Consider the following 72,089-nt stretch of genomic DNA (forward strand, 5'->3'; position numbering starts at 1 on the left):
GTTTCACATACTTAAGAGAGAATCTTGATTGATTTTTAAAAATTATTTTATTTCAATTTCTTGCTCTGTATAACACTGAGGAAAATTCCAGTGATTTTGCAACTCTTGATTTTTAAAAAAGAAATGGCATGAACCAAGTTGAATATAAATGAACATGCATTTTATAAATAGCTTTCCCTACCCACAGCTAACATAAAATTAATGATTTCAAATCATTTTATTAAACTTCTAAAGGGCAGCATTTTTAATCTCCCAGAGCCAACCTTGTCTCTTCTTTCCATAGAAGACACAGCATTGTCCTTCACTATTTTCTCCAGAGAAGGCAAAGTGTAAGTGTTACACATCTACACCAGAGCTGTTTACTTTCAATCAAATTGTAACCACTCAATGAAAAACATGAATCTGTTCTGTTTCTATTCAGGTATTTCTACAAGAAAAGTTTCGTTGCATTTCATAACCATCTCTGCATTCTTGTGAGAACGGTCCCTAACTAATTCCAAGATGAGGCCAAAGTCATATCTAACCACTACTCAGAAGGGAACTCAGAGAAGATAATGCTAGACAGAGATTGGTTCAGAAAGTATCTTCTTCCGAAAGTGTTCAAAAAACTTTTTCTACTTATTTTGAGGAATTTTAGTTAGAAAGTAGAAGCTCTCCCTTCTTGTTTAAGAAATGTAGAAATGGTTAAAATCAGTTATATCACATAACCAAGGTTACAAAGTCTATAATACCAAAACTGACAAGCAGCCAAGTATCCCAGCATAATAAGTCAAAATTCTGCCAATTGGGTTATGCTGTGTAATAACCACCCTTACAAGTGCACCTTACTGTCATTCTTTCATGTTTCAAAGAGATTTTAGCTTAAAAACCACCCATAGACCCTGTTACCATGAATCATGGACACAGATGATGGATAGGCAGATAATCAGACAGATAGCAAGCAACACTTGACAAAAATAATATTGAGACATCAAACAACATGTATATAGTGCATGAAAATTAATTAAATTTATTACACGGATTCTAAAATAAACATGCTATCTCCAGCTACTAGATTTTAGAGAAACTCAAAGACAAGACAAAGACAAGTATGTTTTATTCTAAAATAGGTATGGACTTAAATTTTCTTCGTATTTTTGAGCATCCCCATTTTGAAGATGGAACTATTTGGACACAGAAAAGTTAAATTCTGTTTGTCAAGCTGACACAGCAATAGACTAATAAAGAATGGAATGCGCCCTTGAAATTTTTATATCAGATTTTGGAGATGAGGTGGCATAAATAAGAAAAGAAAAGATCCCCTTATGACATTTATATCACTCCTCCATCAACTTATTTTATTTTATGTTATTTGTGTCACATCAGAAATCAAATAATCATATTTTATGCAGTAATCTATCTAGAAGGAAACAATGTATGGAAAATATTGTTCTCATTGGTAGTAGAAAGTGAATATACTATGATAACATTTTCACTTAATGATATACACAGAAAGAATTTAGAAGATTCCACTTAATATTCCTTTGCAGTATATTCAATATGCTTAAAATATCAATAGAAACGTCCACAGAAGAACTTTATCATCGAATATGTAATGCTTTTTTTTCCCTGTGTGTATATGTGAGGGCCAGGTATGCTGCTGATTAAAATCAATAGTATAGAATTGTCTTCTAAGACATTTAGACTTGCAACTCACATGAGGTTAATGTGAACTGCTCTATTCAAATACAAAATATATTAAAGAAAAACAGAAGAGAGGGAGGGAGCGAGCAGGGGAGGCAGAGAAGAAGTAAGTTCTTTCTCAGTTATTTTTTTATACATTTCCAGCAAGGGAAATGTACACACACTGAACTACACATGCAACATTTCCATAATTAGAGTATTTTTCCCAATAAAATATAACTTTCATCACATTTAGTTTAATAGCATTTTTGATGCAAGTCTGGTCTTGGAGACATTCTTGTTTTTACAAAGCAGAATTACATCTTTTTTATATTCCTATACCATTTATAAATGATTTTGAGGGAGAAAAACTATGCTTCGTGGCACATGAGTAAAGTTGATTTTTACAAAAGAGAAAAGCTGTGTCTGAAAATAAACTTAGGACAATTTATGAAATTTCTTTAGTGAAAATTAAAGGAGATAGTCACAATATTGGACTTTGCATATGATTGTATCCCGCTCTCCCCTTTACTGAGTATCACCTAGTAAATAGGGAGGGAGGGTAGTCTTTGCTAATTGTTAATGCATTAAATAAATGTTTACTGAGAACCAATTCCAGACTTAGCCTTCAACCAACCATCATTCTAGCATTTGCTATTGTCTTTGGCTGTGGGGGTAGGGAAGGAAAGTGTTTGAAGGTTCTAAATACAAGTGTTATTCTTTTACGATGTTTTCCAAAGCAATAGAGAAAGTCCTATCTCTATATATTGCTATCTACTAATAAAACTTTAAAAAAAACCAAGAAGTCTAAAGGCAAGGAGGTGGATGATATTTAAGATAGAGACTAGCACATGACATTTAAAAATCAGGAAATAAAAGCTTGGGACATGATAGAAAAAGGAAACGTATTGGCCCTGGTGCTGTGCCATGAAGTGGCAATGGAGATTTACTTGGCAGCCACATATGGGGGAAGCAGCTAAATGGCATCTCTTGAACTTATTTCTTTTCTGACCTTTTGAAGTTGCCAGGTTCAACTAATTTTCTCCTCGTGGTTACATCTGAAGCGGGTTCCAGAAGCAAGAACCAGCAGTTCAGCAGAAATATACTGCTCATCACAAATTTCTATGGGAATAAAAAGAGAGAGGACTAATTGCTGTTTGGTTAATTAAGCCCCACTAAATCAGATGACAGCCTTGGCCCATAGAAATATTATTCTATTTCACAAATACACATTTATGAGGTTCCGGAAAAATTTTTCCAGCGCCACAAACAGATCATCTTTTTTTTTTTTTTAAGACTGGTCAATATACAAATCCAAGAAGCCAGGAGGGCAAATCAAATAAGGTAAGACAGATAAAATGGTAAAGGAAACATGATAAAAATCTCAGACTTGAACAATAAATAAATAGTTATCTGGGCATGTTTTCAAGAAGTAAATTTCCTCTGTGTGTTTGCGTATGTCTGTTTGTATGTGTGTACAACACATAATACAGAGCAACAAGAATCAGCATTGGTTTAACTCCATACTCTGTAGAAGATACATAATACACCAAAGTTAGGAGCCTTTTCCTAAACTAAAAGCAAAGCTAGTTCATTTCAGCTGTGAATGCCAACAGTGCTGAAAAAAGAGAAAACGGCATTTTTTTCTGCTTCTCTGAATAACATTTTAAGAAATATAAAATGACTGAAACCAGTATCAGCAGCACCACTGAGCACAATATTTCCAAAAAAGAAAGTCTTGAGACCTTAGATTGCATCTATAATTGGAAGGCTACCCTGATTTACGCTTGCCCTTTGATTTGTCAAACATAAAACTTTGCTGATGGACCAGAAAAGCGTGGCTGGAACTACAAATTGAATGTCATTTTCCCCCTGAAAAGCTTTTGGTTTGGCATAGAAAATTGGCTCAGATTGGAATGTTGATAAAGCCATAAGATGTGCCACCTTGAGTGGAAGAATAAAGAGATGATTATTTTTTTCTTTAAAGCATTAATTTACTTATGATAATAAGGTCTTCTGAACAGTTGGTGAAGTGTGGATTCTAACTTTTCTAAATGTGTTCTTTCCTTTTTCCTCAGTAATAAACAATGATGGGAACCTGGAAAGCAAAGCCCTGAGGTAGAATTTCTTGAATAGAATCATTATACCCTCATTTTTTGAAGTTTCATTGCATTGGTGCAACAATCTGATGCTCCCTGTTAACCTGGACTATTAGAGCTTAAATCTGTTCAATCTGTTTACAAGGAAATGTTGCATGATGAGTATATTCATGTAACAGACTTTGCAATTGCCTTTTCAAGTGGTCTATTCCATTCTGCTGGGTTGTTGGCTCATTTGTTCTTTTTTTACACGGAGCACGGCACCACCGGCTACTCAAAGTGTGTTCGGTGCTAAATTAAAGGGTTGCCTTAGAGGAATTCTGTCTTGCCCAGAGTTCTATGTGATACCCCAATAAAGTTATTTCCAGGTTAAAGACTTCCTTCCCTTTAGAGTTGACATGTGTACAGCAGGCAAAGGAAGCTGCGATTCTAGTGAAGGCTGCTATAAAATTGTTCTTCAGCTAAATTCGTATACCTTCAAGAGCTCAAGAAATGCATCCCGGACACCAAAAACGCAGCCAAAAAACGTTAAGAGTCTTTGGTGGAGAGATTTAGCCATCAAGAGTCTTGAGAGTTTTAGGAGAATGTAGACCATAAAGCAGAAGAACTGATTTGTAATAGTAATAATAATTGGAAATACAAGATCCAGGTTGCAGGGGAGAAAGATTACAAAGTTTGAATGACAGCATTACAGCACAAATTTCAGAGAACGTTAGCTAGCGTCTCTCAAATATCTGGCCTATTCGTGACGGTCCTGGGATACCTGGACACTCATTGGGGTGGTGTAGGGAACATAATGAGGAAGATGAACTGCCACTGAACAGCCCGGAAAGAAGCAATTCCCAGGAGTTGGTGGAAAGGTGCATCTATCTGTTTTCAGAACAGATTTTTCTCAACTCCAAGCACTCTTCAGAGTCCAGGAAAACATACATCAAACGTGATTTAAAATCTTGTGACTGCTCCAGCATGAAATGACTATGTGATGGGGAGATTCAAATCTGCTAAAGCAGAATCACAGACTATGATTATTGGTATTATTATTTAATAAGAGGGATAGCCCTAGAATTTCTTTCAGCCACACAGCTCAGGGAAGTGGAAAAACATGTCTGGACATGATGATTATGGAGAACTCCCTCGGAGGGGGGAAAAATGTAACCCTCAGAGAACATCCTTCAAAGGTATCAGGCCTCGCGGTAAAAGAATCTCTCTCTCTCTCACACATACACACACACACACACTCACACACACACTCTCTCTCTCTCTCTCTCTCCAGATAAAATCCCTGCAAAAGTGGACACAGCTGATGAAAGGCAATAGCCAGAAATTTCAGGCAGAAATTTCAGCGGTGTTAGCATGAACGACAGGGCTCATTTTGCACGCAGTGAGGTACAGCGTCTAGGGTGAATGGATGGAAAATCCCACTCTCAAATCTTACATAAATATCTCTTTCCCACATATAGTTTTCCAGTTGAAAAGCTCCTATAATGAAGCTAGAGGTGACAGCCCAGGGAGGGTTGTTAACCATTGAGATGGCTGTCGGGAGTGTTGTAAAGAGGACAGGCACTTCCAAATGGCCCCAACCAACCCCTGTCCCTCCTCTCTGCTTGGCGGTGGTACCCGATGCGAGGGGGTAGCCCTCTCGCATCCCTTCTCAGGCGTCCCCTCCTTCCCATTGTCAGCCCACAAATACTGCGAAGCCCGGTGAAAGAAAGCAGCCGAATGATATGATTAGCAGCTCTGGCGCGGTAAGGGATGGTGCCTCATAAAGAGGAAACTCTTGCGGAATCTTCAGGAAAGGGTGGTAAAGTTGAAAGGACCTTTTCTCCCTCCCGCCTGCTCGGTTATAAGCTCTATCCTTTAATTGGAGCTGAAGTGAGCAGCTGCCAGCCTGATTTTCCATTACAGACTAATGTTGTGCGTTTGCAACAATAAACAATTAATGTTGTTTGATTTCTTACATTTAGCAACCCAAGCAAACAGCTGCCATCTCCGCTCGCGGAGGCAAACGGCTAGTCCGTGACGTGCCGCCGGCTCTGTGCCTGCGGGGAAGGGTCAACGATAAGGAAACTTTGAGGTTTCTACCAGATAGGGTGGGGGAAGGCTTTGGACTTGGGGAGGGAAAAAGCGGAGGAAATTGGGGATACCTGTTGGTATCAGCGTTGGCGGCGGCAGGGTTTCAGTCTCCCAGCCTCGGCTAGAATCTGGGAGAACCGGAGTAGGTCCCTTATGAACCTGTTACGCGCTGGCAGAACCCAGGAGAGAGCACTCTTTTCCTCCGGTACTGCAAGGGGCGCGGCCCGCCCCCCAAAGATTCATGGATGGAGAACGATGAGGTGACAGAAAGCGCGGCTCCCGGCTCTGCCGGCGCTGGGAGAGGGGCTACCGAGGAGTCCCCGGCTCAGGTGGCCTCTATGAGCGCAGTCTCAGAGGGGACACTGCCTGGGGGTCCTGCCTGGGTACAGAGCAGCTCCTCGGCGACTGCAGAGCCCCGGGGCGGCTGCGGAGCCGGCAAGTTTGCAGCGGGCACCGCGCCTCCCGGGCTGGAGCAGCCACTTGTGGGAACGCCTCGCGCTGGGGTTCTCGCTGCAGAGTCGCGGCCCGCAGCCCCACCGCGGAGGTCGCCCTCCCTCTCCTCGGGGGTGGGGCGGTGCACCAACCAGCAAAAGGGCATCCCTGGCCCCTTCGCCTCTGCTCTCGGGCTCTCAACCAGACGCGGGTGCTTCTCATTCACCGCACGGACCCCGCAGTGAAGGCGCGCGGCTGCACCGGCGCCTGCCTGTGTCGGGAGGCGGCGAATTCGCCAGGCGACCGCAAGGAGGGAGCCCGGCAGGGAAACCGGAGGGGCACAGCCTACTTGCTACTTCCCAGGATCTACTGTCGGAGCAGTTTGCAAAAATAGGCAAAACCCTGAAGGTGTCCCCATCAGCTATGGATATCAGGAAAGAAGCAGCTCAGTCCCGCGCCTGGGCTGGGAACCCGCATCCACCATCTGGGGGCAAGGAGGCGCACAAGGTGTCCGAAGGGGCATGGGAATTCCTATAAGAAACGGTCCCTTCTGGGTACTTAGGGTATGGAGAAAAACGGGGGGTAAGGAGGACCACTTACTCTTGTGGGGCTCCGCGCTGGCGAATTTCAAGCCTCCTGGTTCACAAATGGCTGGCGGGACTCGGGGTTGGCTCCTGAGGGCGGCAAGCACTGACCGGTCCCCGCGCGCTGGGCAGGCGTCTCCGGAATCCGTTCATGCCTCTCGGAGCTGCGGGGCTTGGTGTGGAGACGCGGGGCGCGCGCGCTGGGCTCCGGGGGTCCGCAGCCCAAAGTGCGGCGGCTGGGTTGACGCTACCGTCTGTGCGGAAACCGGCGACAGCGGACGAGCTTCGAGGAGGCAGGGAGATTCCAAATAAATCCACAAATTCCGGGCTGAGCGCTCCGGCGTGCGAGCCCGCCTGCCTGCCAAATGTAACTGTGAAGTGATGTGGAAAAGTGAGCCGGGTGCCTCCCCTGACGGATCTCATTGGGCAGAGCGCAGAGGCAGGTCTACCACTTGGAAATTCATGTAAGCGGTCCCCCTTCCCGCCCCCGCCCTGCCTTCCCCCATCGCTCTCGCGCGCTCGCTCGTTCGCTCTTTCCAGCTACCAAGTGGGCGCACAACTTTTCGCTCCTCGCTCCCGAGCACGCCCCGCGCGTCTCCGCCGCCAGAGCCACCGGGTGAAGATGCGCCCTTACGTGCGGGGCGCGCAGCCCGCGGAGGGCCAGGCTCCCGGCTGAGAGGGCTGGCAGATGATAAAAGGATGCGGAGGAGGTACCCGCGAGCTTTCTCCCTCGAATCTTACCTGCGCTCTGGGGCTCGCCTTATCTTGCAAAGCCTCTTAGTGACCCACAGCTGCTTTCCGTGGGAGCAAGAGGACGCGACAGGGCAAAGGGGTGTGCATGAGCAGCTTATTTCCTTGTTATTCCAAGAGACTTCTGCGGACAGGGTGGGATGTTTGTAAGACCGCTGCGTACTACTTAGACGCTAATGTCTAGAGGTGGCGTGTGGTGGTCCTGTAGGTGAAGCGCATCCTGATGCTTCCACTCCTTTGGGGCGATGAGATGAGGGAGAGCAGAGGGGCAGCCACGGGGGGCACGCAGTAAGTAGGTGTAAAAGAAGAGCAGAACTTGCTTGGGAAATAAAGGGAGGGATTGCTAAGTCTTCTCAATGTGTCTAGCCTGCAGATCTCCTCTTAGGCACCATTCTTGCAGCTCCTCTGCCTCCACCGAGAGGCGCCCTGTCTGTAGCCCCTTCAAGTCCTCGGATGGACTCCACTCAGATCTTGAGAAATGGCCACCCGGGGGGAGAGCCAGTGCAAGAACAAGGAATCATGAATTAATCCATCCAGAGTTTTTTTTCTCATCACTGAGGCTAACAGGTAGAAATATTCAGCCACTGTGATCAACTTTTCATAAAATTAGTGAAAAATAAGATGAATTGATCTCCTTTTTTTTTAAACTGCCCTCCACAGGACACCCCAATTTAGTCCATTCCTTGTGCGCTAGAGGTGAGCCCTGAGGAAGGGTTTTACCATCTGGGGACAGAGCTGAAACAGAAGGAGAAAAGGATACAGAAGACCAGACACAAGGTCTGTAGAGCTTGTACTGTCTGATTCTAAGGAGACAGACCCAGCAGAATGAGAAAATAGGCACGATATGCTTGTAATATTTATGCAGATTTGACTTTTCTTTTGGTAAGGCCTGTAACATCCCTCTGTGAAATGTTGAAAACAATATTGACTATAGGTCTCATATCTGTTTGTTTCACATTCTAGCTGTCATAGACCAGAAACTTATTTCGGAGAGGGAGAGGTGAAGAGAGCCAAGAGGTGTTTTCCCCTCAGGCAGTCACTAAGTAACTGTTCTCTTCTCAGACTGTCTGCTTACTGGGAATTCAGGAATTGGCTAATTCTGTCTTGGAAAAAGGAACAGCATTCGCATCTCAAACAAATTATAACTGCTGCCAGACCAGGCAGTCCCAAGCGCACAGAGAGATCACATCTTGGGTTATGCTTAGTTTTCAGACATTCATTTTGCCTTAAACAAATAGTCTGAATCTTTCCTTGGGGTACCTTCTTACATCTATGAGAAGTAAAGAAACGGTTATGTCTTACTGAAGGCTGGGAATGGTCACAAGTAACATCTCAAAAGAAAGCCAGAAAGGTCGAGATAGAAAATATCCTCAAATCTTATTTTCTTAAAGGAAAAAAACTATTTTGGCAAGGTGAAGAGAGTCAGAGTCCAATGGCTTTAAGTACCTTGGGTTAGGATGGGTTTGTTTTGACTCACTTTATCCACATTTACTCTGAGATCAGTTACATAGATTGTCTTCGTTGAATTTTGGCCAACTAGAAGTCAAGGTAACCCTCTCTATCGGCTAACTTCTGCTCAAAGCACAGCAGTAGGAATTTCCTCCTAATTCTTAGGAGGGGTCAGAATGATTAAGCAGTGTGAAAGAGGATTAGGATAACGTTTTAAAAGCCCTATAAGGATATTTCTAAAATAATCAGGGATGCTGGAAGATGGGGCATTTGCCTCTTTAACAATCCCACCCACTGTTAATAGGATGCAGTGTAATGTCATGATGGTGAGAGCCTAACTCCTTAAGAAAGTGTTTTCTTTTCAACATCCTCTCCAGGGTTACAGCCTTCCAGCAGGAGGAGGACTGTGCTACCTAGCCTTTTAGAATCGTGGCTGAAATTGCATGTGTGGTGGAGCATTGCTGGGGAGAAAGGGTAGGGAATTATCTGATAGGGCAAGAGTATGAGCAGGGAAGAAGTTTGGGGGGGGGAGGGTGAGAGGAAGGATTGCACTCAGAATAACCTTGGCTGACTGATGCACAGAGTGGGATGAGGCAGGATGTCTCCAGCCTGGGTTTCAGTGACAGGCAGATAATTTTGCAGAGGAATCTATTGCAGTTGAATGAGTTGGAGAGAGACTCCAGGTAGTAAAAAGCACTTTCCTTTTTCACTAAGGGTGGGGCTTTTATAATTTTGACTGAAGAAGCCAGTTAACCAGTGACTGGTTAGTTGGAGAGTGAAGAATCAGATGGCTTATAGGAAGCAGAACTCTGGAAGTGGGTGGGAGAGGAGGAAGACTCCAACGTCTATAGTTGGAATAGGAAATGGCAGAATGGAACATGTCTATTATTTGCTGCATTAAGATTCAACCTTTTCTTCTTTTCATTCTGCAGTAAACAACTGAAAATTAAAATAAACTAGCTTAAAAAAAGTGTTACCATGATATAATTACTGAGAACATTCAGATTTATTGGATTGCTTTAACATTTAGATTAACTAATTCATTCATTCATTCATGGACTATCTACTAAAGATGGGGTTGAGGACTGTGGAGTATGTGAATGAAAGGATTTCACATTGTGATACCTGCCAAGGGTATTTCAAAATAAGATTTAAAATAAAAACTTTAAGAATGTGAAATATGATGATGGCCAAAACATAAATGTAACACCAGTTAACATGTAACATTTTCTGGGAATTAAGAGACCTTTTCCCACATTTCCTGTTACGGAATCCTGATGAAGAAAGCTGAAAACCCCCACATCCTCAGGGTTATTTTTTGATGAGGGGCAGGGAGGTGTAAGTAATATATAACAACTGTGGCAGTAGGCAAAAGAAACTTTGAAATTTTATTTCCATTTCCAATGTTGGAGCATAAATGATAAGAATGAAAAAGATTAAGAAAGCAGTTTTAAGAAGTTCGTAAATGTTTAAATAAATTTAGGAAAGGGCTTTTTGCTTTTTTTTTTTTTTTTTTCAGTTTAAGAGTTCATTTTAAACCAGCTCCATCGTAAAGTTAAGTGAATGGGAGCAATTACAGTGGTTCTCAAACTGGACCAGATCCTGCCTCCCAGTCCTCAGGGACTCGTTAGAAATGCAAATTCTCCCACCCCAGGTGTGAGTGGGCCTCAGAAATCTGCATTTTAACAAATACTCCAGGGGATTCTGTTGCTTGCTAGCATTTGAGAACCACTGCCTCAGGCTATTCTTTTCTCAAGTGATATATATATATAAAAATGAGAAGAATAAAAATAAAGTGTGGTGTATTATATTAATACTTATTGCTTTTGTCCTGGAATATTCTAAAACAGAATACCATCTTAAAAAATAAAGAGAAAGAAAAGTGTATTCACGCTAAATTTATAATGTGATCCCTTCACCAATGTTTATGATAGGATTTGAAAAACTAAACTGATTTCTTTGGAAGTGATTATAGATTCTTGGTGTAAAATCATCATTGAACTTAGTATCCAGAGTTATCATGCTCTGCATTTCTTGGCTGCTGGTTTTAGCTGTCCCTGAAATTAGGCCTGGATCTCTTAATATTGACTGAAGTTATTAATATCGAGCTAGCCTTTATATTTTCACTAAATGGACGTGCCAACACTTTTGAAAACCACATCTGTGCCGAGAGCATTTTGGAGAAGGTTTTCAAAATGGCCTTATCTCCTATCTTCCCAGGAGCTAGCAAAGAGATAAGCTCCATTCAGCTTCTAAACAGGTTGAAGGGGGGCAGCTGGTGGAGTTAAGAGGACTGGGACAAAGCTAGCAAGTACGCCAGCCTAGCTTTGGTGGACTACACACTTAGCATTTTTGTTTGTTTTTGTTTTTGTTTTTCTGAAAGAGAACAGCAATTAAATTAAGATCAGACTCCTCCTGTTTAACATGGGAGCCATGAAGAGGAAAACTATAAAAATAGTTCACATTGTGTTTTAAAAAAAGGAAGAAGAAAAAGAATACTCCTTTGCAGTACTCCTAGTTTGGTATAGCGGATTGTAGTATATTAAAACATGATAATGAAATGTAATTGATCTTAAGTCTGGTTTAGAAGATTACCATCCCTTGAAATTTACACACTTCTGCTAATGTATCGTTACGCATGTATAAAGAAATACAGATGTAAAAGGGGAGGAAAAGGCACGTCAGCATCTCATTATGCCTAAAAGAGTTTATAGTTCTGATTAGTTGTTATCGAGTTGGCTATTAGAAAGAAGACTGCTATATATGTATTTGACGAATGTTTCAAGAAGTTCAAAGGAAATTACTGAGGATGCGAACGGAATTTCTTTATTAGTCAAAGCTGCATAATGCTAAGGATTTTTCTGTTTGTTCGTTTATTAAAGATGCGCTGCTGTGTAGAAATCGGGGGACTGCTGTTAGGTTGCGTCTCCTGCCTGCACAGCAACTGGTCCTGTTGGAGTGGATGTCGAGGCTTTTTTTCTTCTACATCAAGCGCCCTCTAGCGTGCCATATCTGCGCAGATTGCTGGAAGGAGGTGGAAAGAAGAAAGAAAAAGAAATATCCTACCAATAGCTCTCCTAATTCCTGAATTGCTCTGCTTTTCCTTCTCTCCATCCTCAAAGGGGTCATTTCTACGGAAGTGTTTTGCAAAGCAAAAAAGGTGCTGTTGTTTTTGCGTGAAAAACAAATCACTCATTCCCTAAACCGGGGAAACAAATGCTAATCCTTTCTCAGGGGTTTCTTTTGAACATTCATCATAATTTTCCCGAAGTTTCATACACTCTAGTAATCAGGCAAATAAAAGAAGGTAAGTTGCTCCCTAGGAAGAAATTCCGTTTTGTTCCTAACTCGCTGCAGACTAGCTATAAGACATTTGATGCAAATTGATTAACCTCTCCATGGGTTTTCAGTTTGTGTCTCCATAAAAGTGCATAATACTTCTCTCTTGCCTCAGGGGGGTGGTATGAGGCCTAATTGAGGTTTATAAAACAATTTCCGTTCCTCAGATACAATTTGAGATACAGTTGAACCCGCCTTTCATCTTGCATCTACTAACAGTGTTTCCAATTCTCTTTAGGGTCCAGAGGGAAACTGTGATTCGGATTTGTACTTTCATAAACGTGTCATTAAAACAACTCTATTGTAAATAGTGGATTTGCTCAAGAGACTTGGAATGGTAGGAAATGTGGAAGAATGTTTGGAGAAGAAAAATATACTTGCTTTTGCAAACATGTCTACGTGTCAATAAATATAGCTAAATAGTAAGGGAAAATTCTTACAAGACGTACATTTGGGCATATCTCCCTAATTTTTAAAACAAACTGACAATAACAGAAGGTAATTTTACTCACCCAAACGCCACCCACTAAACATTTAGTCTCTGAGAGAAAAGCAGATACCTGTAAACAAACTATGTATTGGCATCCCTTCAGATGGTAGGATATCTAAACATCTGTTATGCAACTCAGAGATTTATTTACTAATATTATGATGATTATGCCCCATTCTGTTTTACCAGTACCCTTATAGCTCTATTATTCTAAAGGGTTAGGAAAGAGGGAGGCAAGCGAGCATTATAATACGCTCCATTGGTTTCTTTACATACAGTATCTCTTTAATTATTAAGGCACTATGAATGGAAAGGATGTTATTGATATCCTTTAAAGGATGAGAAAACTGAGGCTCAGCGAGGTTAAGTGATTTGCTCAAGGTTACACAGTGAATAGGTTAAAGAGTGCAATTTAAACCCAGGGTTTCCAAGCTTAAATATAATGCAGTACTGCCTCTCGGTGTTCCAGTACTAGTCAGTAACTATGATAGGCTACTTTTAAGGCAATGTGTTACCTCACTGTAGAAGGGACTCATACAGTGCGATACAAGATGAAGTAAATGTTACCTGTTCCCCAAGAGAATCAGAATCCTTAATTGCATAAGGTTTTGTAAATATAGACCCCAGATTCCGTGGTTAACCAACTAAATCAGACTCTCCAAGGAGAATGTGTATTTCTAAAAAGTGAACAAGGTGATTCTGATTTAGCATAACCGACACCATTCTGGAGACCATTTGAGAATCATGAAACCAAGCGGCCTCCGAGGTCTTGTTGACCTCCTCAGTGCTGGAGGCCAAGGAGAAGGCATGCTTCTGCTATTCTATTTAGCTTTGGAGAGCCCTGTATGCATTTCCAAGCACATCCTCTCTCTTGTTTGATCCTTGTGATAATCTTGTGAGGTGAGAGGAAAATATATTATTTCTTCGGTTTTTATAGAGTTACAGGCTTTTAGAGCCAAAAGGGCTCTAAAAGATCGTCTAGTTCAACGTGTTCCTTTTATAAGAATCAGGTAAGGCTTTTGACTTCCGAGCATAAAGTTAGATAACTAGCTCTTAAAAAGAACAAGACCAGATCCTAGGTCACTGGTCTTTAAAGGATATGTCAGGTTGTCACTTGTCCTGCAAATATGACCCAGGGAACAATCATCAAGCTAACATTCTGAATAGTCTTTAAGATCTGCAGTTTAAGACGGGAAAAAAGCATATTTCAGATCCAAATTAATGCAGTTTAGCAAAGGTCTACTTTCATTTTCTGATGAGGTTACGTTTACTGCCTTCACCTAGTATCTGCTGCATCTAAGAATATGTCTTGTCTTGGTTGAATTATTTCGGTATCCTAGAGTTTAGCTCACTAATGCAGCCCCAGAGGCTCCCTCAAAGCACATGTTATGTGCTGCAGATTTTTGGAGTGAAGATTATTGGGGAATCAGAGGAAGACAATAATGTAAGAAAAAAATGATTGTGCTTTCATATGTTCTGAGGTACCCTAAAACTTTCTCTGGGACCTTCTGGTGGGAAACCCAAACTGAAACAACTCATTTCAAATGGAGATGTGTAAGACTGCCTCCTGCATTCTCTAAAAGCAGAGAAAAACAAATGCACGTGACTTGCCAAAAAGACAGATCCTGTTGAATTTTTTCTCATCTTTTTTTGGGTAATGAAATTCTGACTTTCTTCCTGCAAATTATCTCATTGTGCTTGAGCAGGGAACACCTTATATTTCACCAGGTTGCCTCCTCCCCAAATTACATAAGGCATACAATCTCTGGAAGAGAAAATGATAATAAATAGCACTAACAATTGTGGTTGTCATTCTTATTATTGAATGTTTAATATCTTGCTAGGCACTATAGGGATTGACTGGCTTATGTTATCTCACTTATCCTCTACAATAATCTCCTAATTTTTCAGATGAAGAAACTGTGAAGGGAAATGTATTTTACTTCTCTAACTCCCAGTTAGGCTTCTGCTCATCTCTCCAATATCACGTCATATCACAATCTATTGGTCCTGTATGCACCAACCAAGCTAAACTTTCTAAAAGTCATTTGAAAATGTTAACTCCCTTATTTAAGAGTTAGGAGTTGTGAAGCCTGCAAGGAAGAGCAAAACATTTGGAGTCATACAGATCTGGTTTCAAATCCTGGGTGAACACATTACTGTTTTTGTACATTAGACCAGCTAGCTGGTTAACTTCTGAGTCCCACCTGCCTTTGTGTATAAGGTATTGTATGGAATGTTTAACTCAGGAAGTTCTTATATGAAAAGATACAATGAAAGAAACAATGTTAGCTTTTGGTGTACATGTTAGTTTCCTCTCCTGTCAGCCTGTTGATATCCAACGAAAAAGAGCAGATGGCCGGTAAACAGATTCTTCTGAGACCCCTACAAGGAGGGTACTCCTCTTAACTGTGTAATTCTGTCTCATAGCTACACAGGGCATTCAGTCAGAACTCGATCTGCCCTTTAAATAGCATCATCCACTGTTTTCCACACATTCTGAGCTCAGGCAAACCTATCCTTCATTTTTCTCCAAACCATCATTTTCTCAGCAGTTCATACCTTACACATGCAACTGCATTCCTTCCTGAAGATTAGAATTGTGTTTTTTCATATTTTGTTTCTCCTCCCAACTCTTCATTAATGAGAGACTAAAGGCTGCTAATGTTAGGAGGCCTGATTCAATCTCATGATCTGGTAAGAAATATGTTTATTTGTCTGCCCCCCTCACTAGATTGATTCTGAGCGCCTTGAAAGCAGAAACTGTATTAGCCATATGCGTGTATCCCAAAGCCTGATACCTAGTCGATGTTCAGGAATTGTATTACATAAAATAATAAAGAAATGAATATGATTGCAAAGATAACTATGGTCCTATTGTCAACAGTTAGCTAGAAATAGACCCAGATTTGGAGTTAGAAAAATCAGATGGCCCAGCAGATGGGTGCGGGGAGCTCAAAGAGAACACGTTTCACTGGAAAAGAGAGAGGGAGAAAAAAAGATGGCAAAACAGTGAGAAGAAACAAAACCAGGAAACTCAATCTTCTAGAGCAGAAATTGAACAGTGAAGACAGCAGACTAAAGGATGAACAATTGAAAAAAGTTAAAAATTCTCCAACGGACACAACTGAGTGAACATCAGGAAATGATTCAGATCCCAAATGGTGATTTGCGTAATAGTAGAAATAGTTTTAGTAATAATAATTATAATAATACCAATTATTAATAAGAATCCATCTGCTCCTTCGTGCTTCATCATTTAGGACCTGAGTGTTTACAAAGCAATTTCCCATCCAGGAAGTAAGTGACCCTCAGGCAGCCTGCACTGTCTGTCACCTTCAGATGCTCACACATGTCGCCTCATCCCAAAGACAGAGCTCTAAATTAGACTCCCAGAGGGCTTTCTTCCTTCGGAGCTATGGGTTTCCTTGAAGATGAGAGAGAAGAATTTTGTTCACTTATCTTTGAATCCCCAGTAGCACAGAAGAGATGCTTGATAAATTTTTGCTGATTTATCATCTTGTATCTGTCCTACAGCAAGCCACAAGATAAATACATCCTGTCCAGTAGCCCCATTTTTCAGATGAGAAAACCGGAAACATCTAGTTAGAGATGAAGCCGGGAAACCAATCTGAGATCTTTGAACACATTGGCTGTCTCTCCTGTGCCATGCTACAGTCAAGAAAGATTACCAAGATGACATTGCTTATTAATGACTTCTTTTCTGTTAAAAATTCTAAGAAAGCATGTTTCTTTAGCATTCATGTAGAGGACCAAAGTAATCTCATGCCAAAGTCACCACTTTAAATGCTTTGCGAGACTCAAGGGCAAAGCTTAGCACTTTTGAGTCAGTCTTGAGCACCTAAAGCGCCCTTTGCAACTTTAAATTTTTATGGAAAACAGGAAAGGCATTTTGCATCTGGATGTAAAAATCCATGTGTATTCTACGGGAAATGGAACCATCCATTTCTGATTAATTTACACTTAAGTCAATGAAGTATTCTGGAAAAGATATTTGATGTTCAAGAGCATTTTTAAAAGAGCCTAATGGGACTTTAAAGCTGCTTTTGCCTCAAGAAGAGGGACTTATTTTTTTCCCGGTGATTTTAAACCCAAATGATGTGATTTCAAAGTCTTATGTATCAACAGAATCTTATTACTCCCAAAATCTTTCCACTTTGCCCTACCCAGAGGCGATTAACCTGTATTTTATTCTATTACTAGTATTTTTTCATTTATCTGTTTATTTGTTTTGCTTTGCTTGTAGCTTTCATTAAATAGGCTGATGTCCTTGTGGAATCTATTGGAAGATTGCATGTGACTTCCTCAGGACCACAAAAGCCTCAGAGCGTTCTAGCAAAAATGAGGGGTGAAGCATACAAGTTAAAGATTTCTAGATGAAGGAAGGATGTGTGAAGAGTGAGGACAGAGGCTGGGAATAGATGGAGTCTTCAGGTTTGTGGTATAGATGGAATGAAGGGACAAAATGTATCGAGGGTTGATGGTAACTAGAATTAATTGTGTAGCCAGTATGTACCAGTGTTTTTACAAAAATGTTATTCCACTTAACCCTCACGGCTGTTCAGAAATGCAGATGTTATTACTTCCATTTCTCCGTTGAAGAATATGAGATTCTGAAAGGAATTCCACCTTTGGCTGTCCAACCCAAACCCTTTAGGAGACCCCAGTATTTGTCATGGTGCAGGCGGCGCACCCCCATGGTGATTTCTGATGGGACACAGATGTACAAAATAAACACCATTGAATGACATGGTAAGAAAGTTACTTGTTTTCCAATTCCCTTTCAACTCTCTGATGAGGTCAAGAGAGAACATTTCTGTTCCCTGCCTGTGTTGATCTCTCTGACAAGCAGACTGCTGGCCTCAGGCTCACAGCCTTAAGCAGACTCCAAGTGCCTTGTTAGAATGTAAGACCATTGTTTCACATTCATTCATTTTATTTCTAAGTTTACCTTGTATTTATGGCAAGTGAAAATATTTTTTTTTTTTACTTTTAGCTATAAAGTTCCCTTTTAAAACAAATGTGTATACTCTTAAGGAAGCAAATTGATTAAAAAATTATATCACACAGATGGACAGATGGTGTAAAGACATTAAAAAAAAGCTAGACGCAGAACTAAATAAATGACTGCAGTTTGGGGAGAAAAAAAGAACTGTATTAAATCAGCAACCTTTTAACGTATTTTTGTCAAGTAAATTATCCGCTTAAACTTGGAGGTATACACATTTAAAATATTATTCCTGAGCTTAAAAAGTTTTTTATTCAATATTAAATGTCCCAGATTTCTCTACTTTGATTTCCTATAAAATCAACTCTTAAAAATATAAATGTCAGGTCTGGGAGTTATAAACAATTGGAACAGTATAACCTATTCCAGTGGACATTGCAGAAATGCTTTTAGTTTTCAGGTACAAGTCATCTGTCTCCCTGCCTCCTTCCACTGATATTTGGAACCAATGATCACCATCTTCAGTTAACATCCTCGACAAAGGTTGATGAACTCCTGCTATAGTTTCTTTTTTTTCAGGAAAGACTGAACTAAATAAATCAAATAAATCTTCCCCGTGTACAGATTTAGAGCAGAGTGTGTGAAAACAAAACTAAAACCTACTTCCATTTTTTGTGCCTATTTTATTTGGTTTATCACCCAATTCCATTTGGGGAGACATTGCAGACCTCTTCGATGAGAGTTTATTTTTATTTTTTTTTCTTTGCCATTGTAAAGGGAAGTCAACATATTGCTCATATAGTGTTAAAGTCTTTATGAACTGTTGATAAATATCAAGGAAATGCTCTAAGGATTAAGAGGTGAAATTGTGGCAAAATATCCACTTCCTCTAAATATTACCTTCAGTAGCTTTATAGCAAATATTGCTGAAGAAAGAGAATATAAATCGCTTACGTCCCCCAGGACTCGATACTGAGGTACCATTTATGTTTTCCTTTTGTTTGAATTACTGACTAGCACTCTACTGTGTGAGGGAAAAACAAAAAACACTTTACAAAGAAAAATGGAGAGAAACAGAGATTGGAAATAAACACTGAACACTGTGTCTGTCCCCTTTTGATCCTTGAGTTTGCATGGTGGGGCCAGGTCCTCCGAATTTTGGAAATTCCTATGGGAGTATTCACAATTTTAAAACATACATACATCTCCTTTCAAGGCCAGATGGGAAATACAAAATTCTGGAAAGCATTTTGGGAATGCGCGGGTTTGATGTCAGAAAATCTGGGACATATTCTGAGCCCTGTCACTTACTAGGTACAGCACCTTTAAAAAGTAAAATGGTTGCTCTTTCGTTGTTTTGACTTGTTCGTCTTTTAAAAATGAAGTTCAGGTAGTCGTTACTTGATAAATTGTAATGAGACCCTCCCCATCCTCTTTACTACCTGCCCTGTGAATTTGCTCTTGCTGATTGAGTCAGTCAAGATGGGAATACTAATCGATCACAGTGGTCTCTTGTCAGTGTCACTTTGATATCTACATAGAGCTTTCACCTCTTTTTTTCTTCTTCTGCAGTCACCACTTCCATTCCCCGTTGTCTAACCTTCCTGAACCTCAGGCTCTGCATCAGTAATTTGGGGGAAATAATCTTTGCCTCACCTTTCTTATTGAGTTGGAATAAAAATCTAATATTATGAAATATATGTGGCAAAACTATGTAAACTACACACACACAGCATTATGATTTTTTTGTTAATATGTGAGATCGAAAGGAAGAAACAAAACAAAGAATTCTTTCTCTTTTACTGAAATTTTGAGTCTAACATGTTATCTGTCATTTTCCATAATTACAAATAAGCTAGAGTCCACAGTATACGTGTAGGAGCCAAAATCTCCCTGACCAGCAGACATCCTTGTCTGGCTTGCCATTCCCTTTAAAAATTTGACCATGAGCATTTCTCGTTAAGGCATTGTGTGAGTGCTTAGCAGTAACAGTATTTAGTTTGTTTGATTAACCCACTAGAAGTCAGTGTCTTATTAATGTAAAAATACGTGCATATATGAATATGTCTACATGACTATCCAGTTCATCAAGTCAGCATTAATTCCCATGTTGTTACCCTACTTAGTACCAGGTGCAGGTAATTCAGAGATGACGGAGACAAGATGTCTTCAAAAGCTCAGTCAAGTAGCAGAGACAGACAATGTGAATACAAGATCTTGGTACAACGACAGCTCTCAAGAGCTGCAGCAGAATGGATTAACGGAAACAGTGAAATCTTAGGAGTCAGAGAGCATCCTTGGAAATATCATTTAACCTCTCTGAATATCCTTGTGACCTTCTAACCCGGGATTCACTTAACTTCTCTGACAAGTAGACAGGTGTGTCTGAAGTGTGGGATACAGGGGAGAACATAAGGAGAGGGTGGTAGGTCACGTGCCCAGAAAGTTAAATTGACCAGCCCATGGGGCCTTATCTGTTGGACTGAGAAACTTGGACATAATCTACCAAGCCTCTTTCATATTGAAAAATATCCAATAAGTATAGATATATCACTTCCATTTTAGCCATGTAAAATATAGCCCTGGAGGTTGGGTGGGTATAGATTGGATAATGGGCAATGGGAGGCAGGAAGACCACTTAAGAAGTAATTGCAATACTAACAAAATAACAGTAAATGTAAAATACCACTGTTCTAAGTGCTTTTAACTCATTGAATACCCATAAAACCCCTATGATATTGGTAACCTTATTATCCTTATTTCACAGATACCTGTAAAAACCCTATGATAGAGGTAATCTATTTGTCCTTATTTCACAGGTCACAAGTGCGAGGTACAGAGAGGTTAAGTAACTTGCCCATGATCAAACAGCTAGTATGGCTTCAGAGATCTTACCCTTAGCCATTGTATTATACTGCAGTAGTCCAGAGAAGAAAATTGGAGGGCCTGAACCAAGCTAAAGCATTGTGAAAATATTCTTTTTATTTGACTGTACATGTTGGACTTGCAAACTCTTTGCCTATTATATTATTAGTTTCTTTTTTGGAGCCACAGGTTCCAGCACAGGCACTCTGAATTCATGAATTATTATTATTTTTATCATATTTTAAGGGAACTTACTATCGTGCCTGGCAAATAGCAAGTACTCATGACTGTTTACCAAATGCACCATGGTGATGGGGTCAGAGCCATCAGTAGGTTCTGTGTACAGTTCCAAGTGTACAATTCGACTGTAACATATGACTGCATATTGTTAGGCAGGTATGTTTTTTTCTTTCTCCAACTTGTTGCTCATTTCTTTAGCCTAAAATTTCCTCTTCACTCTCCCTTGCAGTTTATACATACAGAGCCTTGCCTGACCAAGATCCATCTAGATGACAAGGCAGCTCCTGTAAGAAGCCTTTGCTATCTCTGCCCCTCCCACAACCTCTCCACCACAGCTATTGTACTTAAAGCACACTGCAATATCTTAGAGTTCTCTGATGTCCGTCCTATGACATCTACCGGAAAATCTGGGAAATCAGGCAACACATTATTTAACCAAGTATAGACTACACACAAGGCAGTATGTAACAGGGAAAATAAAATATATTAAAGGATTGTTAACATTTGGGAAATGATAAATGACTGACAGTGTCTAAATTGTACGAATGGAATAGCTATGGAATTAAGCCAAACGAAGTTTGTCCCACTAGATTTTCACACATATTAAGGTGAGTCACAAATATGAGTGTATAATTTTCTCACTGTGTATAATTTCCTCAAACTATTTATCTGCCCTAAATTCCCTTTATTAACCAATCTCCTCACCCACTATGTAAACCTTCTCCTCCACCCACTCCAAACTTGGTGCTTCTGCTCACTACATTCTTTGAATTCTTTGAATATGGCTGTTAACGCAGATGCTCTTCAACGCTGCAACCATGGCAGACACATCTAATTGATCATAGCTGAGCAGGGACTCATTTTCAAGATTTATCTCAGGGTTGCACTTAAGACAGACAGTAAAAATCATTCCGAATTGGACAATTAGCTTAAGTTTCTTTGCCAAATAAGCTTACATACTTCCCTCAGCTTGAGATGGCCTCCTCCATCGGGCTAATTTTTAGGAATCCTGCCAGTTCACTTCCTTGATGAAGCTTCCTTGATCTCCTCAACTCAAGGGGAATTTCCCCCTCTGTCCTAATGTAGTCAGGTCTACAGCACTTAGAAAAATCCTTACTGTTTGCAGTCTGGCTCCCTGGCTGTTGTATTCATAGCTACCTTTTTGTCTAATGTTACTCACTGTCTTAGTTTGAGCTGCTATAACAAAATGCCATAGACTGGGTGGCTCAAACAATAGACATTTATTTCTCACAGTTCTAGAGGCTGGGAAATCAATGTGCTGGAAGAGTCAGTTCTTGATGAGGGCTCTCTTCCTCGCTTGCAGATGGCCCCAATCTTACTGTGTCCTCCAGTGGCCTTTCCTAGATGCATCCATGTGTTAAGAGAGAGAGAGTTCGTTCTCCTGTCTCTTCCTCTTCATATAAGGACAGTCATTCCATGATGAGGGCACCACCCTCGTGACCTCATGTACAGCCTCCTAAAGGCCCCATCTCCGAGTGCCATCATATTGGGAGTCAGGGCTTCAACATGAATTTTGGACACAAACATTCGGTCCGTAACATCTGTATCTTTCTTGTGGGTGGTGGAAATGTTGCTTATATTTTTTGTGGCACTCATCTATGCCTAGCACTCAGTAGGAGTTCAGGGAAGCTGGAATAACTGACTGATGCATGGGAAAGAGAGCAAACCCAGTGAGAGACTGCTTGAGTTTAGTATAAACCAACAAAATGGAATTTGAGGGGAGCAAAGATTGACAGGGCCATTATGTATGTTAATTTCCTCTAAGATGTCAGCACCATTCTTAGCTTTCTTGGCTTTCATGAATACCTTGTCCTACAGACAGACAGACAGCTTCAGGGTGGATTAAATAATCAGTCAAGTGAGAAGAGCATCTCCCAATACATCTGCAAAAACACTTCTATTTCAAGAATGATTATTAAAAGCCACAAGGAAGGCAGTGATAACACAGTTGAAACATTGACTTACTGATCAAAAGAGACACTAACACACACTCCTTAAGGGAAATGGTTAGACTTTAACGTGCATACAAGAAAATCCCCTCGCTCCTTCTTTCCTCTTCTGCATTGTTACAAGAAAATCCCATCTCTAGTACTTTCCTTTTGGCTCACAGCTCTGCCGCAATCATTTTCTTTGCCTCTGTTCTATGTTTTTTCTTTCTTTCTTTCTTTCTTTCACCTATTTTGATAAGACTATTTTTCTTTAGGTTCCCTAGTTTTTTGCACCACTCTTCTGTTTTCTCTTTCTCCCTTAATTCACTTTGTTTTCCTTTTTGTTCAAAGAGATTTTCCTCCTTAAATGGATGATGTGGCCACCAGAACAGCAAGCACTATTACAATTCGTTGAAGAAGAAACTTCATCAAGTAAAGTTACAGTGAGACATGAGTTTTAATCTCCATTTTTCAGGTAAAATATCGTCTCTAAATATAAATTCCACATCTGTAAAATAACATGTGCACAGTATAACTGGCACATGGGAAGACTCTTAGGTGATAACAGGGACCACTTTTATCAATATTGCATGTGGAATTTGAGCCACTGTCATCAGAGTATTTATATTGACTCAATGAAAACTGGATCCTTCATTTGAAATCTCCTGGGCTTTTTACTGATTCTATGAATATCAGTCCATTTTCTGAGCTCTGTTTGGTTCTCTTCACCTGGGACAAGTGTCTTCTGCAGTATACTAACTTTCCTTTCTAGGAGGCGGGTAGAGAGCACACCTGGTTGTAAGTGCTCCTAATTAAAATGCACGATGCTGCGAATGTAAAAGGGACAGTGAGCGATGAACAAATCTCCTGACGGTGGCTGACAGCCATTGACTGGACATACATTTCCTCTCATTGGGGACAGAAAAAAGATCTGTCTTAAAAAGATGCACAACTACCACAAGCTCTTCCGAGTTAACTCTTTCTAACAGAAAATCTGCCTCTGACTTAGGATTCACATACCTATTGAAATAAGAAGAGCTGCCTTCCTTCCCAAAACCCCAACTTATGGACCATTTAAAAATCAATTTTCAGGGAAAAAAATAAGGTGAGCTCCATTTTAAAATATTTTTAAACATTAGGCGTTAGTGTCATACCATTTCAGAGTTGGAAGGGCACTTAAGGATAATGTAGGTCACTGGTTTATTTTACAGATGTGCAAGCTAAGATTCATATATTCCTATAACTTGCTTGGGGTCCCATAGGGAGTTTGGAAATACTGGGTCTAGCTGGGCCTTGGCACAAAACTTTTGTGTCATATGCTTTCTACTCAATGAGGTTGATAGTTGCTTAGAACCACAACAGCTCAGAGTCAAAATGAAAATCCAGAGCTCCTGACTCCTAGTTTGGAGATCTTCCAATTTATGCATGTTCTAAAATTGACCTGTCAATTAGTTCACTGAAAAGAAAAGACAAGTGGTTTTGCATCATTTATATTGTGTATTTATGCCGATGAGTTGGATATCAACACCGTTTGAGCTCCTCCTAGATACCTGGCCTTTGATATATATTTTCTTTTTTATCATCTATTTTGAAAACTGTAAAATAAGTTATATGACTCTAGTTTTTAAGATGAGATAACAGAGGATTATAGAGGTTAAATAAGTTTCCCAAGGAAATAGAATAAATCTTGGAATTTGGCTTAACCTATTTTTTAATTAGAAAGCCCACATAAACCACTAAACAATTCTGCCACCTAAATCTTCCAAGTAGTCATTACACTCATTATAGTCCAATACAAAATTAGTTACTTTATTCAATTTTTCTAATGTTAATGAACATCCCTAATAATCATGATCCTAATGAAAAAAGTTTAAACATAGGTATATATGATACATTATACATGAATATATACATATTTTGTATTTTTTTCTGAGGCTCGTCAATTGAGCAATAAACTAGAACTAAAGGGAGAGACATACAGAAGACATTGTCTGTCTAACTAGAAATTGTATATTCCTTGCAGAAGTAGTCGAAGTATTATTCAGAATACTCTTACAAACCTGGTTTTCTTTGGCCCAGACATATGCAGGAATCTTATTTTCTAATAGCTTGGTCACAAATTATCTCTATCTGTAGAGCATTCCCTAGGCCTTCCAATATTTCTCAACTTTTTATTGCACATATTCATCATCATCCTCAGCATTGCTAGCAAGAACAACACTGAACACGTCACTACATTCATTTAGTTAATCCTCACAAGACCACTACAAAGTAGGTACAATTATTATTCCCCTTTTACTGATGAGGAAACTGAAGTTCAGAGACTTTAAGCATTTTCTCCTAAGGCACACAGCTTGGGCATAAATACCCAGGGTTAGAATCCAGAAAGTCTGACTGCTGTCCCACATCCAGACCAAGGCTCCACTCTATACCAGACTCTCTCTGCAAGAATATAGGGTAGGTCTTGTCATCCGAGTATCCAGGTTTTATCCTTTCAACTCTTTGAGAGAAACCCAAAAGTTGTATGATGTAAGAGCGTGTCATTTTCCTGATGCATAGTTTTTAGTTTTTAATTTCATAAATGCTTCAAGATTAGTGTGCAAGCAAGAATCACATCAAGACAAATCGTGTCAAGTTCTGCTTGTGAGTCAACTACTAGATCATCCAATATCCATGACCTATGCCAGTTTCTATCTCTAATCATGCCCAAGTGTTTAAATTTCCTAAAGAGAAATTTATGCACTTACACACACACCCGTACACATACACACAGATGAAGAAACGAACAAATCTTCCTTTTGACGTGCATTTTGACCTGAAGCAAGATACAACTGCTGTTATTTATAATAAAAATGAAAAAAGCAGGAGGAAGTCTAAAGAAAATCGTAGTTTAAAGAAGAGAATATAATGATTTTGAGCAAGTTAAATTATGGGATATTGGACTTGGTACTGGCTCATGTCTCTGGCATTACTGAATCTACCAAATACTCGATAAGGAAGCAAAAAGCCATTCAGAAAAGCATCTCATGTGAATGTCAGTGTTTGAGTGTACTGTATTTGATCTGTAGGGGTGCCTTGACCCTGGGATGAATGGGAAAGGAAAGTATAAAGGACAGTACCTTCACATCTTGTCATTGAGTTGAATGATACCTGACAGTCCAATAGAATTCTAATGTAGAAAGATGCTATGTGGCCTTGGGTATTTGTTATCTGCTCCCTTAGCCTCAGTTTTCTCATATGTAAAATGAAGGAACGATTTTTCCAAGGGATCTGTAGTTGCTGGCGTGTCTAACCTGTTCTTCTGTCCCAGGAATGAATAAAGTGTTCAAGAAGGAAAAACAAAATCTTAACTTCTTAGAGAACAGAGAGCCTGTGCTTGCCTGAACCTCAGTTTCAGGGCAGTAAGAAAATCAGCTGTTGAGATTCTAGAACAGTGAAGTTTTCTCTTTTATATCCACTGGATGATTGCAGTGAATGTAAGCTGCACAGATTTTGCTGTGTTTGTTTCATGATACTCTTCCTCCTCTTGAAAGCCTATATATAGGTGAGTGTGTGAAAATGTTTGGACATGAATAGGTGTCTATTGCTCAGAATCCTTTAAAATTTCTCCATTCCACATTTCCTGCCATGCAGGTGGTTCTAATCCATGCTCCTCTTCTTAATGAGTGATGCTCCGGTCCACCCAGCCAAAAGTCTAGCTTGGATCTCTCATTCTCTCTAACCACCCATTTAATCTCTCAGTAAATTCAGCTGATTTTTGATTTCTCAAACATATCCATTTGCATCATCTGCCATTTCTGTGTTCTAATTGTCCACCATCCCTTGACTACATTATTGCCAGAGCTCCCTGACTGGTCTACATGAATCCACTGTGCTAGGTATTCTACCTATAGAGTCAATTTCAGAAACGCCAATCTGCTCATGTTAATTGCACAGCTGTTCCCCTGAGCGGAAAGCTCAGGACACTCTTTAGAACTCTGCTGTGGTTGCTCTTTCCTTTTAATACACAGACTTAGCATCCTTGTCTTATCCTACAAAACCCTCAATATCTGGTTCCTATTTACTTCTCCTCATCCTGCACTGACCCCCTGCTTCTTCTCTGTGTTGGGCAATACTGGACTTTTCTCTATTGCCTATGCAAGCCACGCTTTCTTTACTCACATTCTTCTCTCTGCCTGGAGCACTGCTCCCTCCATTCTGAGTTAGTCTTACTCATTCTTCAGATGTCAGTGCATGCACCCTCTCTTCAGAAAAGCCTCCCCTGAACCTATGCCCATTTCCAACAAATGTGATGCTTTCTGTTAAATCCTCTCATAGCACTGTCTCTTTTATGTAGACACCTGCCCTCAAATCCTGGCTCTACCACATCAACTCTGTCACCTGGGAGAAGTCTCCTGGCCACTTTGAGTTAAATTTCTTTACTGGCAGAGTGCGAATGATGATGTCTACATGGGAGGTGTGTTGTGGGAATCAAGGGAGATGACAGAGGTTGTGCTGGACACGTCTTTGCCTTTTTTGGAACTTCATTGGATCTGCATCTCCAGAGCACAGGCAAGGGCATTTAAACACACATACACAAACACACACATGCATACACACACATATACCACTCTCTTACTTTTCCAGAGGGTGTGCCTAGGGAGTGTTAGACGGCTTTTTTCAACCCAATCTCAATCATCTGAAATTGGAGGGAAGAAGAGAAGCATTTAAAAAATTTGTTCTGTTGATCCCTCTACCATATGTGTCTTTCTTTAAAAAAGCACAGAAGCTTCAGCATCCTGCCAGGGTTCAAACCCAGTCTATACTGTTTACTTGATGTGTGGCCTGATATAGCTTATTTGTTGTGACTCCTGTTTAAAATAGGAATAATAACAGATTTTAACTCATAGACTTGTAATGAAGATTAAATTAATAGATTGGAATGGTGTCCAGATATGGTAAGTGCTATCTGGGTTCTAGCTAGCATTACAGATCAGCTTTTACCTATCTTGAAAATGCAATTAACATGGTTTTCTTTTCATATTATGATGACAGGGCTCTTAGAATTCTGAAAAGGTACTGGGAAATGAGTGAAAGAGAAAGCAAGCCAGCACAGAAGTCACCTTTTTACATTATTTATGTATCATGTACACGAAAGTTAGGCAAGAGTGAAGAAATCCATTTGTTTTCTTGAATGTTATAAGTCAGATTTTAAGGCCATGAGTAGAATGAAACTAGCATATTACACCAAGCAACATCTTGCTTTTCTATTCAATATCTTTCTTCTGACGAATTTTCTGTATGTTTTTCTAGGATGTTTACAGACATATAAACGAGGTTTTCAGAAAATATACATTGAAAAAGGATGCTTGGGAGAGAAGTGAGGGAGAAAAGGAACTATTTTTATTAAGTGCTGACTAGTTCCCAGGCATGGAGGTAAGAAGTTTATTTCAATCATTTCTTCTGGAAACCCTGTGAGTTACAGAAACTCGCCCTGTGGTAGAGATAGGAATCATACCTTATTTCCCTTTATCCCCAAAGAAGGCACCGTCCTCACCCCATTCAGTTTTTCCTGTTATCCCCCTTTTTAAAAAATTTCTATTTTCTTTGAAGTTTCCCAGTCTTGACCTTTAGCAAACCCTGCTGAATCAAAATCAACATTTCCCTATAGAGAAACAACTCTGGCCAAGCTTGCTGGAACCAAAGACTCATGAATAGGCCTGGTTCTCTCAAGTCTCTTTCTGGAATGAATTTTCCTTTCTTCTTATCTGGCCGACTGTATTCTTCAATGTGTAATTCAGATGTAATCTCTTCCAGGATGCTCTCCCAACCTCTGCTGTTCCCCCTAGGAGAGAGTTCCATATCATTTGCTATGCTCTAGTCATTACAGAGGCTACCATCAACTTGACACTTAATGTGTTTATTGTGCCACTGCCATAATAGTTGCTTATAGAGTCATGGCAGGGTCGCTGTGGAGATACTAAATTTTTCCAGAGTAGAGACTGTTAGTTGGCTGTTCCAGGGGAATCTCCAGGAAGGGCTGGCATTTAATAATTCACTTCCACTGAGAAGCCTTCCAAAACTCAATTCTCTCCCTAGCTGAGTTATCCAGCCTCGTTCTTCAGTTCACGTTGCAATTTCCCCACCTCCATTAGACCATCAGAACTGTTGCCACCAGGGTCTCTGATAATCTGTTTGCGAGTCCTCCGATACAAGTCTGTAAATTCCTTGTGGGCAGCAGTTTTCTCTATTTATCTTTGAATCCGTAGTTCTTAGCAAAGGGCTTGACATTTAATAGGTATTCAATAAATATATCAGGTGCAGAAATAAATACGGATGGAGGGAGAATGTAGGGAAGCTGAAACTGCAGAGAAAACAGGGGTGGTGGACACATTAATTAGAATGCCTATCCTACCAGCTCCTGCATCTGAATATTCTGAGACTTCAGATTCTCCTGAACCCTCTCAGGGATGCAGGAGAGGGACACACACAGTTGGGTTTTTGTATTGCTTTTAACACCTGCTGTCTGTGGATGTGCACGCCGGAAAGCATATGCATGCCCTCAGAAGGAATACTCAGCTCCCATCCACAAATGGTTCTGCACCCTCATAGATACACACGTTAAATTAAATTAGTAATTGGATAGATCAATGCAGAACAAAATCTGCCATGCACAACATGGGGAATGAAAGATGTAGCGAGAGGGTTTTTTTTTCTCAATGAAAAATTGTGTCCCACTGAGGACTGGCTTTTTCCATTCAGCGATCTTTTGTAGCCTGACACGTTCATCATTGTGAGAAGCATATATTAAAAATGACTGTGCTCAAAATCCCTCTTTGTCAAAGTGCCTGTGGACTCCAAATGCCATTCTATATGCAACGAAGCCTCTACATGTTACCAGCTCTTCATGACGCAGCAGGATCATGCATATCTTAGCTTCTAGAACCAACCTGACCAAATAATTGGGTCTTTGATAGAAAAATTATTTCAGTCTTTAGATTTTGCTTCTGAGTAAAGACAACACCTGCTTTATCATTTGTCATTGACCTGCAATGCATATTCCCCACTACATTTAATATTATGACCTCAGCTTAACTAACCTAAAACTAACTCGTGCCTTCCTTTTCCAAGGACTTTTGCTGTGGTTGTTTTTGTTCCACCGTTGAACTAAAGACATACATAAAAACATACACCAAAGTTTTCAAGATTTTCAGTAGTATCAAGGTTTTGTTAGAAACAGAAGCTCTAGAAGAATCATTTTAATACTTTGAGATAAATATGTAGTTGGAAACATTTTATTCAAAAGGATAGTTATAAATAATCTTGTGTAAATTCCCAAGTTAGTACTTTTTGCAAAACTACAGTAATTATGGCTATTAATAATATAATTATTCACTGTAATAAATGTGAAATTAGGTTGTATATAAAGATGGGCTTATTTGTCCCCCAATACTTGTTTTCATAATAACTCAAAAGAAGACAGTGATTGAAGGGATTTTTCATTACTATATGCCTTAGATAAGGAAGAATATGCAATAAAAAATGTTTAATGTCTAGAAGTTTCAGAGGAGAATATGTCTAAAGAAACCAACAAAACATCAGAATTAGTTTGGGGGTTCAAGAGTAGGAATTTCCCAAGTGTCTGATTTCATGGTCCCAAACCTCTCTACTACTTCCAGATGCTCTGTGCATTCAGAAGCAAGGGGGTTGTTAAATTTGAGAGTTTAAGCCAATAATCATAACTTTGACAACACTAACCTAAGTATAGCAGAACAAAATGTTTTGTTGCAAATATGTGCATCTGGTTTCTTTGTTTTGATCTTACATTCCAGCAGTTCATTTCAGAAAGGAAGTGATCAGTGATCGTTGCCATACAACTAGTCTCCAAGAAATATGCTTTGTTGAGTATTTTAATAGATGATGCTCTGTGAAATTTTGCTCAATTTGTCTGAATATTTTCAGAACATCCTAAGCACTCTCCCTGCCCTTCACTTTCTTCTTGTCTATCGACCTTGTGTAAGCCAGTGATGCGTGGACAATGCATGGATCTACTAATAGATTAGAGGTCATCTTTGGGGGCCAACCCCATGGCCAAGTGGTTAAGTTTGCGCATTCTGCTTCAATGCCCTGGGGTTCACAGGTTCGGATCCTGGGCACAGATCTACACAGTGCTCATCAAGCCATGCTGTGGCGGCATCCCATTTAGACAAACTAGAATGATTTCTAACTAGGATATGTGACTGTGTACTGGGGCTTTGGGGAGAAATAAAAGAAGAGGAGATTGGCAACAGATGTTAGCTCAGGGCCAATCTTTTTCACCAAAAAGTATACCTGAAAAAAAAAAGTCACCATCTCTGAAACTTCAGCAATGAATGGCAAGCTGTATTTGTCTACAATTTTTATAAGAAAGCTTTCATTAGATTTCCAGTGATTTGCCAAACAGTCAATCCTACTAAAAGTGTAGGATTTAGATGGTTTAAAGAGACAGACTAGTATTTATTAATTACCTATCGCATGCCAAGCTCATTGTGTTCATTAACTTACATCATTTTCACTGTGGTATAATGAAGTAGTTGGAATTATTTCTGTTTTACAATTAGGAATTTCAGACTTTGAGAAGTTATGGGATTTATTTAAGTCTTACAGCTAATAAGTGGCACATTGAGCATTCAAACTCATATCCATCTTTCTCCAAAATGCAACCATTTTCTGCTAAAATCTACAGCCACCCCCAGACAAAATATTTCTTTAAAACAGTTGCTTTTCTTGTTAGATTTTAATTTTTCTTCCGTTGTTGACTAAAAGATATTCCAGAAAGAGAGCTTTACATTGCATTTGTGATTTAAGAGACACACTATTTATTTTTTGACCATTTATATTTGCAAGTGTTTGGTTTGTCAAGACTGTTCTCAGCCTCTCTGTCTTCTGACCATACCATCATTTCCATGCATTATTCAAGGCAGAGATTAATAAACGCATTCTGCAGACCATTTTTCTGCCTCTCATTTTACTGAAATGGCTTACCCAGGGATGTACTGGATTAATATGAAGGTTACACTGTTGGTTGGGAGGTTTAGTGAAAGCCAGAACCTCAGAATGCATGGGCACCGGAGTCAGACTAAAAACAAGGATAAATATTATAGCACCTCATTTTGACACAGAACAAGCACCGGGGGGTCAAAGTTTAATTTGTAATATGACCAGCTTTGTAATTTTTAATCTGTGTTACACCTACCCATTTGACCCATAGGAGACAAATATAGCCACTCTTATGACCCGTCATGAGAATTCTGGAGCTTTTGTGAAAGTTCCCTCCATCTTATATCAGCAGGTCTTGGGGATTTTCCATCTGCTCTGTCAGTAAAGTGAGAATATTCCTTTGCTTTAGGTAATGACAAAGGATGTCACAAGTGATATAGTATCTCAAAAGTTGATTCCACCTTCATTTGTGCTTTACATTCTAGAAGAGAATAGCTCATTTTCCTTGTTTATACTAATATCATTAAACACTGTAATTGCAAACCAAGTGACTTCTGGCAGTCACTAATTTCTTACATCAGTTACACATAAAGAGAACAGATGCAAACAGTTGCAACACTCAGAGGCCCTCGTATTTTTCTCTGTTAGCAGGCATAAGCATCTGTGGAATTTATGATTCCTTATTTCACTACCTCCTGGATCTTACCCAAAGACATATCTCTATTGCTACACCAGCATCAGAGTTAAGGTATCTTTCATTTGCACAGGAACTTTCTCCAGGCGGAGTGAGGTCAGAACCTCAGGAAAGGTTAGCCAAGGGGGCCGTGTTGATGCTTATGGCAATGGTGAATACCTTGCTTTTATTCTTTCTGACCTCTTATATTTCCTGCTGTCTTTTCACAGCTAGTCCCAGGTAGTCCATTCTGATGCCCTGCACCTTTTGAACGGTTTTATTTAGAAAGAATGAAACAATTCAGCTGGCATTTTCATCTAAGGGATGCTTAGGGCATAAAGTGTTTTGAGGAGATATGTTGACGTCTTTTGTAAAACTATTGACCAGCATCAAAATGTCAACATGCATCTCCTTTGTTCCAGACTTGGGAACGGAGTGCCAGATACTTACTTACCAAGAATGAGAGGAGCTCTGAGCTTCTCAGTGGCCAGAAAAGAATCCACGAGTAAAACTGAAAAACAGTGCGGTGGAGAAATCGACTGGATTTGTCTTTACCCAGAAGTCTTCACGGAGGTGGTGTGGGGGTTGGGGAGTCTATCATATGATGAGAACAGAATCTTGGCCTTTGCACTTTTTAAGATTTCAATTTCTCTATCTAAAAATAACATGGAATCTCTATTAGAACTGAAGTAGACAGTAGAGTCTGCTAAATTTTTTTATTTGTTTTGTTTATTTTGTTTTCTAAAATCATAAAATAATTCTCTAATGACCTATAGCAAACTTTTGGCATGGTTTGGACCAGTTTAAATTTCCCTGGCTTCCAGCCTAGTATTTGAATTCTTTTGCACCTCATCTTAATGATAATATTTTTGGGGAAAGACTTCCCTTGGCCTGAGAGGCTTGATTAAATTGCACTATCATATGCTCTCATAAAATTGTATTCCTTTCTTGCATAGCAAGTTTATCAACTTTTCATTTTTCATTTATTGTGGGAATAAGAGATCAATACCCGTTTCCCTCACTTGACTCTAAACGTCACAAAATCTGGAAATTGTCTTTCTGCTCATCTTTGTAAGGCAAAACCTGGTATGGCCAGACAAAAATTAGTTTCTCAATAATATGTTTAAATGAAAGTGTGAATGAATAAAGTTTTTAACTTTTCTGAGCCTGGATTGATCGTTTGTAAAATGGAATCTTGGTATATACCTGCGAGAGTTTTTAATAAGTCAAATGGAGCAGAGCATTTGCAAGGAGAGAGAAGTTACTCATGAAGGCCCATTACAATTCCTCAGTGAAGGTCCATTATGATACTTCTGTGAAAATCACCTTTCAACTGTAGCTGTCTCTAGCAGAAAAAGTATAAGCAAATATCACTGAAGAATACCCTACACAGCACCTTATACGCAATTAATACTCGATAAACATTGCGATGTTACATATGTTTCAAGAAATTTGGCCTCCTTAACTTTTTTCTTCAGCTCAATTGTGAGGACAATGATATTGATAATTTTTACTTTGTTATTTTTATGGAAGGAAAAAAGTAAATAAATTTGTGTATTGATTTTTCTGACATAGAGTAACTAACTGAAAAAGAATGCCCCCGTTCATAGTTCCTAATGTCAGGGGTCTTACATAAAAGTTGTCACCTTTGCCCACCCCCAAATCTATTTGTCATTCCAATTGATGAGAAACAAGAAGTGATTTTATTATCAACTGCAGTTGTACATTACTGGATGCATTTTAACCCATGGGCATTTTCTTTATTGTACAAATGCAGCAATTCACTTGAATTCTTAATAAAATAAATATACAATCTGATCCTTTATGTATTTTGGCCTTGAGGAACGAGCCTTTCCATCTTCAGCCTTCCTTTGAAAAATAGCATATAAATTGTTATGCAGACCAACATTGATATCTAGTTACTTCCACAGTGCATAAAAATAATGTTTTAAAAAAGGCCCTATTGACTGGCCTTGTGAGAACTTGAGAGCCTCTTCTATTTTCCTCAAGAAAAGTTTCAGCAAGTACTTTAGTACTAACAAAAGCCAATAGGTGGAAATTCAGAGGGAAGAAATGAACATTCATAATGTAATGGAAGCTTTGTAACCGAGTATTTAATATGATATTTGACTACCTTATCGTTAAAGATAACATGCTTAAATAGTCGAGTGTTAAAAATAATTTTTAAAATAAAGGAAATACTGAATTACCCAAGCATCACGGTATGAATTATTATCTGAAGGAAAGCTTTGCTAGTCTTATGATCTGCATCAATGTAGGGCTGGAGGAAGTTGATGTATGCAAAGTATACTTACGATTAAATAAGATCAACAGCTATAACTCATTGTTTCTTATGATTTTTACATAAAATTCAATACTATATGATGCCCACTTCCCTAGATCTCCAGAGTCAGCTTAGTCAGGAAAAATCCTCTTTTGTTAATATAAAACCTGTGCAAATTAGAATAGGTCAATTCACTTTAATCCTGAGGGGCTGGGAGACATAATTTACTCAACAAATATATTAGACTTAAAGATTGGGCTGAATTGAAACATGAGAGACTAGAAAAATGGATTTGTAAAAGAATGAAGAAAGTCATGAGGATGGATTGATTTTGTGAATTTCAGTTCAGTTTGGTTAGGTTCTCAGCTGTGTCCCCAAGGAAGATGGCATTCTTCCCTCACATGGAAATTTAAATTGCAGGTAAAAATAAGGCAAATGAAAATAGAGCTTCTTTTGCTATTAAAGTTGATCCCCATCCATTTTCCTACTCCCTCTATCTGTACAGTTTAAAAATAAATCCTAGGCTTCCTAGGAGAATATTTGGGGAGGTGAAGACAGGGTGGGAGCCTCATCTGTAATACAGAGGTTGGTGGGAAATGTTTGCAAAGACAATGTAAGACCAGGTTGTGACGAGACTGAATGATTATTAAGGTGTTTGAATTGTAGTCTATAAGTGAGAATACTGAGATGTACAATGAGCCAGGTGTTTTGGGTATAACATGTATGTTATAGTCTGTAGCAGTGTGCCCTGGTAAAGATTTAATTTGGTTTCTGCTCTAGTGGGTAAAGAACGAGGAAGGCTTCTCTATAAGTCTGTGTTCTTCAAAGAGACTATATATATATACTGGGAGAGATTTATTTTAGGGAATTAACTCACGTGACTGTGGAGGCTTGGTGAATCAAAATCTGATAGGGTAGGCTGGCAGGCTGGAGACTCAGAGAAGAGTTGTGGTTTGCATCCAAAGGCGGTCTACTGGCAGGAGTCTTTCTTGTGTGCGAGAGGTCAGTCTTTGCTCTAAGACCTACAACTGATTGGATGAAGCCCACTCACATTATGGAGGGCAATCTGCTTTATTCAAAGTCCACTGATATAAATGTTAACCTCATCCAAAAAATACCCTCACAGAGACATCAAGAATAATCCTTAACCAAATATCTGGGCACTGTGGCCCAGCCAAGTTGACACATAAAATCAATCATTGCACCTTCTAAATCTTTTCTCATGAGCTTATGATCAGTTACCATGAGAAAAAAAGGCAAGATAATGGTGGCTGGTATTTTAAACATGTCTTTCCTTTTAAATGAAAATAGAATCACTTTAGATACATGCAACTATTTTCAGGAAGTAGCTTAAGCTCGGCTTCTTAAATTAAGTCACAGTTATGATTGTTGCAATCCAGCTCTGCTTTTGTGTTTCTGAGTTCCAGGGCCCAAAAGAAGCTTGAAAGCTTTTGTTGCTAGGAGGAAATTATTTGTGTTTCTAGGGATAAAAAGAATAAGAAAATAGAAACTGATGTCTGGAGAGGGACTCTCTGAGAATAGAAATATGGATATTGATTATGGAGTCCCTCAGGGCAGATAGCCTTGCCTGTCTGGACATAAAACCACCAGGCCGGGAGAGGGGGCTTGAAGGAGGCCACAGTTGTGTAAAGTGAGGGGCATCCAATTCACACAAAGAACTGAAGAAAGGACATTACCTGCAGGACAAATTCCCGTATGTTCCAAGATGTTTTCCCAGAAGCTGGATTGTAGAGACTTCATCGTAGCTTAGACAATCCACAATGGTTGACTAGTGGAAAACAATATACAAGAGCACAACGTGTGGCCTGGAGGAGTAAAGACAGCATCCATAGAAACAACCATAGCTCCAAAGTCCTTTATCTCTCCCCTAAACAGCTTTAGATAGGAGCCTGGATGATGTTTGAACTCTTCAAGCCCTTAGGGTTCTAGTAGGATCCTTAGGCTCTAAGAACAAAAAGGGGATGGTAGAGGTAAGACACTGAAACTATATTCTTATCAATTTGGCAGGTAGTCAATTTTAATATAATTTAGGGAAAAAATATTATAGTTTAACTTGTACTCTAAGTGATATGGAGCAGTTTTAAAGCATGGCATCATTTCATCCATGCAATAATTGGCAAAGCTTTTTTAATTTCCCTTATTTTACATATGATATTGTAGACTTAGGTGTTAAATAATTTATTTGATTTCACCAAGGAAATAGGTGGGAAAGTATAGAGTTTTATTTTGTGTAGGTTTTAACATCTTAGTGACTTGGTCTGCTTCATTCAAAATTAGTCAAAGTTATGTACAATTCTGAAAACCTGATTTTATCATATTATTGAAGATGTTACTTACCAGAAAAAGAGATTTTTTTCCTTTATTAGTGTATAAGACTTTTACACCAGCCCTTTGTGCCTGATAGTCTTATTTCCAGAAGTCTCAGTCTCTCTATTAGTCCTCTAAGATCATAAATGTTCATCAGGTCGTACATTATGTGTCTTCAGCATTCTTTTGTTCGTGTGGGAGCTATCTTTTTTTTTTTTTAAAGATTTTATTTTTTCCCCTTTTTCTCCCCAAAGCCCCCGGGCACATAGTTGTATATTCTTTGTTGTGGGTCCTTTTAGTTGTGGCATGTGGGACGCTGCCTCAGCCTGGTCTGATGAGCAGTGCCATGTCCGCGCCCAGGATTCAAACCAACGAAACACTGGGCCGCCTGCAGCGGAGCGCGCGAACTTAACCACTCGGCCACGGGGCCAGCCCCGTGGGAGCTATCTTGTTATTCATCAACATCCTTTGCAGTTAAAACTTTGGAAGATGGTTGTCAAAGTGTGGAGAACACTTACAGAAATCAAGGCCGAAAATATGCATTTAGAATTGATCTCTGTATAACTGACAAGAACATACGCATCTTGGAGTCACATCAATTTCAACTTTCAACCACTGGTCCATAGTTGACTGTGAACACGTCACTGAGATTTGATAAAATGAAAACAACGACACAGAAATTCTACACAGAGGGATGAAATTCCATAATGACTGTGAAGAGAAGGGCTCCATTTTTCTGAGAGGGATGACTTCTTTAATAAGGAAATTAATATGCTATACATGTTTGCATTAGTACATAAAATTTTGGGTAGATGCTGGACCATTTATTGGGGTTGGTGCTCCCTGTCAGCATGCAATACAGTTTCAGAAGCACTTTTCAGAGAAATCTGTCTAGAATGATGATACTCATTAGGAATGCACTGGCATGCTCAATACTAGATAAGAAACAAATAAAAAAAAAACCAATTAGGAAGCATCAGTGTCCTTTTCCAAAGGGTGTTTTACAGTGCTACATTCTATCATTACAGGGAAAAGCATTGTGGTTTCTTGGCTCTTCAGGATTATAAAGTTAAAATGCTTGCTTTCACTGCAGAAGATGATAGCTAATGGACTGTTTACTTTAATTACAATAGATTATCTGCGTTAATTGTAAAAGAAGGCATTCAAAGGATTATCCTGTACAATACCAAAGGGCCGTGGAGTGGTAATCCATTTACCCAGCAGGTGTGGGTCTTGCCTCTGTGGTTAGTAGGGAGATATTAGTTGGGGAAGAGGAAACCAAAGAATGGTTAAATTCTTCTTCCTGGCACTAGTTACTCACCCCCCAGTCACCGCGAAGCGACAGGACAAGGACACAAATGGGTAGGAAATTCAGAGGCTTGGAAGGACTTAAAGGTCAGGTTACCTTAAAACATAGCTTTTGCCTAAAGCCCAGTGTGTATTATAAATAAACACTTAAACATAAGAAATTCAACACGGATATTGTTAGTTTTACTTGTGTCACTAATGGCTCATCACATTTTTAGCAGCTTCTCCAGGCAAGGTTCATTGGAAAACTTTTCTTATTTACTTTCACAACCCAGACTATCACTACCATTCCAGAGAAGAATAAAATGAGGCTTTGTGGGACCAAATAATTCTCCCAAAGTTAGCTCTTCAATGATGGAGCCAGTAACCCAAATTGTATTGCTCCAAAGTCTATATTTGTTACTCTGAAATATTCCCTGTTTCCTTCTGTTACTGTTAATTGTTTTATTTTGAAATAATTGTAGATTCACAGAAATGTGCACAAATAGTACAGAGCCCGTTGAGCACTTCCCTCATCTTCCCCAATGGTAACATGCTATATAATTTATCAACATCAAAGCCAGAAAGTTAACATGGATGTGATACTGTTAACTAGACTACAGATATCATTCAATTCACTGTTAATTTTTTTTTTTTTTTTTAAAGATTGGCACCTGGGCTAACAACTGTTGCCAATCTTTTTTTTTTTTTTTTTTCTGCTTTATTTCCCCAACTCCCCCCGGTACATAGTTGTATATCCTCGTTGCAGGTCCTTCTAGTTGTGGGATGTGGGACGCCGCCTCAACGTGGCCTGACGAATGGTGCCATGTCCGCGCCCAGGATCCGAACCCTGGGCCGCTGCAGCGGAGCGCGTGAACTTAACCACTCGGCCACGGAGCCGGCCCCAATTCACTGTTAATTTTTACTAATTCATACTGATATAAATTCAAGTAAGCCATATTACAGTATTAGGATTTTATTTTAGGAACCAGGATAGAAAAAGAAAATTACGGGTAGTTTACAGATGAAGTTCTGCTATAAGCATACACCAAACACTGAAAATGAATTTTCATTAAAAGTGCAACTTCAGAGCCTTAAGAAAGCAAGTCTTAACAAGTTATGACTATCTGACATTAAATAGAAATAGTCACATCACGGATCCAATTTTCTCTTAAGAGCAAGTGTTCAGTACATTCTTCAATATCAAGTGGTCAGTGCCAAGCTTGTTTTATCTCCAAGTTATAAAGTTCAGAAATGAAATACAAAAATCAATCAAAATGAAAATATAGTGAAATAGAAGATGTATAAACAGATGTATGGTTTCTGAGTAGATTCTCCGAATCGTGCATGGCTGAATAGCAAACACTTAAGGGCTTTGTGCCCCATGGCAGAGCCTTGGGATGGATTAAAGGAGGGTGGAATTTCTACTTTTCTTATCTCTTTCAGTAGCCCCACCCAAGAGGCATCACTAGTACATTTTCCTGCAGTGGAAAAATAAGGCTACTCAATTGATCTGGGAAAAAAAATACAAGAGTCTGTAGAAATACATTTTGTCATTTTCCAAAAAAATAACATTCAAACTAGAAGAGAAAAACAAGGGCATACACATTGTGTATTTGCAGCCCTGGTAAATAGTTGCCATAGGATTTCTGCTATTCAGAGACAGATCCCTATTAGTCAGTAGGTAATGTTTTTTTTAGGAAACATTTTCAAAGAAATTGTGCCATAATGATAGCACTCAGAGGGAAATAAGCGGTTTATAAAGCACTCCTTACCCATGGGGAATTTTTTTGAAGGATTGAGTGGATATATGGAGAAGTGAAAGTTTGCTGTATCGTCATCAATAAGGCTTAACAAGCTATTGGCTCTTTCTCTTTACAGGAGGAAGAGTCAAGAAGAAATGGCGGAGGGTGGGTTATTTGTGGGGAGTCAATATTTCAGGCACTTATTTACAGTTTTCAGGTTTTTCCCCCATATAGCTCTTTCATGTTTCTGAAATCAACTTTTCTTTCCTAGTTTCCTTCATCTTATTTTTTTCCTTCTTTCCTTCTGCCCTGCATTTTATCATCCCTCCTGCACAAAAATGATTTTACTCATAGCCCTTAACATAAATAGTCCATTGTTCTACTATGTTTGTCAATTCTTCTTGATTATGTAGGTGTCAGCAAGGGTCGTGCTTGCACTGTGTGTTCTCAATACTGTGTAAAGTGCTCAGCACACTGTTAAGCTGTGGCAAAGCAACTTTTAAGCAGGTGAATCTAGAACAAAAATAGAGCAAGAATTGCAAAACTCATATCTCTCTTACATGCCCTGCTGGAATCTGGATTCCAATGGGATCGGTTCTCCCCAAGATTGGGGGGGTGGAGGATGGGGACATAGGTTTCCATTTGGGCTACTGTGGTCTTATTTCATGGCCTTCACATCTCCATGATCTGCTCTTTTCTGTCACTTTGATCCCTAGGAATTTCTTCATTACACCTGTAATCTCAGAGCCCAACTCTCTTCTTTCCATGGAAAAATCCTACACAATTTATCTGGGAATACTGTGCAATAATAGTGTCTTATAATCGGATGACCATGGACCTCATGTTATGAACCTGGAGCTCCAATCTCAATGAATCACTTTATGTTCTCAGTGAATTTGGTCAGTTTTCTCAGATGTAAGATGTATTCGATGATGCTGATATGTCATGTGGGGACCTGGATTTGGCCACCCCAAGATATGTCTCTATGGCATGATGATTATTTGAGGCTAGTTACTTTGCAGACAGGAAAGCAACTGAAAAGTAGAATTTACTTACCCTTTGTAAGAGACATTTACATTGTAAAGGAACTCTCCATCTGTAAAGATATCTCCCTCTCTACCAGGAAGAAGGGGAGATGACCTTGTCTCTAGAAACTCTTAATTAATGGGGAAGGCAAGGACTTAAATCTGCATTTGTTTATTGTGCTAGTCTGGTAACCTCCTGTAACTGACTTCCCTCCCCCTCCTAACGTTGGCATTTCTTTAAGGATTAAGCATCTTTCCTTAGGCTAGGAACTGATTGCTGTGCTCACCTGTGACTACCCAGCTTGAGACAATAGACTTGCCTCCTGCTACGCCCTCCGACATAGCAGACCTATCTGCTGTTTCCATCAATCACTGTGCCGACAGAGCAGTCTGGCGACTATTGTAAAAGGGACATTTCAATCATATGTGAAACATCCTGTTTGGGGGTATATAACCACTCTGTGCACCCCACTTCTCGGTGCCCTTTCTTCCTTCAGGAAGAAAGGCCCCAGGCCACGGTCCTCATAAAGCTTTGTTGAATTTTCTCTTGCTGTTCTGTCTCATGAATTTAATTCATTCTCCAGCCAGATGAACCCACATTAGGCAGAGGAAACGTCTCCCTCCCCTACAGTTGCAAGAAAGTCATAGTACAAGAAAGGGTACAAGGAAGAAAGCCATAGTATGATTGCAAAGATTAAATAATATGATACATGTTAACAGTTTAGCACAGAACCTGGCACAATATAGGGACTCTCCAAATGTCACAAGCATGGTCTCTTCTAAATTCGTCTCTTTTTCTTTGATTTTCTAATCTTCTCTGGACAATTTCACTTTCTTTAAAGCTCCTTTTCTCCAAGTTCCTTTTTAGTAAAAACTCTCTATTTCTGTAACATTTTGCATCATAAGAATTTTAAACTGATATTTTAATTATAACTATCATATTTTGGAGATATTGTGTCATCAGTGTAGAAAACAATGTTTCACCTGGAGGAAATAACATACGTTGGCAGCATTTTAATGGGGATGCCTTCTTTGGGAGAATGTTTGGTCTTTTGGATCTTCCTGACTCCATTACACCATGTTTGGGAGACCACTCTCAGCTCCTTTCCTTGGGTGTCCGTTAGAAACATTTGGGGAGCTTTAAAAATAGTCTGATTCCTAAGCTCCACCCCAGAGCAACTGACTGAGAATCTCGGGTGTGGACTACAGCAATGATAGTTTAAAAAACCACCCCCCACCACCACAAAAACTCCTCAGTTGATTCTGTACTGTACACTGTACGAATTTTGTGGGGACAGAATTCGGGCCATAACACCTGGAAGCTCTCTGAATCGTCTTCTAGGGTTTTTATGGAGACTTCATTACATAAGAATGATTGATTAAATTGTTGGTCGTTGGCAACGATTAACCTCCAGCCCATCTCCTCTCCCTGGAGGCCAGGAAGTGGGACTGAAAGTTCTAATAGTCTAATCACTGTTGCTTCTCCTGGCAACCAGCCCCCATCCTTAGGTGGGGTCCAAAAGTCACCTTATTAACATAGCAAAAGACAACTTTATTGCTCTCATCACTTGGGAAATTTCAAGGGTTTTAGCAGCAGTGCCAGAAATGGGCATGAAGACCAAAAATATATTTCTTATTATAAATCACCATATCACAGGTGAGTTTCTAGGCCAGGCAAGCCATTCCACTCTCCAACAGACGTTGTTCTCTTTCGGCTAACCTTTCTTTCTTTGATTGGATATATCTAGAAACACAGAACACAGAACACCCTCTTAGGTGTAAAACTTTATGAAGACATCCTAAATGCATGTCAGTAGTTGTCTCAGCTCTTCTTACCTATAGTCAGAGTCTGGCATTGGGCCCTGCATTGATGGTTTAATGGCCCTTTTTATAATTTGAGGTACTTGTTATCCAGTGATTTCAGATTTAGGCTTCACCTGATTTTCTGAGCCAACAAGGAAATCCCTGTTTCATCCTGTTATACTGGCGATGAACATGACGATGAAGAACTGATAGAGTTTTTAGTCTTTAGACTTGTGTGTCTCTCTCTTCTGTCACAAGGCTTTGCAATGTGTGGATTTCAAACACTCAAGAGGGCCAGGAAATTGCAGGGAAGGTTTGTAAAATATTTCTTTTCTTCCTGCCCATAAAGAGGATAGAAATATCTTTTAACTTGTAAATAAATAGGCACTGAAAGATTGAGTAAAAATAAATATATCCCCCTATACCCGACTATTTAAAAAATGTTCACAGATGCAATTAAGACTTGTGTGTAATGGATAGTGTACATATTTACTTGTATATTTTCAAAATGATAGTATAAGTTTAGTATTTTTTTCAAACAATGTTAAAAGTGTTCTATTATTACCCTAGATCAAGAAATATTTGTTTATTTTCAAAAGGTGTCTCACACTTCCTGAGACTATGCGTCTGATTTACGGAACACAAAGGATGCTATTTGAAAATTATCAGCTCATTTGGATCACGACCACATCAAAGCCATAATTCCTTGAAATTTGCTTGAAACGTAATCTATGAAGAAGATTCAGCTGGCCATACCTCTTCTTAGACAGTTCTGGGAAAGTAATGCTCAGGCACTAGTGTTCTGTGTCACCGTGGGGCCACATCTGATGACTCGCCAGACCTCTCCCTCCACAAAGACTCCAAGCTCCAGTATCTTCACCATCGCTCACAGCTTTTTAAGAGAAAGGGACGCAAGGTGTCAATCTAGTTTCATACTTCACTCTTAGATGTAGATGGATCCCCATTATCTGCAGTGCCTAAATTCTGAACTCACTGTCCAAAGAGGAATAGATGGATGTGTTTCCTCACAGAACCTTGCACACTCTCACCTTCCACCTCCAATTTCTCCTTCACCCACTCTTCTCTCCCTCTCCCCTTTTAATGCATGCAATAACATCAATGCCACCCTTATGGAGTTTAGTTAAACAGGGTTGCTAAATGTGGTGGAAAGAATATATGACTTGAACTAGAGTGTTGTATCAAGGTGTAGGGGAGGAGGACATTTCCTCTCCCCAAATGTGGGTTCGTCTGGCCGGAGAACGAATTAAATTTACATGAGACAGAATAGCAAGAGAAAATTAAACAAAGCTTTATGAGGAACCATGGCCTGGGGCCTTTCTTCCAGGAAGGAAGAAAGGGCAACGAAGAAGTGCGGTGCACATAGTGGTTATATACCCCCAAACAGGGTGTTTCACATGTGATTGAAATGTCCCTCCCACAATAGTCACAAGATTGCCCTGTCAGCACAGTGCTTGATGGACACAGCAGGTAGTGATCTGCTGTCTCGGTGGGCGTAGCCGGAGGCAAGTGGATTGTCTGGAGCTGGACAGTCACAGCTGAGCGCAGCAATCAGTTCCTAGCCTAAGGAAAGATGCTTAATCCTTAAGAAATGCCAAAGTTGGGAGGGGGAGGGAAGTCAGTTACAGGAGGTACCAGACTAGCACAATAAAATGCAGATTTAAGTCCTTGCCTTTGGTATTGATTAAGAGTTTCTAGAGAGAAGGTCTTTTCCTTTCTTCTTCCTGGTACAGAGAGGGAGGCACCTTTTACAGATAGAGATTTACATTACAAATGTAAACGTGTCCTAACAAAGGGCGAGTTCCATTCCTCAGAGCCTCCTTCCCTGTCCCAGTTTATCAAAAGCAATCAGCCTCAAATAATCCTGATGCCAAAGAGACATATCTTGGGGTGGCCAATTCCGGGTCCCCACAAAGGCAATGCCATTTGTTTGCTGCATGAATTGGACAAGGTCTTTCGCTTCTCGGAACCTTGGTCTCCTGTAAAATGGACACAATGGTACGTCGCAGGGAGTTTGTAAGGATCAAATGAGTTCAGAGATGAAAAGGCATTCTGGCCACTGGCTGGCCTGAGCTTCTTCCACCTCTGAAACTTTAAAGCTTGAGGTAGATGCAAGCAGTCACATTAGAGGAGGCTAAGTGATGCTGCATTTCTGAGGGGTGCCTTGCTGGCCTTGGGTGGTGAGACAACAGAGAGGTAGTCCGAGTTACTGATATACATATGAGGACATAAGAAGTCAATTAAAGAAGTCAACACATATTCAGTGCTTGCTACATGCCAGATACTGTGAGAGTCCCCGTCATGCTGTAGCTAATTTAATTCGTACAACAACCCTAATAGACAAACACTGCTATGTTTTCTCTTTTACAGAGGAGGTTACTGAGTATAAGGAGGTAAATAATTTGCCAGGAGTCACATAGAAAATAAAATAGATAGCGGATCTTAGGTTAAAATCCATATCAGCTGGAATTTAGAGTTTGTGCTCTCTCTTTTTTTTTTTTTGCTTTTATTTTATTTTTTTAGTTTTTCCTACTTCTTCATAGTTGTATATTTTTGGTTGTGGGTCCTTCTAGTTGTGCCATGTGGGGCATCACCTCAGCATGGCCCGGCAAGTGGTGCTAGGTCCGCACCCAGGATTTGAACTGGTGAACCCCTGGGCTGTGGAAGCAGAGTGCGTGAACCCAACCACTCGGCCAGGGTGCTGGCCCCTAGCGTTCATGCTGTTGATCAATCTGCTCTTCTCTAGTTCAGAGAATTGAGTCAGGAGGAGGGGCAGTGTTGGGGGCGAGGTAAAAAGAAGGGAGATACCTAGGGATACCTACAGCCACCTTACATTTCCATTTATTTCATTTATTTTAAAGCAATATCAAACTTTCAGAAAAGTCTTATGTACACTTTGTGGATTTTTTTATTCCTAAAACTATGTGTGAGTAAGTTGCTGAAATGATGCCCCATCGCCCTCAAACAATAAGTACATCCTTCTGTATGACCACTGCACATCACCTATGTCAGAAAGTCGACATTGATACGTTAGTACCATTGAGTCCTCAGACTCCATTCAAGTTCTTCTAAGAGATTCAAAGGCGCCATTTATAGCTAAGGGGATCAGTCTACAATTATTTCTTGTGTCTCCTTATTTTCCTTTAACCTAAAGCTGGTCTTCCGTCTTACCTTCCCTTTCATGGCCTTATCACTTTTGGAGATTACAAATCAGTTACTTTGGAGAATGCCCCTCAATTTGAATTTATCTGATAATTTCTTATGATTAAATTCAGTCTATGCAGCTGTGGCAAGAGTATTAGCAAAGTGGTGCTACATCCGTTGCATTGCATCTCATCACACGATGCCCAGATTCTCTTGCCTCCTTGCTGGTTGATGTTCACTTGGACTATTTGGAGAAGACAGTGTCTAGCAGCCGTCTCCACCGAAAAGTACTCGGTTTTCCTTTTACAATTAACGAGTATTTTATGGGGAGCTACTTTGAAACAATATACCTAATTCAGTTCTCGTAAAACTTTCAATATATTCATTCATTTAAACAAAAGGATAGATTAGTTATTTCATATTTTAGTCAATGGATTATAAGTTGTTACTATTGTTACCTACTCTGATTCTCAAGTTTCCCCAGAAAGGTCAGTGAGAGTCCTTTCAATGAGCTTTCTATGTCCTTTTCAAATGCTTCATCATCTATTAGTACGGTAGTCCCCCTTTATCCACGGGGATATGTGCCAAGACCCCCAGTGGGTACCTGAAACCACAGATAGTACCAAACCCTATAAATACTATGTTTTTGTCCTATATGTGCACATGATAAAGTTCAATTTGTAAATTTGGCACAGTGAGAGATTAATAACCATAATTTTTGTTTGGTTTAACTGAATTGCCAGCATCACTACTCTTGTGCTTTGAGGCCGTTATTAAGAAAATAAGGGTTATCTGATCATAAGCACTGCTTTACTTATATCAGTTGATCTGATAACTGAGATGGCTACTAACGTCACTAAGTTAGTGACTAAGTGACTAACGAGCAGGTAGCATATACAGGGTGGATACACTGGACAAAGGGTGATTCATGTCCTGGGCAGGATGGAGTGGGATGGCATGAGATTTCATCATGCTACTCGGAACAGCATGCAATTTAAAAATTATGAATTATTTATTTCTGGAATTTTCCATTTAATATTTTTGGACCACAGTAGACTGTGGGTACTGAAACCGGCATAAAGCAAAACTGTGGATAAGGGGGAACTACCATACCTCTTTACTGTCTGGTGCAACAAGATGCTCCAGGCTCATTTTGTATGCACTTCTCCACCTGGTTGGGCTTTGACATCCTGGTCTGGACCACATAGCAACCTTTGACCTGGCATAGTCACCTACCATTTTCAGTCTCATCTGAATTGTCTGGGAAGAGAAGGGAAGTGAAGGATAAGAAGAGGAGGAGGATGCAAAGAGTTTTGATAGACTTTGCAACTGGAAAAGAGAATTCCAGGCATGTTCTATTAAAAGTCACTCTCCTAACACATTAAATACTTAAAAAGTACAAGTCGGTTCAGTAGCAGGAGGTGAGAGCAGAGAGGGAGACTGCCCTGTTTGTGAAGGCCACTGAGCTTCTACTGAGCACAGAATCTGTGTCTGCTAAATTTGATGCTTAGTAAATATTTAATGAATGAATTTTTAATGGATATTATACATCCAAAATCATCACCAGGAAGTGGCTTGGAGAGAGCTATAGCCACTGAACCCTAGAAATATCATTTTGATTCCTGAAAGAATTTCCTAACCTGGATGTTTAGTAAACTCTTACTCATTCTTCACGTTTCTGCCCCCACCTCTTGGGAATCTATCCTAATTCCCAGGTGTCTTTTAAGTGAGATGCTCCCTAACTTGACATCCTGCAATACCTTATGCATACTTGTATCTTAATACTGAATCATTAAGTTTAGGACTAATTGCTTGTGACAGAAAAACACGAGTAAACATGGCTTGAACAAGGTGGAAATTTATTTCTCTCACACATAAAGGAGATTAAAGAGCTTCATGACCATCAGGATCTTCGTCCTTGTAGATTGCTGCCTTGCAATTCTTAATATGCCACTTCATAGTTCAAGATGGCCCCTTGAGCTCCAGCCATCATAGCAACATTCCAGGAATCAGTAAAGAGGAAAAGATGAAGAAAAGGAGGCTACCTCTCTTCAAGGACAATTCTTGGAAATTGCACATAAAAATACAGTTATTATTAATTTAACCGAAAGTAATTACACGACCATTCCTCGCTACAGAGGAGTAGGAAATGTAATTCAGTTCCTGGTTTCTACTAGCCTAGGTAAATGTCAGCGGTTCATTTGCTAAGAAAAAGGAGAGGAATGGATTTTGGGGAACAAAAATAGTCTGTGCTGAAAACACTGGCATGTATTAGCAGCATATGTTTATATAGCCATCATTCCCAGGTTGCCTTATTATTTCATGTATTCATTTGTACATTCATTCATTGAAAAAATGTGTATGCAGCATCAACTATAACTTACAGAGTTTAGTTGCAGTTTGTAGAGGAGGGCAAATTTCAGTACATAAATGAAATGTGATGAATTCCTTCAAGATATGGTTAGGGGCCAGCCCAGTGGCTCAGCAGTTAAGTGTGCACATTCCACTTCAGCAGCCTGGGGTTTGCCAGTTCAGATCCTTGGCGTGGACTTACACACCACTTGTCAAGCCATGCTGTGGCAGGCGTCTCACATATAAAGTAGAAGAAGATGGGTATGGATGTTAGCTCAGGGCCAGTCTTCCTCAGCAAAAAGAGGAGGATTGGCAGCAGATGTTAGCTCAGGGCTAATGCTCCTCAAAAAAAAAAAAAAAGATGTGGTTAATCTTGAATTTCCCCTGCATCCCCAACACCTTTAGCAGTCTTTAGCATAGGATACACATTTAAAAACTGTTGTTAATTAAGTGAAGGAAAAGATTAGGAGCAACATAGAACTTTCTAGAAAACAATATTCAAGAAGTCTATATAATGAGAGGATGAGATCCAGGTTCTGAAGTCAGACTGCTTGGGTTTCACTTCCGCCTCTGTCACTTACTGAATGACCCTGGGGAAATTACTTAACTTTCTCTAGAATGGGAATCATAATAGCTATTCCTCAGAGTGTTTCAGGGGGATCAAAATAGATGATAAATGGCAGGTGCACAGAAGAGTGTACGACACACTGCAAACACTCAATAAATTTCATCTTTTTCTAGGGTGAAGTGTTTTTCTGCCTCTTTCTTATACTGCTTTTTCAGATCAGGCTCACAGACTAACTCAATTGAACCCAGTTGTAACCCTTCAGTGACAGAGCATTAATAGCCATCCATAGGCTGTTGGTAAAATGTTTGCAGCAGGACAAGGATAGAAATACCATCCTACTCTTTGAGCTGCTAACACTGCTGCCGATTGCTTAGTTAAAAATGTTACCAAAAAGAGATGTCATTTTCAAATAGAGTAATAATGTTCTCCTCACATTAAAGCTGTTTCCCAGCTGTAAATCATGATGGTTATACCCCATAACGAAAACAAAGTTTAGTGAGGAAGGGAAAAAACCTGAAAAAGATTATTGCACAGTATGTAATGAATAAAATACTATCAGAGTTTCTTTTATTTCACTTACATTTGAAATCTGGAAACCCTAAGGTCTTTCTTGAAATCACATTCTTCCTTCTCTTCTTTCCTTTCCCTCTTAAAATAATCTCTCTCTCTTTTTTGGAAAAAAGAGAAGTATTTAGCTCCTGCAAAGCAGAGTTACAAAGAAAATCCAGTAGCTCAATGTTTTTCTGCTAAAGAACATGCAAGAAAGTAGGAAGAGAAATGTACCCTGATGCATTGGCGGGGATGGAGAGAACCAGTGTGTGCTGGGTGCCTGCTGTGTGTCTAGATTGATGCCAAATAGTGGATCAGAGTACAGGCTCTGAGACTGAGAAGCCAGGTTTCAGGTCTTGGTCCCATCTCTTACTCACTGAGTGACTTTGAGAAAGTTACTTAGTTTATCTTGCCTCAGTTTCCTCGTCTGCAAAATAAGGATAATACCTACTTCATAAAGGTGCAATAGGAATGTAAAACAGTTATTCCATGTCTAACACATAACGTGCTAAAAAAATATTATTTATTTTACATAGAGGGTGGTGGCTGAGAAGCTTAGAATTAAAATCTCAGACAAACAAACAAAAGACAAATGTATGTTTAGGCTCTATCTCCAGATAGTTTCATTTAATTGTTGTTATTTTCAAATCTCCCCAAGCGATTTAAAAATACAGCCATATTGAGAAGCGTTGCATTAAGCTTAGCTCTTAAAATGGAATGTGCATCAGAATCACCAGGAGTGCTTATTAAAACACAGAGTTCCAGGCCCACTCCCAGACTTTCTGCTTCAGTAGGTCTTGATTAGAGCCTGAGAATTTGGCTTGAATAAGTCCAGGTAATGCTGATGTTGTCTGGGAATGGCACCTGAGAACTGCTGCTCTGCACTCTACTGCTTTCACTAAGATGAGTGCTTTTCCGGAAATGCTTCTGGGTCCACCATATAACTAAGTCCCAGGTATGACTGCACCAATGGCGTCTAGATATTCCCGGGTAGACATAAGTCTATGATGATTACAACTGAGGACAAGCCTGCAACCTCTACAATAGTGTGAAGTAGTGAACTTTCTTTTCATCTATCCATCTTCCAAACCAATTGCTCTGCAGAAAGAATTCCATTATGCAAATACATTTGGGGCAAACTTATCTCTGAGTGCTGCAAAACCATTTTGTCTTTACTGGTGGGGTAACTCTCCTCTGTCCGTGACACAATGCTGGAGTCACACTATTCGCAGCAACGCTTGCATTTGTATTATGGACAACACTCACAGGGGTCTGTCTGGTGGTGACCATTATGACACTAGGGTATCCAAGAAAGAAAGAGCTTGTGTATAAGATTTCCTTCAATATGAGGCTTGCCCTACTTGGCGGACTACAGTTCTGATACAGATGTGAAGTTTACCACTGCGTGTGATCTTTGGAACAATTAAACAGGTCCATCAAAAAAGGCTCAAGAAGCAGTCAGGATTTTTGCTTTTGATGGAAATGACTTCAAAATGGAGATAATTAAGTAAAACTGAGATATTTACTTCTCTGATCTATCTAGAAATTCAGAAGTAATGTCTCCATCTTTGGAAAAACCAATTGTAACTTTCTGCCATTGGTAATGAACAGTATATCATTTATATGTGGATATTTTACATGATACATTGAGGGAGGTGATATACACTTAGGATTAAGACCAGCTATTCTTACAAAACTGAATTGAAATTCTCTCTCTGCCACTCTAATGCACTGTAAAACTCAACATGTCTTTACACCTCTCTGCATTCCTATTTCTGATCTGTAAGATGCAATAATTAAAATTAATAACTTAGTGATTATTAAAAAGGGGTTGTAAGGATTCAGAAATAGCATAAAATAATATCACGTATCCCTTTGTATGCACTATCTGATACAATTTATAAGAATTTCTTATTATACTTTATGGACATAACATATATAAGAAAGTAATCTTTGTTTCAAAGATAAATATAATGTAATACCAACAATATTTCTAATACATTAAGCTAATATCTAAGCGGGTGCTTTTGGAATGGCATGGTTTTGTCTCCAGTTATTGAGTTTTTATGAAACAAAATAGCTTTCATGTGGGGAGTGTCATGCATTAATTTTGTCACTGAGACACAAAGTGAGCAAGGCAGGGCAGAGTGGTACGCAGATAGAGTTGTCAGAAACAGCTCCCATTCGAAGAGACTCATTTTTCTAATGTGATAATTGCTATTTATTTTATAGTCTCACACATGACGTATCACCGCTGCAACTGCTTCTAATTCTGCTTTTATTATTAACCTCACTTTTCAATTCTTTATCGACCCTGGGCAAGACTATTTTCCTCTTCATAGCATCAGTGGAAAAGCTGGTTCAAGTTTGCTTTGAAAGAAATTAATCTCAAAGCTATTCCCACATTTTAAAAGGACCTTGTATGAGAATGTTAATAGCTGCTATTAGGCCTGGAATCAGCCCTTCTTTAAGAGGGAAACAAAGTGCAGGCTCAGTATCATTGGATCAGAGAAACTAATAGGATGGCCAAGAAATGCTTGGGGCAGGAGGAAGACCAGACAGAACTAGCAAGCCCAGATCTGGCATTTTCTAGCTGAGTGAACGTGGATAAGTTCCGAAACTTGTCTGTATCTCAGTTTCTTCATCTGTAAAATGTAAATACCAATCCATGTTGCTTTATGTCAGTTCCCTGCACCTAATTTCTGAAGTACATGCATGAAAGGAAGGAAGGTATGGAAGAATGGAGGGAGGGGAGAGACAGAGATAGAACGGCATACGTAGTCTGACAAGGATGCATATTTTGTAGAGATAACAAACAGAATCTTTCAAATCAGGACTCGGTAGCAATAGCCAGGATTTGTCATCACCACATTCATGACTTTTACTCAGAGCTTCATGTTTTGGGCTCCCTAGGAGATGTCCCTTCAAGTTTTCCCAGAGACAGGCATCAGAGGAAGGAAAGTGGCCATCAGTGAGTGTCTAGAATGTTCCAGGTATGAAGCACAATTATACTTAATCAAGCCAGTAACCTTATGAGCTAGGCATGTTCCATCTGCAGTTTTCCAAAATGGAACCTAAGGTTAGCACAGTTGCTGTGAAGTACCTAGTGTCACAGGATTGGTAAAAGGGAAATCCATGACTGTAAATCAATCTTACTTTAAAGTCTGTGTCGTGACCACCACAGGGCTCTGTGCTGCATCTGCCAATCTGGAATACCAAAAAATAATTCAACAGACCGTGGCAATAGGTCATCTCAATATCTCATAAGAACATGTACCAGACAAGATGTTTGAACTTGTTTAAAAATGTCTTGTGAAAGAAGATGCTCCTCATGCTCATACAGACTTCCTTTCAGATGGAATGACTTGTAGAAAGTTTATAGATCAAGTGACATTCTAGGCAATTAAGGCCTCAAAGAGTCTAGGAAGGATGCATGAAGTTTCAAAAATAATTTCCACTGTGGCAGAAATGCAAATTGATTGAAGTTATAATGTTACTCAGAAAGTTTGCTAGTCTTTTTATGAATGACACGAAGCAGTGACAGACAATTGACAGGGACAGCCACTTCAACAGAGGTTGACAGAAGGACTGGATGCCTTAAGAAGAGGAAAAAAAAAATGCAGTGGGAGATACACATAATGAAGGATTGTTTTCTTCTCATTCTTTTCGTTCTATATTTTCAGATATACATGTCAATACATTCCCTTTTCTAATTTTTTAAATACAAAAGCCTCCTTTTATATTTATCTTTTAAGATCTCAAATAGTAATTACTACTTTGCATTTAAACAAAAGCACCTTAAACAAATAAAACAAAGTTTATAAAATAGAACATATGGTGCCATCTGCAGATTAGTGCTGAGAATTTGGGGAAAATGTGGAGGTGACTGCATTTTTTTGCATTTACGACATGCTTGAAATAAAGAGCTTAAAGTTTTTTCTTGAAAGCTCTGAAGCTGAAACATTTCTGACTGGTTTTCCCCACTTAAAACTAAATGAGTGGAGATTAGCTTGTGACAAGATAATACTGGGACCATAGTTTTGGAAATGAAATTCTGCTGGTAAATTTTATAGGCGTGGAACCTGGACTGTAGATGGGCAAAAAGGCTCACCATCTTTGCTAAGCTGGTAAATGTCAGAACTTGGACTGAAATTCAAGTCCTTGTCTGTTCTGTTCCACATCACTGCCACTCATTAAAGGGAACGTGCCTTCCAATAGAGGCAAAGTTCCTCTGATCAGTGTCTGAGCTACATTATAGTACTAAATATATATTGTAATCTATATATAGTTAAACTACGAGTATATAGTTAATTACTATAACCTTAGTATACTACTACTATATAGTAGTTTAAACTACTAGTTTCTATAAAAGCACTATATATTTATAGTAGTTTAAACTATATATACTTCAGTTGTTTCTTTTCTGATACATGAAGTCCATTTCAATTCAATACAGCTGATGTTGGCTGAGCACTAACCATGTGGCAATCACTTTGCTGGACTTCAGGACAAAGAGAATAAGTCACACCCCTGCTCTCATCAGAGTTCCTTCTCTAAACAATATGTGTTTTTGTCTTATAATCAGGCCTTCTAGAATCTTGACTGTCACCTTCAGTTGGCTTTAAAAAATCTAGCATAACAAAAATAAAAATTTAAAAATCCAGCAAATATTCGACAACAGGATTTCGGCTTTATATATGGTAGTGAGCTACTAGGTCAAGAGGTGGTCACACAAGATAAGCAGTGTCTTGTTCACTCTCTGCATCCAATAAGCTACTCTGAAGATGTTCCACGAACCGTGAACTCATGAACATAAAGGAGGATTCATTTTCCTCCCTGTCTTATAAAGACCTGGTTGAGGAGTTATGAGAAGCAAAAGAGAATCCTGCTCACCTTCAAAGATATTCAAGACAATATCTGTACTCGAATATAAAATAAAACCCACGCAAAAAATAGGTTTTCTAAATATAGGGTCTTAATATTCAATAGTGAGAGTTAGAAGGAAGTAAGGGAGCCCCTGGAAAGGCTTCCATACTTTTATAACTGGACATGTTTTTCCATGACTAGTAAGGAACAAGAGGGTGGAGAGATTTTATTGCCCATGGAAGATTTTCTTTGCTTGCTGCTCACCACCATTTCCACTGATAGTGTAAGAAAGATCTTCAGTCTTTAATAAAACCATAGGAAAAAAAGTACATGCAAATACGAGCTCGAATCTCTTTTTTAGCTGCATTTCCCCCTCTACCTTACAACTTTATAAGGCAGAGGATTTGATAAAGTGGACTTTGGAGTCAGATGTCCCGGTTCTAATTCCAGATTTCCTGGTTACCAGCTCTGAGACCCTGGGCAAGTCATTTCAATGGCCCTCTTTCCTTAGTGGACAGATAGTAGTAATAATCTTCTTAGAGTACACATAGTTTTTGAATCATAAATAAACATAGTCTGAGAACAATACAAAGTCATTGAAATTAAGGCTATTTTGGAAAATCTAAGAAAGATTATTATACACATACTTCATACTGCTATAATATTTGTGACAGCAATAATCACATATTTTCCATTAAAAATATCAATAGATTATAACTAATAAAGAAACAAAATCATAGAAGTCGCATATTTTGCCAGAGATCAGAGTTGCAGTTAAAAGCATAGTTTCCAGATTGGTGTTTAACTCTTGGCCCATCATTTGCAAACCATATGACCTTGGACAAGCTACGTACCAAATCTTTGGGTTAGCATATAGACATATAATATAATATTTAAAATCTGAATAGGTCTCATACTTTATAAGATTGTTGTAATTATTAATTAAAAGGTATACCAATTATTGAACATAATGCCTGACACATAGCCGGTGATCAATGAGGAGTTATGGTTATTATTAATCTTCACTCATGTCCCAATGTATAGTAATCAGTGATTTATTGGTGCCCATCAAATTTGCTATCTTGTGGGAAAAGTATTATTGAATTTTTCCCCCCAACACTTAGTGTCCTTAGCAAACAATAGGATCTCAATAAGTATTTGTTTAATGATTCAATAATGCGTTTCCAGCAACAGGAACAATATTTAACCCAGTAAATATTCTCACTAGCAACTTTTCAATTAGTTTGCACTATTATATTTAGAATGCCTACGTATCGAGAGCCTCATACTAGTTGTGTGCCCATGAGTAAATCATTTTCTCTTCAACTTCCTCAGTTTCCTTGGGCAAATGAGGTAAGTGGATAAGTAAAGTAATTTACTTGACAAACCTCCACAAAAATTCAATTATAAATCACTGGGCTTTATTTTTACCTAAATGTTTGGATTTTGAACATTAAAACTTATTTGTCAAAACCATTCTCTCTTGCAATCTTTTAAATATAATGCTATTTTACCTAGATGGATTTAATAGTAAGTAAAAACAACATCCATTTTTACGTATCATCAAATTTTAGTGAAATATCTTTTACCAGATTAGGTAAAATTATATTGAATTCACCTTTGTAATTGTAGCTTGTCACCCTAACATTGTCCTGAAGAAATTAGAAGCTCATTTTAGGTACAAAAGACAATTCTTGCTAAGCAATTCTGCTGCACATTATTTTTATTTAGATTGGTATAACAATGTATTTTTTTTCAGGTCTAACATGCTGTACTCTAAACAGAGCCCAATTAGCATAACCAACTTGAGCAGTTTCCCTGAGACTTGCCCAGTTTTATTTATTTATTTATTATTTTTTTGAGGACGATTTGCCCCGAGCTAACTACTGCCAATCCTCCTCTTTTTGCTGCGGAAGACTGGCCCTGAGCTAACATCCACGCCCATCTGCCTCTGCTTTATACGTGGGATGCGTACCACAGCATGGCTTTTGCCAAGCAGTGCCATGTCCACACGCAGGATCCGAACCGGTGAACCCCGGGTTGCCGAGAAGCAGAACGCGCCAACTTAACCACTGTGCCACTGGGCTGGCCCCTCACCTGGTTTTAGCACCGAGATTCACACATCAAGACAAACTCCTCAGCCCTGGGCACGCTGAGATAGTTGGTGACCCTAGTCGAATTGAAAGGAAATAGGAGTCTTTAGACCAATGATTCTCTGCGGGCGCAGTTTTGCCTCCCTCCCCCAGTGGATGCTTGATAACGTCTAGAGACATTTTGGGTTGCCACACCTTTGGGGGAGGAGAGATTGCTACTGGCATCTAGAAGGTAGAGGCCAGAGATGCTGCTAACCATCCTATAAAGCACAGCACAGGCCTGCAGAATAAAGAATTGTCTCATCCAAAACTTGAGAGCTGCCACTCTGGGGAAACCCTGATGTCAGCCCTAAAACTCTTCCTTGATGCCCTAGAAGGTTTTGTGCTTCCTTGATCAAAGTTTATCTCCATCCATTTTTTTCTCTTTTAAACATTTCAGTTTCAAGATGGGGATACTTACTTGTGAAGAAAAAAAAGAATCTTTTACTCTTTGCTATCACCATAAACGAAAACAGTCTTCATTGTTTTAGGAATGAAACAACTGGTTTTTACCCCAGCTTTGTTCCACTAAACCAGCATCCCCTATTAGCCCAATAAAATGCCTTCAGAAAATTGATGTTTTAAAATTATTCCAAAACCTTGGCTTTTCATTGTCCCCATGAGAGTCTATCTGGGATTAATCACTCATTCAGAAGTTGACATCCCACATTTGAAGTTAATCATTCTATATGCCTTCTGATTTCATTCACCCCTTTGGCTCCAAATTTCCAGATCAAGGCTGAGTGTGGTAGATAATGTGGTGCTCTTCCCAGATCCTTCTTCAGGGTCTCTGCATCCATTCCCCATCTCCTGGCAATCCTCGCTGCCAACACGTCACAGCTGTGTTTCTCACCGGACGTTGTCTTAGCCACAGGTGATGGCTGGCAAATTCAGAGATACAAAGGCCCAGACACCTTGAATCAATGTGGGACAACTCCAAAGGGCCAGTCTAGCTTCAGAGCTTCCTGTTGGCTCTGCCAAGGCCTCAGTTACAGCTTGATTATCAGTCAGTGTCTCCCTCTGCCCGTTCTGCCTCCATCACTTTCTTACAAATGTTATTGCCTGAGACTATTCCCCAATAAACCTTCTGCATGCAACTCTCTATCACAGAGTCTCCCGGGAATTGATTCTGAGCTGCTCAGTGGTCCAGTCTCAGGTTCACGGACTCCACCATTTTCAAGCCTTTTTGGCTGAGTCCTAACTTTGCCTAGTCTTACCTCATTGTCAAGAAGACTATGCTTCAGCTGGCATCGCTGCACCATGTATTCATGATGAAAAGAGTAAGACAAACTGCTGGAAAGTCTTAAATAAAATCGAGTCTATCTAACTATAAAATCCACTAAATCACTGAATACTAAAAGTTTCGGATATCAGTCACACAGAACTGCCTTTGTGTTTATCCAAAACAGCAACTACAACAAAACCCAGAATGTAATGTCACATCCATCTCTGTTAGCACATCTGTCAAGCTAGTTTACCAGGCAGTTTTTTAAAAGCTAATAGGAAGCATCAGCAATAGAAGAAAACGCTTAGTGCTATCCAGACGTGGCTCTTCCTGTATAATTAAATTTTATTTCTTTTCCTAAGTTACAAATGAACAATGAATAACATTCTGTTTGACAGAAGTCTTGTAATATTTGTAGTGTTTTATTCACTATAACTTTTTTTTAAAAAAGTGTTTAATATTCTTGTAAGTGGTTAGTCCTTAAAGTTATTACAGTTCCTCTCCCCTCCCCCACGCAGCCTCTGCCTCCATGTTTTCCTCTTTTTTACCACTTGTCCACACATCTACCACCCTCTGTCATGAATCACAGGGCCCTTCTTGACTTTCAATCTTCTGATTCTTGGAGCACAAACCTGATTTCTGCCAGGCATATATGAATAGTTCTGTCCTTCCATCAATCATCTGAAAGACTTGATGACTAGGCAGGAGAAGTAAGTTCTTGATTTTTTTCTTATCTTATTTTAAGGTGTCAAAAGTGGAATTAATGGGCCACTGAAAGGTGTTATTAAAAGAAAAAAGGAGATATAGGAAATAAAGTTCATGATCCAGAGACCAGGAATTTTTGCTCTCGATGCACCTGGAAAAAATATATTGACTAAAATGACCTAAATGCACGTGGAAGGAGAGAATTCTGAAAACCAACGTTGTGAATTACACATGAATATCGCGTGCCTATTTCGCCTCGTGAAAAATGGTTTTTTGCAATAGTCTCAGCAGAAGGACCACATATCCCGCTTTAACTAGAGTAGCTGTATTTTAATTTCTTGGTCAAGTCATGGACAAGTCTTGCATGTATACAATCTAATTCATTAAAGAACCCCTTCAAATGTGCTCTGAACTGGGCACTATAATCCAGATTGATCCCCTATTAAAATTACAACCGTGGGATTTTAATTTATGGAGGTGACTGAGTGTCGACACAGAGAGGTCAAGGACGTTAAAAGAAATATTTATTACTGACCAATTTTGGACAACCAGAAGCAGGAACAATGGGAAAGCAAGGCCAGAGGCTTTATTGGGGTTTCCACAGGAAAGGAAAGGCACAGCAGGGCAGGATAGATAGTTTAAGATTGGCTAATTTGGATAATTCTGATGGGCTTTAGGGTATAGGGCCTGTCCCTAATTGTCTGGCACCTGGCCCTGGGCTGATTTGGGGCAGGAGAAATATGGCTTGGTGTGTAAGAGTTAGATGAGAAGATGGGAGGGGCATGGCCTTGTCTGGCCAGCCTGCCCATGAAAGGCATATTCCAAGTGAGCTGTCCATCACCTCCAGGAATTAGCTAGCCCAGGGAGGGGCAGTCTCTCCCTGGATCTCTATGGCCTAAGGAGAGATGTCAAGACATCATAAGACATATAGAAAATTAAACAAAACATAATTAATACACCCCCAGAGAGCCATTTATTTTCATTGATTTTAAGCACTGTAACTCCCTCAATACATGACAAGATTGGACAATAGAACATTGATATTCTAGTTGGCAATGAAAGAAATACCTTCTTTCCCTAACTGAATTTAGGACGGAAGATAACCCTTGGTTAAAAATGTAAGAGGGAGGCTGGCCCTGTGCCATAGTGGTTAAGTTCGCACACTCTGCTTTGGCAGCCTGGGGTTTGGGGGTTCGGATCCTGGGTGTGGACCTACACACCGCTCATCACGCCATGCTGTGGCAGCATCCCAGATACAAAACAGGGGAAGATTGGCACAGACGTTAGCTCAGAGCCTATCTTCCTCATCAAAAAAAATCACACACACACACACAATTAAGAGAGCTCTTAAAAGCCATAGTTTCAGAGCCTTAGATGGGCTTTTTATATCTAAGGGAAAAGCAGTGTAAGAGTGTTGTGTATGTTTTAGCATTGTATGTGTTTCTGGTTCTCTGCAGACTCAAAGTAAGCACAATATGGGTAACATAGTTATAGCTAAATTATAGAGAAGGGGCTACTCCAACTTATGGGAGTAGTTAGGCATTTATTCTTTTTTTTATTAGGTTGAGACTGTTGTTTAACATTTATCCTTTTCAGGTGTGTATTGTATATGTGGGATATAGTGTGTGTATGAGTGTGATTATGTGATGCAACTGCTCATTGGAAAGTTGGAGACTAGAGTATTCACACTCATCGTTCTAAGGGACATGCATTGCTAAAACCCGTAATGGATTGTCCTGCAGAGGGATCTCCTTGTGTTTTTCATTTGTTTTTGTTTTGTTTGGGGGACTAAATTAATCTCACATTGGGGAGAAACATTACTAGGAATAATGACATGGGGCAAGACCAAATTCTGAGGATAAGAAGTAGAACTTGCTATGAAATCACAGAACAAAGATAGAGATGTTGACTATCCCATAATTAATTAACTCATCAAATGCACATTCAGTTCTACAATACGTTAGGAATTGATCTAGTTACTGGGAATTGTAAAAATGAATAATTTAGAACAAGACCCTGGTCCCTGTCTCTTCATGTGTACATTGTACTGGGAAAGATAGAGATTCTATATATCTGTCTATACATTACATATCATTGGTTTGTTTTATTTTAAATGTGCACTTATTTTATTCTACATGAGATGATGTTTTGAACATGTTTGATGGTTTTTTCAGATCATATTGGCTGCTGGATGTAGGGATGCAACAGGAGAGGCAGGGAGACCAAAAGAAAGGCTATTACAGTAATCCACATTAAAAATGATGGTAGCATGAACTAGGTTGTTGTAGCGAGTGTGGTGAGCAGTGGGTGTATAGGGAATATTTTTGGAATTTGGAAGTTGCAGGTCTTACACTCCAAGGATTCACTTAATTCTAAAACACTAGGCAGGTCTTTGAAGAAAAAAAAAAGCAATAAAGAGAAGTATGGCTTTTTCTCACACTCAGTCCTCTGCTCAACTCTGGCCAAAAGATGCTGGATCCTATTAATGTCACATTTCTATCAATGCTGAACGGTTACTGACAGTCGCAAGCATCACAGTTGCGGGGAGAAAGAATGATGCAGAAGAGCAACTGCAGAGTGGGTGAATCTGGGAGATCATAAGATGAACCCTCCCCTTTCCCAACAGATAGTGAAGTGAGGTGACTTTGGAAATGTGGGAACAGTAGAGAGACTGACTCCTGAGAATAGACCTTCATAAATTATCTGAGAAAAGAAAATAGACTCCAGTCATCAGAAGTGGCTCACACTCTGCCTTGTTAGCTTATGTTCTCCTATGTCTTAGTACCACGTCTGTTACACTGATGAGAATATTTCAGCATCTTTTACAGGAGGCCAGGCAGAAGTGCAGAGCTGTCCTATGCTATATAAAAGCATAGAAAAGAGTTCATTAGAACACAGACAAACTTACTAACTCAATGGCCCGTTTCTTGGAAACAGGGAAGAGACATTGCAAGAAAGACCAAGGTACATCCTGGTATTTAGAACGAAGATTACATTCTTGTGAAAAACAGACTTCATGTCATAAGAACTGAGGGGCATTTTCCCATACTGGTTTTGCCCCCCATTGCTTGATAGAACTTTGTATTATGTGACAAGGTAACATTTTTATGAACAAGTTGAGTGTCTGTGATCAGCCTTCCTATGAAATTAGTTTTGTCCCAAATGCCTGTTATTCCAGTTGTTAAATTACTTCCCGTCATGCTCCAAGGCTTATATAGTATACAACAAGCAAATGGGAACAATACTTTGCATAGCATTAAATGCCAAGTATTCTCTGACACTCCAGTAACTGAAAGACAGCCAAAAAAATATGTGTTTGCTAAGGTTTTTTGCTGTCCTGATTGCCAAGTGAGCCCAGCTTGGTAGATATTGGCTTGCCAAGTATCAGTACTGTGTTAATATTGTTATTATTCTCTGTGAGTGAAGTATATAATGCCATTTCTTCTAAAGGTATTATTGATAGCAAGGATTGCCATTACAATTTCTATAATTATTGTAACCCCAATAACTGAGTCCCCTTCATTAAATATTTATGCAACTATGCTAGCTCTTAGAGCAATGCTGATTTTGAAGGTGTTTGATGGGCTGTTTCATCAGATCTTTGCTACCCAGCTGAATATTTAATTCATATGTGGGTTTCCTTGGCACTCAAGAGTGAGGAAAACTGGGACACTCAGTAAGATTTTACTCATAGGTCAATGAGGATGGACCAGAGGTGTCTCCCTGGATGAGAAGGCCTCCTGCTACTTTTTTTTTTTTTTGAGGAAGATTAGCCCTGAGTGAACTGCTGCCAATCCTCCTCTTTTTTATTTTTGCTGAGAAAGACTGGCCCTGAGCTAACATCCATGCCCATCTTCCTCTACCTTTTATATGTGGGACGCCTACCACAGCATGGCTTGCTAAGCAGTGCCATGTCCACACCCGGGATCTGAACTGCGAACACCTGGACACCGAAGTAGAACATGCGCACTTAACCGATGCAACACAAGCTGGCCCCCCTTCTGCTACTTTATCAGCTAATTTCCCTACTTTCTATAATCAAGAGGGATAGCTCACCCATGCTCGGCATCCAGATGTATATCAGAAAAGAGGAATTCCTAGAACAGTGAAAAGGGAAGAAAAAGGACACTGCAAAACTACGTGGTTGTATGAATGGTCCAGATAGAAATCTCTCTTTCTGTGATATCACAAAGTACATATAAAAATTCACTTGTAACTTGGAACTCGATCTTTTAGTCATCTTGGACCTTGGAGACTGAGCCCTGACTGTGCTATTAACATCATTAATAGCTTCTTGGTCTGTCGTAGATTTGCTGCTCTGGGGATTCTGGAGAGAATAGGAGCGGAAGTGAAGACTGGTCAGAAGAGGGTATATACGAGGTGGGAAGGAGTATGATGTCATGAGTGTTAGAGTAGGGGTGTAATAGAAACGAGAGGAGTCAAACTTGGAAAAATTGCCAATTTTTCCAGGTTCCATAGAAGAACCATATATTGCCACACAGCATAAACTGAAGGTCTGATGCAAATCTCTCTTTAGGAGAGCAATGCTTAAAAACCTGCAAGTATTTACTTAAGAAAGGGCAATAGGGCTTTGTGCATTCTTAGCGTTAAATTAAAATAGTGTCTCGTGAGGTATTATAAAGTCCTACACCACAATTGTACCATGAAGGCGATGGACCATTAGCCTTCATTAGCAAATCAGTGCCTGGGCTAACCTTGCTTTCTGTCTGATTATAAAGTCTGTGATACAGTCCATGCCACTTCATCTGGACCCAGGTAATAAGCACATCTTAATTAAGATGCCCCGCTGGGAACCAATTTAATGCAATATATATAATAGGATTTCAATTCTGCTTTAGAGTCTTTGTGCTTGCTAATAGGGGTGGCTGGAGAAGCTTTATGTCACTAATTTCACAAACTGAATACAATCTCAGTATCTCAGCATGAGTATTTTGAAAGCTCAGAGGAGAAAAAATGAAATAACATCAACTGTTTTAAAACGGTGTAGAGGGAACAGTTTTTAAACTCCTTTTCGTCAGTGTCTCATTTTTAGAAGCTATGTTTAAGTGCGCTGATGATAGGATCAATTGAGCCCTTCTTTCTTTGTGTAGGGGCTTCGTAGGCTGTTCAGTATTTCTTGAATTTTAAAAAAAGTATTTTCCCTCAAATTCCTTCTTTGATAATTTTAAGCAGAAAGAAGATTTGCCCTAGTATCCTGAATTTGAAGAACAATAAAGTAGATAATGAAGAAGATTTTAATAAAATTAGGGTGCTGGGTATTTATTTTGAATACATTGTTTTGAGTTTTATGAGAATGAAACAATCCTGTTTGACCAAAATTCTGACAAATATTTGCTTATTCATTCATCCATCCATCCATCCATCCATGCATTCATCTGTTCATTCCTCCATTTGTCTATTTTCCAATCATCTATTTATCTATTATCCATTAATTTATTTATTCAGTCATTTGTTTATTTCACAATCTTTATCGAGCAGCTATAAAACCTCAAACCCTTTAATAAACGCTGGATTTGACATGCAAATAAGTTAATATCTCAGGATGTCACCCTCTCTACAGTATAAGCAGTACCAGAGGAAACTAGACTAGCAATGTCTATAGATGTGAAAAGCATTAGGATGGGTGGGGAATAGTACAGGAGATGACACATGATCCGAGCTGTAGACTTGGGGAATTAATTATAGTAAATGATTGGGAGGTGGCTTGAATTAGCGAGAAGAGACGCGAATGTTCTTATACTTTAGAATTTCATATAATCCTTTTGAAGTTCTCTCTCCCCAAGTCAGTTTTAGTCCAGGATGATGATATTATCTGTTTTCTAAGGTATAGAATTTTATCTGAAAAATAAAATATCCCTAATACCCTCATATAATGCAGTATTTTATATGTCTATATATTATGTATATGTCTACTCTGCCACACCTTAAGCTTTCTTCTGTACTCTTTGCTTTTGTTTTGTTTTGTTTTCCTATTTATAGCCTAAGCATTTTTTCAGGTTATCTTCTTTTGCGGGAAGGTAGACTGAAGAGTGATGGCAGGGATCTTTTACATAACTCACCCAACTGTGATCCTACATGAGTTAAGGCCTGGTGTACAAACTGAGAAAGCTAACTCCCCAGGGGTTTACATATTGATGAGCTTTAAGGAATAAAGCAGAGAGGCCTTGAATATGTAACCTCTATCCGTTTCGTTTTGTTTGGCAGAGATTGCAAGAAAGCCCACAGCCATGAACTGTAACAAATGGAAACCTTGATTTCAATTGCATCACATTCCTGGGACTCATGGTAGGTGAGTTAAATGGCTATGCTTAATTTAATTAACTCTTTCACAATCAATTGCATTTATCTGGCTGTCTAACATTTAACAGAATACCTACCAATTATTTTGTCATGTCTTTAAGACAATTATACTCTTTAAAGTGAGCCAATGTATTTTGATTCATTATCTCAAACACTTAAATACCTTGGTTTCCTTAGGCCAGTTAGTAAACAGAGCTATTTAATAAAATATAAATATTTAATAGCTACTTCATAGGTACAACTATAAAATAGCTAATAACTATTAAATAACTATTAAATAAATATAACTAATTTGTGTTCTTACTTCTGCTGATAGATTATATGTTATAACCCATACTGAGAAGTTATATTTTGCAACCAAATGTGGAAGACAGGTATGGATTTGTCAGAATGGAATTTCTTTCAAACTCATTTCCACTACCTTCAGGAGCCAAAAATTATGAATAACAATCATGCATATTTATATAGTATTTAAGCTTTGTAAATCATTTAAAGTACATTTTATCTGTTCATCGCAATAATCCATCTCTGAGGGTTGAATCATGACTTTCCTTTTATACGTTAATAACTTCCTATTCGGAACAGCTGGCTTTGAGCAAATCACGTAAACAGCTCAAATATGAACACGTGAAATTTCGAACTTGGGCTTCTCCCCCCCTCTAAAAAAAGTGTCTCAAGTGACAAAGAAAATCTTGTACATTTGGATCCGCATTTGTGAAATTTTAACACATGGCACTTTAGCGTCCACATCTATAGACATTCTCTAAAACCTTTCCAAATGACAGATCACAAAAATTAAAACACAACCACATTAACACCGCTAAAATTCTTTTGAATATTCAGCACCTTATTTACAGTGCTATGCGGGTGTGTTAAGCATTACAACTATCCTGTGGAGTAGCCATTGTTATTACCCCCATTTAACTAACTAAAGGTTGGAGAGGTTAAGTGACCTGCCCAGAGTGAGTTAGTCTTAGAGCCTGTGCCCAGCCCTGGTCAGGGAGATGCTAATGCACGTGAAACTCCTGCTTTTGTTCATGTCCATAAAGCACTGGTTTTTATTGCCTCATATACGCCATCTCGGAATTCTAAATTTTGTCCTAAATCTGAACGTCATGTACCTTTGCCCCCTAATGTTGCCAGGGAGACTGCTGTTCTCTCATTCTCCGCACAGAAACATGAAGGCCTGTCCCGGAAACCTGAAATTCTCAGCAAACCTCAGTTCCTTATTATACCTGTGCTCTTTAATTTGCTGAATTGTTTCTAAGTTGTATATCTGTCTTTGTAAGTGGTTGCTGGTAGCCTAGGACAACAGCAACAACCATAATAAGACACTCTTTCTAATTAGCTTGAGGACAAAATGCATTAATTGGAAGGAATGAGTAGTCTCCAGAAGCAGTTGGAAATTATAGAAACTGAAAATCAACCTTTCTCTCTCTCTCTCTAATATATTCCCTTCTCTTTCTCTCTCTCTCTTAACCTCCTGAAGTCTCTGATCTATCCTTTTTTTGATTTCTCTGACTCTGGCTTCCTCTACCTGAATAAGAAGACCATGGTTGCTCCATGCTGACTTTCCTCCTTCGGATGGCCACCGTCATCTGAATGATTCAAGAGTGTTTTTCTTTTAATACAAATCATTAAGAGAGCATGCATCCATTTCTGGGTTCTTTATTCCAGTCCACTCATCTATATGTCTACTCCACCAATTCCATAGTCTTGACTAATGTAGCTATAAAATAATTCTTGATGGGGGCCTGCCCCGTGGCTGAAAGGTTAAATTTGCGTGCTCTGCCTTGGTGGCCTGGGGGCAGGGTTCACTGGTTTGGATCCTCGGGGTGGACCTACATATCGCTCATCAAGCCATGCTGTGGCAGCATCCCACATAGAACTAGAATGATCTAAAAGTAGGATATACAACTATGTGCTGGGGCTTTCAGGAGAGAAAAAAAAAGAGAAAGATTGGCAACAGATGTTAGCTAAGGGCCAATCTTCCTCATCAAAAAAATAAAATAAAATAATTCTTGAAATTGGGTAGACTAATTTCCTCCCACTTTATTCTTCCTCTTCAAAATTGTTTTAGCTGCTCTAGATTCTTTTCCTTTCCGTATAAGTTTCAGAATAATCTTGTCTAGGGGCCGGCCTGGTGGTGCAGCGGTTAGTTTTGCATGTTCTGCTTTGGTGGCCTGGGGTTCACCAGTTCTGATCCTGGGTGCAGACCTAAGCACCGCTCATCAAGCCATGCTGTGGCAGGCGTCCCACATATAAAGCAGAGGAAGATGGGCACGGATGTTAGCTCATGGCCAGTCTTCCTCAGCAAAAGTAGGAGGATTGGCAGCGGATGTTAGCTCAGGGCTAATCTTCCTCAAAAAATAAAGTAATAATAATCTTGTCTATAGCCACAAAAAGAATTGTTGGGATTTTGATATGAATTGTGTTAAATCTGTTTATCAGTTTAGGGAGAATTGACATCTTTCTTCTGTGTGTCTTCCAATCACTGAGCACAGTGTAGCTCTTCACTTATTTAGATCTACTTTGATTTCTTTCATCAACATTGTGTAGTTTTCAGCCAAAAGAAAAAAAAAAGGTAGTGTATACTAATGTATTAACACATTTAGAAACAGCAATCTTTCTATTCCTGGAATAAATCTAGCTTTGTCAGAAAAAAATGTTAAGAGAAATATGTGTTTTATCTTAGCCCTGCCTAGGTAGTAGTCTCCTTGGTGCCAACAGCTATGACTAACGTAGATAGTGAGAGTTCAAAGAGGATCAGGGGGTCTTTAGGGCATCTTAGGATCACTCCTACTGTAAATGTTGTATATTCCTGACCATTTCAAAGCAGAATGAGCAGGGCCAGCCCTCCATCCCACAAAAAATTGTTTACAAGCTGTCTCCCTTTATCAGATTTCAATAAATTCAGGTGAAAAGAAAGAGCTAAATCTCAGAATCTCAGACAATTAATGTGTTAATTTTCCAGAATAGCAAACGAGCTCATTGTCTCAGATGATAACTTGGTATGTTTTCGAGACCTTGGCCTTCTCTTCTGAGGATTACAGACTATTACAACATTCTGGGGAGACACAAAGTTGTGCAGATTTTCTGGGAACTGATGCTCATTGAGTCAATCTTTCCATTTCAAAATATTCTACAAGAATAGCTTTAATAACCATTCTAAACGAGAAAGACAGAGCTATTCAGACCAAATATTAGTCAGCTTATGAACGAAAGCAAGTTCATAGCAAGGCGTAAACAATGGATGACGACCTGCCGCCACGCTATTTCAGACCTTAGAAGCAAGATGACTTGCTTCTACGTGTTACTCGGCAATGCTTTGTTAAGTAGACAAAATAATTGCTAAAGTCTCTGGCCTTATGGAGACAGGAGAATCCCCAGCACTCTCCAGTCTCTCCATCTTTAATGAATGCATACATCCTCCACCTAGTGTTGACGTGGTAACTAAAGTTTCATTCAATAGTGTATATTCTCCTGTTGACAATAACTCGTGGTCTTATTCAAGAGGCTCTTTTCTGGGAGGAGCGAGTGTTGCTGTCCTTGAGCTGAAAGGAGTCAAGGGCATGTACCGATGGAAATGAGTACAGTTAACAGATGCACATCAGCATTGTTGACTCAAGATAATTGAACAGAGGCCTTAAGCTCTTGGGTTGAGGTAGAGAAAAGAGAAAAGGCACCTTTCCTGTGCACTAGAGAGAAAGGCCAGGGCAGGAGGCTCCTGCAAGTGAAGTGGGGATGGGCTGGACCCACTGTATCTAATCAGTTCCTTATGCCAGATTCTTGGACAAAGGTTACTTGGATACAATACCTGCTGGTGTGCTGATATGGAAAATTCCATAACAAGTGCAGGATAATCTGAGATTTTGATTCGAGGAGGTTGAGATTTGTCAGTATATTGGACAGCTGTATTTGTGGGAATTTCACTACATGTGGATATAACTAGCAGATGAACAAGTAAATTTTTTGTTTCAATCTGTAACTAAATGAAGGTAGATAAGGCTACTTCCCATGGCAAAATTTTATACAATTATTTTGTTCAATTCTTTTTTGTTTTAGGTTAGAGAACTGATGATCAAAGAATGTGAGTGGCTTGTTTAAAATCCCAGGATTAGTGTAGATAGCTCAAAACTATAACTGAATTTTATTGATTTTCTTCCCAATGCTTTTCCCTTTTGGCACACCGCGTAAAAATTGAAAAGAAAATGCAAACAAAGACGCAACAAACTTCCAATTTGAAAATATACAATAGGGAGTTCACAGACAATAATCTAAACATGCTCAATTGAAAAATTTAATCTTTCATGGCTCAACACAGTTTACGTAATTTTTTATTACATTTCCCATTGTGTCCATGTTGTCTCAAAATTGAACACAGAAAGAAGAATTTTCGTTTTTGTGCCTCTTTTTTAAATTCCCTCTGTAACAGTAAGACATTGATATTTTCATGACTTAAAAAAAATGGTTGGAATGGGCTATATCACTTTTTCTCACAGGCAGCATGAGACTCGAAATTTTTTTAATCACATCACTAGTTTGGGAAAGAGGAAAACTGAGACTCTGTGATGGTTGAGTGAATCATCAGATCTTTAGCCAGAATGGACAGGAGTGGAGCTGGGGGGAGGGAGAGAGTGTGAATTTTGAAGGTGAGAGCCTACAGATATTATGAGCTATACTATCCAAAATCTGCTGCACTAAAGGGTACTTTCTTTTTGGTTTTACTTTAGAATCAATTCATATTGCTTTTTGATTCCGGAGACACTAGAATATTCATATATTGAAAAGTAATTCAAAGTTTCCACTTATAAGAAACTTATGGATTATAAAGAATTTAATGAAAAGGGAAGAGAGACTCCCCTAAGGGGAGCAGAAATCTTCCTTGTCTGGTTCCATGCTTTCTTTCACTCTTCTTCTCTGTGCCACATCTGGAGTCTTACTATTTCCATGGATATTCTTATCTCTCAAATGAAATTTTATCCAGATATATTTAGAAACTTCTTGAAATGGATATGAGAATTTTCCCCTGTACCTTCCTCTTAATAATTTCCCTCACGTTGAGATTGTTCACCCTCTAAGCTTCTACACCTCTGCAAATTTTGTATATTCTCTTTGTTCTGGAAAGCTTTCCTGACCCCACCTGCTTCTTTTGGAAAGCTTGTCTTGAAGAGTTCTCATCTCTTCCGCTAATCTTTGTTTATCCTGAACACATGAATATCATCTAATCTTTAATTTTTATAAATTTTACTTTCAAATACTTGCTATTTGCATATTATATCTTGCACCCTGAACTCCCTTTCTTATGCCAGAAAAACCTGTTTCTTGCTCATCAGCTGATTAACTGACATTTCATTTTCCCACATAGTGTTTCCACCTGCTGTCATCATCCATATCAGTAGCATGCCAGTTTGTGCAACTTCTTGAATATTTATTGAATTTTCCTGATTTATAAAAACAGTGGACAACAGGGAAAAGTACCTATAGCGGTGATAAGCAGAGTGTCATCAAAATGCAATGAAATTAGAAATAAGAATGAAAATATTAAAATGCATTAAAAACAGTACAGGTCTGGGGTTAGATGGACCTTTATTGGATGTAAGCCGGTTATCAATACGTTTGATTTTGAGACAAAAGGACAAAACTAAGGAAATTGTAAGAAAAAAACATTTATGCTCTTGTAAATTGCATCTAAAATAGAAGATAAAATTAGTGATATAATATCATGTTTTAGTTCTCTGCAAATAGAATTACCATAATAATTTGTAATTCTAATATTTACAATTTACATTTTTAAATTTTGGCTGCATTTTTAGAAAAGTATTATTAATTATAAGGTGGGAAAATTTCCTGCATTACTTAGCTGAACTGATGAACATCACATGGCTCCTGTTTGCCAGAATTTCTCACACTGCTAGTCTTTGGGATGTAGGAGCAAAATATTCTTCTTCTCTTTTTTTTGTGTGTATGAAAATTAAGTCTCTGAGGTTAAGGTATCTTCTCTAATATCATATAAAGAAAACATGGTAGAACCTGAATTAAAATTCAAGTTTTGCTTTTAGATCTAAGGGTTTTTTCCTTATTTCTTTATTCTACCTTATGTGAATATAAGTAATAAAACTACTAAATATGTGAATGCCTTTCCATAAGATGCCAATCAAAGAAATTTTAATCTAGCATAAAAATAGGTAAAAGATGACTAAATGATATACAGTAATCTCTGTTTCTAAAAACTTATCGAGAATTTGCTTTTCCCATCTCTCCACTGTATTTTCCTTTCCCTTCCCTTATTCCAAACATCTAAAATGTCATTAATCCAGCTTGCAGAGTCCTGTCTCCCTTTTCTTTCTGGCTCAGCACGTTATTATGTGGATTACTTGAGCTGAGATGTTTATTTCAACTTTCTTGCCCCCATGCTTACATCAATATCTGAATTCTGTATAATCAAAAAGGACATGGTAGTTGATAGATGATGGAAGGATCGTTCTTCTTTAGACATGAGGGAGGGAGATATTTCGAACATTTGTAAGTCACCTTTAAAACTCTTTGGCAAATATTTGGCCTTTCACTGAGGAGCCATGAAAATGGATAGTGTGAATACTCCCATCATATTTTCCACAGCAAGAGAAATGATCACTTTAGAATATACTAGTAAAACAATTCGGGACAATGAATGTTTGTCCTGAAGTGATCATTTCATCTTGGGTAGTTTTTTTTTTTGTCTGTTGTAATATAAATCCTAGAAGATGTGGCATAACTGAAAGTAGAGGGTAGAAACACTTACCATGATTTTTAAGCATCTTCCCAGAGGGAAGCAACTGAAGGCAGCAGTATTTTATGTCCTCACAAGAATGAGTTAAATCCCAGTGTATTGTGGCATATTTAACAGGTATTTAACATTAAATATTATAGCATTCTCCTTAAAAATGTGGATAATAATACTGATCTCATAGTGTGGGTTAGGAGAATAAATGGTTATTGGAGTACAGGACCTGGCTCAGAGTGGCTTCCGAATAACTCATTTTACTTTAAAACTTTTTTAAACATTTACTCAAAAACTTTACTTTTATCTTCAAATCCTAATGAAGCTTGTGTTTTCTACTCTCAAGTCTTCCCGACAAAATTTCTTGGGGTGAAAAAAGCAGTAAAATATATTTTAAATAGCTAACATGTCAAGCAATAAATATAGTGCCTGCCAGTGTGAT

This window comes from Equus quagga, chromosome 13 (assembly GCF_021613505.1).
Source record: "Equus quagga isolate Etosha38 chromosome 13, UCLA_HA_Equagga_1.0, whole genome shotgun sequence".
Classification (NCBI taxonomy): domain Eukaryota; kingdom Metazoa; phylum Chordata; class Mammalia; order Perissodactyla; family Equidae; genus Equus; species Equus quagga.